General features: G+C 43.2%; 1 protein-coding gene across 4 annotated transcripts; it reads left to right on the forward strand.

Moving 5' to 3' along the window:
* Positions 1 to 4,909: 4,909 nt before the first annotated feature.
* On the forward strand, positions 4,910 to 40,664 carry LOC105012660 (teashirt homolog 1). 4 transcript variants are annotated; one of them, XM_034294905.1, is made up of 3 exons: positions 4,910 to 4,957; positions 6,681 to 7,305; positions 36,135 to 40,664. In XM_034294905.1, exons 2-3 carry the CDS (start codon positions 7,266 to 7,268, stop codon positions 39,551 to 39,553), a joined length of 3,459 nt encoding a protein of 1,152 aa, XP_034150796.1. In that variant the 5' UTR covers positions 4,910 to 4,957; positions 6,681 to 7,265; the 3' UTR covers positions 39,554 to 40,664. The 4 variants fall into 4 exon arrangements, with proteins under 4 accessions (XP_034150796.1, XP_019905568.2, XP_010871947.2 ...); XM_020050009.2 differs by lacking the exon at positions 4,910 to 4,957 and adding an exon at positions 6,255 to 6,514; XM_010873645.4 differs by lacking the exon at positions 4,910 to 4,957 and adding an exon at positions 6,255 to 6,472.
* Positions 40,665 to 72,089: the final 31,425 nt, after the last annotated feature.

A 72,089-nucleotide genomic window follows, 5' to 3' on the forward strand; every position in this document is an offset into this window, starting at 1 on the left:
GTACAATTCACAAGACTGGCCTTTCCTCGTTGCAATACTCTAACTTGCCTGTATTTGCCTGTACTATGATCTCTACGTGTTTGTGCTCATGATTCCTGTTTTACAGAAATGCCCCTTGATACAGCATATATGTCACATGTTTTATATTGTAGGCCTATACACAACTAAGTATAAATTATAGAACTTTTCTTGACATGGACACATTTTCTTATTAATAGAACCTTTTTGGGATGTTATTGATTTCCAGAGCACTTTACTGGGCTCTAAGGGACACTTAGTGTATGCATCACATTCATGAAGGGATGTAGCACAAAATTCTGGGCCCTGTACATAGGCGGTCTCTGAGGGCCCCTCCCTTCTTTATTCAAGATTCAACCATTTTCGAGGGCCCCTCTACATGTTAGGGCTCTATATTCTTAGTAACCCCCTTCCCCCCCCCGGTCTGACGCCACTCCATACATGTAAGGATGAGGTGTTTTGTCTTTGTAAACAGTAAGCTATTTTTGAATGTTTCCTACCCTTCTAGAACTGGGCCTTCAGCCAATGTAGTATGTGCTTAGAAGAAGGGATGGAATGGTAGCTCCATTCCCACTGGTATCACTGGATACCATCCAAATCATCTGCGTGGTCACCGCAGCCAATCTAAAAAATAAACAAGAACAAGACAGAATAATGCAAAAATACAGAACAAAATACCCACACGAAAATGCAGGTGTATTAAAGGATGTATTTTTCAAGAGACGACAGTGTAACAATGGAATGGCATGGAATGGAATGGCATCTTAACATACATGATTGTGTAGCTTTGAAAAATATTGCACCATAATACACTGAGTAGTGCACTTCACGATTACTGTCACTTTTGTTGAAGATGAGCAAACAAAACTATGTAAAACATTTGAGTTGTGTTCATGAGCTTGATCTTACACTCAAAATATGAGAGAAATGCAAACATTGAAAGTCAACTTATAATGAATTCATTGTTTTCTTTACATGTAACAGTTAACCCATGCATTTAGTACTTTGCACACCCTTTCCTTACTCTACTTAATGCTTGGTGTGCTGGGAGAACACATAACAAGGGATCTGAGATCTTTGCAGAATGTCCACTTAGTCCTCACTTATGTACTCTCCTTTTCAGCTCACCCCACATATTTTCCATCAGGGGACTGGGATTCAGGGGTTTAGATCAGGTGACTGGAATGTCAATTGCAAAAGCTTGATGCTATGGTTAGTGAGATATTTCTGCATAGACATGGAGGAATGCTTTGTATCATTGTCCTGCTGAAAGTTTTGCCTCCTAGCAGAAGACCGATTAGACCAAAAATGATCCAGGTACTTAAAGGAGTCCATTGTGCCATGTACTTCCTAACAATGTTCCCAGGGGCTTTGGAAGCAAAACAGCCCAACAACATCAAATATTCACCAATCAATGGGTAGATATATATTTTTTTGCATAACCATCCCTATTTTCACATCAAATCGAACTCTGGTGTTTAAGGTCTAAAGGCTCTATTCGTGTGTGACCATATCACTCAAAGTTAAAATGGTGTTTAGCAAACTCTAGATGCTTACATTTGTTTCTTTATGAGAATAGACAATTTTTTCTGGCAAGACCTCAAAAAAGGGGTCTTGGCATGGAAGTGGTATTTCCAAGACATGGTGATCCCAAGACTCAATTTACTTCCGTAACTCAAAAAGTGTTCAAGGATAAAAAAAAAACTACTATCTAACCCTCCTCCTTACTGTCCATGGAGGCATAATTCACTTCTAGGCAAGTTCAACACAGTTCCAGTTGATTTCCTAATTATTGACCTAACAGTGAAGATTGATATGTCCAGGCATTTAGCAACTGTTTTTTATAGTCGTTGTCTAATCGAAGAGGAAGATTAGGCTTTCGGCTCATTTCCTTTTATTTGTGTGTTCTCTCACCTTCCCCATGTTTATATATTACTGGGGGAGTTTGGTATGTGTGTCACATCATATTTATACCCCCAGAAAACAAGAAGTCATGGATAAGAGTTACTAATGACTCAGATGAACTTACAAAATATACAGTGGCTTCAGAAAATATTCAGCCTCCTACAGTATCTCCACATATTGTTGAGTTATAGAGTTTAAAATTTAGTAATTTATTTTAAACTCTATAACTCTATAATACCCCATAATGACAAAGTGAAAATGCAAAATGTGTACAGGTGTTTTGAAAATAAAAAAAACATACATATCTCATGTACAGAAATATTCAAACCCTTTGCCATGACACTCCAAATTGAGCTCAGAAACATCCTCTGTCCTTTGATTATCATTGAGCTATCTCTAGAACTTGATTAGAATCCACCTGTGGCTGTAAAAATTATGCCATGAAGTCCAAGGAACTCTCTATAGACCTCATAGATTTGTTTTGAGGCATACAGTGTTTGGTAACACAAAGAAAAATTAAGAAAGAAGAAGGGTTCATTTTATATGTATTGATGGTAAGATACTAAGATTTGGTTCAAGTTCATTTCTAGGGTTGTCACAAATATTGGCATATTTTGGAGAAATAAATATGTATTTCTAGTTGTTGTTTTTTTTCAACAATTTTACATTGATTAAAGGTTACATTATGCATATTGTGATAGTAAAACCAAGCTGATAAACAACAATAACATATTTTATAGCCTTTTCTGCTCAACTTTACCAAGGGTGCCAATATTTCTGGAGGGAAATTAATATATGCATACTTTTTAGGCAATCGTACCTACACCTACAAATAAAAATAAAAAATATTCCCTACGCTCTTGTCACTGGATATGCCACAGACCTATTTGTCATTAGACACCATCTTCCAGGAAACTGCAACGCAATTCCCAGAAGATTCCAGAGAATATGAAGATCAGATATGAGAAGATAGCATGCATTGTGCTGCGTGAAAGAATTATCAGTATAGCTGCATTTAAACTCTTTTAAAATATCTTAGAAAGTAATGTGTCGTACTCAACAAGAATTTCTGGTGTGCAAACATTATCACTAAATATGTGCTTTGTGTAATACATCTAATCTAAGAGTATATTGCTATGGTTTGAATGTAAATTTAAAAAACTTAAAGCCTTGAGTTTAACTCAAGCTACATGGTAAAAAAAAGTCTTAAAGACTCTTAAAACAGATGCCTTAAAAACAACATGCTGTGCAATTTGCTCAATCGTTTGAGTATGTTTCCCAAACCACATCTTCTAAAGAGGAGGAAATGCCTATAGGGATGTACTGAGAAGCCACCATCTTGTTTTCCAGTTTAACCCTACAGTAGGCCTGTGTGATAGGGCTTGCCTTCAGTTGTTAGGGACATTCAGCAACAATTATAGTTACAATGTAAGTGTATGGGCACACAACACATTGACAGCAACACATGTTTGTTTGTGTACGTATGTATGTGTGTGTGTGTGTGTGTGTGTGTGTGTGTGTGTAGCTGCAAGACTGCATGCAGTCTGACTCTGTTAAAGCACAATATGCGTGTACATGTGTACACTTCAAGTGACTGCCTTCCCTTAGGCTGACAAGAAAACAATCAGAACAATGTGACCTTTTGTGTTCAACATTTTTTAGAATATCACATAACACATGTTTCTAGATTCATTTTCCATAGGAAACAAATGTGAAGTAGATCAATTATAGGTTTACAATATCAGATTTCAGAGGTAATTTTTCATTAAGTTCTATGATCAAAGCTTAATGATCTGATCATTATCGCATAATTATACTTTTTAAAATGCCAATACTAAGCATATTAAATTGTTCATTACGCTGAAAATGCCCTTTTTACCAAACACACATGTTAAGTCATGAGGCAATGACAACATAATTCTCTGTACACACACACAAACACACACACATTTATGTATACAGTACATTTGTGTGTGCAAGTGTGTGTGTAAGGTTTAACATTCACAGCGCTAACAAAAGCACTATAAACTGAATTGAAAACCGTATTATTTAGCAGGCATAAGCTATTGTATGTATGTTCCTTATGAATGTCAATTATTTTCGAGTTAAACTGCATCGTTAGAGAAATTTTCTGAAATCCTCAGAGCATTCACAAAGGCAATAATTAAGGCTCTATACCACATTCCATCTAATATAGGTTTGATATAAATATTTCCAGTAGACTACATTCCAAATTATATCGATGTGTCTACGCCTAAATTAAACCAAACAAGCCCTGTGGAAATAAATTATCTAAATGCAGCAGGGTACGCTAAACTTCACAATGAACCAGACAGAAAAAAGTTCCACACTGGATCAAATGTAAAACATTATTACATAAGTTATCACTCTTTTGAACATTGTCCTTGCTTTAAATAGGGGATGTTTTGTTACAATTCAACGTGTTTTTCTTTCGCCTAACTATTTTTACGTAGGATATCCTGTATTAAAATCTACGTTTATAATACTACTATACACTATAATACTACTACTACTACTACTAATAATAATAATAATAATAATAATAACTAATAATAAAACTTGCAATTACAGGCCTATCTGTCTAAAATAATGTAGGCCTAGGAATATTTGATGAAATTTGTTTTCCTCGGCATCAATTCAATTACAGTTCGAGTTCGAACTAAACACATACAACTGTAAATGCATAGGCATAAGTCTTGTAATCTTTAAAAACGATATATGATAACGATATATATATATATGATATAAAAAGCTTCCAAAATCAAGCTCGAAATAGCTTTAGTGCAGTGCCAGCTCTAGTTCTCCTTACAGGATGCACTTTCTGATGGAAGATTAGTGACGTGTAGAAACATCAGTTGCGACAGACGAGGTAGATGGAGGGATGGATGGACAGATGTTGGGGCGGTACTTGGAAATACTGCCACATTATTAGCCCCCTCCGACAACCTTCTGCATAGATGATCAGTTTGATGGCATGCTGGCAATGTCTCTGGAATGTCGTGCATTGAGAGAGGTAAGGATTTATTTAAGTGGGTAAAACGATACCGATAGTATTGATGATAGCTCATCAGTTACTTTCTGACTTGAGAACAATAATATAGTATAAAAAGCGCGAGATCGAGGGGAGTGGTGCTTGAACAGATAGAGAGGCTAACATATGGTGCAAATTCTAAGAACTCACCCGGGCCATTTAGTCAAGGTTCGTCTGCGTGCTGGTCGCCTGGGAGTTGGGAAGTTAATCCGTCTCGAAAAGATGCAGCGGTGCGCCCGATAATGTGGAAGAAGTTGGTGCTTTTCAAGTAGCGGCGGCCGTGGTAGTGATGGTAGATCTCCCCTAATATCCGACGCATGGGATGGTAGGTGGAACCGTGCGTTTCTAATGCTTAGCAACATACCAAAGCTTCAGTGACACCCAAGATATGCTACTTAACGCAATCAAAAGTACCCTAACACGGTAGCCCAAATAAAAGATCATCTAATTCAAAATATAAGACACATTAAACGTCACGGTCAATTGGGGTTCTCTTGATAGGTGTGCATTACTTCAAGCAGTAACCTATCTAGTAACTTGGCTATTTCAGTTATTGTCCAAACAGACACTCTCCCTCAATGCATTTGGGCAAAATCAGTTGTATAAACATGTTAATAACATAGTAAATGTAAGCAATTGATGAATATGTAATTCGCTGGGATGGAGTGCGGTTCACTAGCCTATGTAGTCACAGTGAACTGGACTGGACTCGGCGCCCCTCCCCTTTCCGTGCGAGTTAGTCACTTCCTTGTAATAAGGTATAACGAATCAATCTGCAACTTTGAATGCCCCCTTTCTAGGAGTGGCAATAAACAGTTAAAAAAAACACCCTTCGCCTTAACCGCTGCCTGTGTATAAATATTATTTCCACAAAGCAGAAGCTTCCTGTTCTAATATACGGCCCAAGAAGTTCAAGTTCAAATAATGTGTTTGACAATAGAGTATCAGGACAGATACGACACAGAATTGCATTATTTTCTGTGTTTTTGCGATTATTAGTTGTCTCTGTATCTTGCAGTCCATGCAACGTGAATACAGTAAGACATACACTGATATAGTGTAACTGAAAACCCAGCATCATGATTCATGGACGTTTAAACCAGAGCACGGCATTGAACAGGAGCTATCTTATAATCCTTTTATGGAAAATAATCAATGGAGAGAAAAAACAGAACAATTAAACAGATTGACAGGTGGGCTCTGACTGTCAGAGTGACGCTTCCAGAGGGGTGGAGTAACGGAGAGGCAAGAAAGGCAACTCGATGTGTCTATCAGTTGAGCCTGTGTCATCAGTCGCGCATCCCCCGAATGTGCGATATGCTAAATATTTCTCACTGGTGAGACAAGACTCCGGCTTCGCTATCTGGAGTTAAAAATAAGAAATAGTCCACATTCGTATGCTTCGTAGAGTAGCTGTTGGCGTTTCGTTTGTTTATTAACAATTTTGGGGCAGTAATACATCAACTGTCCACATGAAAGCGAAAGGACATCATTTTTGTGAGTAGGCCTATCGTCGGAATTGACTGTCAGAGCCGAGCTGTGGGTGTTACCGTGTTTCGGTCGCGTGAGGAGAGACAGAAAGTAGCCTATTGGCGACATAGCTGTTTGATCTTTCTGCTTTAGCGATGTGACTGACTGACAAGGACTGATTGACATACCGGTAGCCCTCTAATGCCCATCTCTCTCTCTCTCCCATTTTGTGTAGACTTGCAGAGCTTGAACAACGGAACAGCACCTGTGCGGAAATACAGTCTGGAACGTTATCCATTGCCGTGGAACTTTGTGATACATTGAAAGGGTTCTTTGTTACTTTCTATCCGAAAATTGGTTACAAAGTGTCTTTGATCAATCCTTTTTTGATGGAAGCATCGCGGAACTGAAGAGGCTTTGGCGGCTGTCCATGATCTCCAATGCTAGACTGAAACCTAACCGGAGATCATGCTATTTTTGATCATCATGCTATGAGTGATATTTAAAAAGTCTGGTTTCTACTCTGAACATTCCATGAGAAAAATCTAGTTTGTGTTATAAATATTGCTTTATTGACATTTGACAAACAATTGCAGAAAGATGAGTTCGATTTCTCGAAAATTGCATACAGTCGCCGACGCTTAGACTTAATTTAGCCGTTTAATAACGGGAATCTAGGCTACATTTCAACTCCACACAAACCGAAGACAAGGACAAAACCACGAGAAATTTGTTTTGATTTCGTTGCATTGGTTTCCTCTTGGGTCGTCTTTTATTTTGGTCTCTGCATGAAAAGTCAAGCGGAAAGTCTAGCAGCAGCATGCCGAGGAGAAAGCAGCAAGCGCCAAGGCGGTCCGTAGGTAAGCCCAATTCGAAATCTTTTTACCCAATTCCACCCGTGAAATAATTTCTACATCATTATTTCATTTAATTTCTCATTATTTCAAAAAGTTTCATAACCGAAATATAGACAATCAATACAACAATCAAAAGGAGTTCAACTTTCTAAAATTGGCTCGAAAAAAGTATATACCTGACGTTCATCTTCCCATATATGTTGTCAAGGCCTATTTAAGTTTTACACACACACCCACACACTCACACACACTCTCACACACTCACACACACACACACACACACACACACACGTTGGTAATGGACCTAATGCAGTTGGACGTGTGCTCGCTTATTTTATCTAGTGTTTGATGTTCTATCTTTGGCCGCATATAGCCTACCAAAGAAAAATTACTCGCTGGTGCGTATTTTCAGTCTCTGTTCCACTGGGGGATTGCCATCCTTGATTTGATGCCTGATTGATCGCTTGTCATGCGACTGCCTTTGATCCATTCATCCCGGATAAGCATCAGTAAATCATTCACCATGGAAACACGCATGCGCTTGACAGCTTGAGCAACTCAAAGGACAACTTTTGAGAAGCCGGAAAAAAGACTACCTGTCGAGAAGCAGGAGAAAAGACTAATTGAAAGAAAAGTTCCCAAGCGGGGGTAAATACTTCGCGATTAATGACCATGGGGGGAGGGACAAGGGAACAAGTCTGAGGGAGGTTGCTGGGGCGTGTCGAGATCAGACAGTTAACACCCCAATACTCTTAAGATTATACTGACCCTTTCGAGAGAAACTTTTAACTTTCATGCAGACTCATTGCTCTGTATCATTCCAGGACCTGACAACATCTATTGCATGTGTTAAAAGTATAGGACATTTTAGGTTATAGTGTGCACACGTTTTCTTTTATTCTTCAATAGTGTTTTTTTGGTTTTGTTCTCTAATTCTGGAGAGTCACAAAGATTTATTTGACACATACGTATTTTTATGAAATCTCATGAAAGAAGACTAGTGCTGAGCCTGTCATTGTGGAGGTGTTTTTTTTTTCTTTTTTTTTTCTTTGTCTCTTATAACAGTTGTGACTGATTGACAGGAGTTTCAACCAGTCACCTAATGAGAATTCTGCCTTTGAAGTTTAGGCATTAATGACTGCACTGAACAAAACAGTTCTAGAATATTAAACAGACTAAGGAAATGTGAGGTTTAGCAGGTTGGGAAGGAGAGACTTTGAACTCTGTGGGGTTGTGATTTCAGCTTTGCAGCAGTGATGTAAAGGTGAAGATTTTCTGATATAAATAGCTGATATGGAGAAACAAGAGAAAAACGGTAGCCTACATGGAAAGGGTGTTACAGAAAGAGGTTCACCACTTTAACCATGTAACTATACAGTCAACTCCTAATTAATACAAAGGCTCGAGACTCTTGTCTACGCATGTGCCTAATCAGAGCACGCAGTGACAGAGAAAACATTTACAATTGATTTGGGACTGGTAAATTGCAGGACACTTAATAAACACAGCATTCACGTAGCCAGTGTGTGCACTGGCTAGGAGTGGACCACACTAAACGCTTTAGCCCAGTGTTAGCAAGCGCTGAAATTTACAGATCAAACAAGTGTAGTGGTTAGATTGCCAAAATGCTGCAGAATTATCTGAGCGAGCAGCTTGTGCACTCAGCCGTCATTGGCTCCCTACTCCACTCCCACCCAGCTCTTGGATATTGATTTAATTGTCGGTTTGGTGACAGTCACATGCATCACTGGAGGTAATGGTCAATCAAAACTTAGCAGGCGTTGTCTTTCCATTGTTTCCAGTGCAGGTCATGGAGTGGTCTCCATCAGAATACTGTGACTAACTAAATGCTCTGTCTGTGTGTGTGTGTGCCAGTGTGTGTGTGTGTGTGTGTGTGTGTGTGTGTGTGTGTGTGTGTGTGTGTGAAATAGATAGAGACCGTTCATTATTAATAGAAGCAGAGACCTAAGCACGCACAATACATATTGCAAATATTTTATATATCTACAGTAAAAGCACACTACATTCAGAAAAATGATGTTAAAACAACTAGCTTAAATTTCCTTAGAGGCTATGGGATACTTAAAAAATATAGGTTTTAGCTTTAGTAGTGATTTCTAGCCCCTCGGGTGGCTATGTTACTTTTATCTAGTTCAGACAGTAACGATACATTCAGTTTCACTCCATCTGGAACAACACGGCTGCATCTGTTAGTTTTGGCAGTTTCGTTCGATGTGGTGCAATCCGATCTGCGGCGACTTTTGCTGCAGTCATTTGTTAATACTTGATCGCTGGAGGGTGTTTCGTTCTCATTTTAGGTATGTTTAATTTTGTAAAATGCTCTTATTAGGAGTCACTTGCAAGCCCGGAGTTGCTGTATTGATCCATTTTCAAGTCAGATATAAACCTCCCACAGCGTATGTGTTGCGAGTGCTGCTTTTTAAAGAGATTACAGAGTAATCCAGTGGATCCAGAGTATCGTTCTTCTTTTCATATTGCGCTTACCGGTGAATTAACCTCTGACCATTCGCCTCTGTCGGAACATGCTGCTTAAATATTTTATTAAAATATTTGGATGTAATGAGTACCACAAGGATACAGTATGGTGTCGCTCACGTCAACACTGATGCTGATTTTAATTCCAAAGATTTTAGGAAGTGAAGGCCTTTTTGTAGTACCATTTTCCACTGATTTGTATTAGGTGTTGATAAGTATTGATTTCTAATACAGTCATTCTGTGTACCTGTGCACCACAAAATTCCCCTATGCAACCTATAAAACACACCTTCTCTGTGTAGTTGATCAATTACTTATTTTCTACCCAACCAAATGTTGCCTACTACATGAAAAGGAGTCTTTGAGTCCTGTAATGATCAAGTGAACGGGGATGGTGGAAGGAGGGAAAAATCTAGAAAGAAGTTAAGCTTATTCCCCTTATTGGAGGACAAGCAGGCGGCAGCTATAGAAGCATCGTTAGCCCGACTCCCTAATTATCTGGGATGCAGACGGATCTAGTGACAGGGCCCCGCCGATTAATGCTGACAAATTCAGCAAGGTGTCAAGTTCCACAGCTGCCTTGATGTAATCAAGTTGATATCAGCCCTGGTCCCCACACACAGTCACGCACGCACACACAGACACACAAACACACACACACACACACACCCTCCAGTTGCAGTATTAACTCAATTATATCGAAGGGGTGCAGGGCAGGGGGCTGCAGCCAGGTGACAAATGGACTACCTGGCTAATCAAGTCGAAGTCGAACAAAGGCGCCCTGACAGATAAAGCTGATCCTTAAACCTGAGCTCCGGTTTGTATAGCAGGTTACAGGATGTGTTGGTTTAGACATCCTTTCCTCGGATATGTCGCGTTGCATTTTATCCTGTATCACCTAGAAATCTATTCCGCATCTGTACATTTTGGGATAGTGGATGTTCTATTCCCAGCAGAGTTAGAGTGCTCTGTGTTTTCTTTTACTGTCTCAACGACTTGCTCTGTGTGGGTCCGTCCGTGTGTGTGTGTGTTTGTAAGTCTGTGTGAGCGTCTTCGTGTGCGTGTGTGTGAAGCGTCCCTTTCTCTTTACCCAAGCTATACTAGAGGGTATGCAAAGTGTCATTAACAGTTGACATTCACTCCTGTAGTCAATAGTCATGTTTGCCCCCAAATAGTTTCATTTGCATCTGGGGTTGCAGCCAGTAGGCCTATAGGAAATCAAAGTCTCTCTCACTCACAAATACACATACACGCACACACACACACGCACACGCACACACGCACACACACTCCCCTTTCTCATCTACATGGAGGTTAAGTTACAAATGAAGATCGATGACTGCTCCTATAGAAAAGAAAGGGTGGCGATGAAAATATGCCTGCATTTAAAGAGCGCCAAGAGGGTGACGATGCGAGGGCAGCAATGCTGAGGTAAAACTATCCCTGGGTTCAACAAGGATTTCCACACAGCCAGGCAGTTGTATTCTTTCTCTCGCGCACACGCACACACACACACACACACCGCATATACCGTAGTATCAAATATCACTGTTGACATTTCGTCTGTCCACTCATTTCTGTCGCTATGGTACGGAGAGAGAGATAGGACAACATGAATTGAAGGAAGAAAGGGCAAGTCATGACCTCGAGAGGAGGGACACTGGACAATCATAGAAACTCTACTTGCCCACATTTCAAGGTGTGCGCTGAGGCAAAACTTTTCTTTTGTGACTTAATGTGACACAACCACATAAAAAAGGAAAATCAATTGAAAATATTGATGACCAGTTCTGAACTAATGAGAAAATTGTCACCCAATTTGTCACATTTTCATTGTGGATGTAGCCTGAACTCAATATAATAAATATGTGTTAATAAATCCAAACTCAATACCCATTTTGTTTTGCGTAGATCGCAGTAGGGCAAAGCTATCAAGAATTGGCGTCTATGGTAGCTTGCATAACATTAGTTAATTATTAGTTTTGACGTTTGCCGTGTGAATATCATTTGATATCTGTTGTTGATCTCTGATGCCACTATCCTGCCTGGAAGCAGGTTCAGTGAATCAGGAAGTGTAGCCTGAGGTAAAACAGAGGCGGGAGTGAGTCTCATATCTAATACGGTGTGCGTTCTCTGCAATCTCATCCTCACAAGAACACACACAAAAAGAAACATGCTCTGAGAATGCACTCTGGGAAAGAGAGCGTGGACAACAGTAGTAGGCTTCATTTCAAATGAGGAACGCCCTCCCGAGTAGCCTGCCCTGGGGAGTCCCTGTGGGAATGGCCTCCATCTTAGCCCACACTCTGTGTGTGTATCGGAGTAAGTTTGTGCCTGTGGTTTATCATTACACAGATTTGTGTGGGTGTGTGTCATTGTTGTCCCATGTTTCCATTGACTTCAGAGGACTGGGGCAGTTATTAGGCTCTCACTCATCTCTGAGCTTACATAAAGGCTTGTGTGTGTATGTTCCTCCGGATGTTGACTGACAAGGGCAGTTTTATGAGATAAAGATTTAAATAACTTTTGGTGCAGAGCAAAGTTTTATTTTATTTTAGTGGACGCTTAAGCCAATGTTGTTCACAATATTATAATTTTTTCTTGTGAACAAATGGCATATATTTAGCATCGGTTATATTTAATCCAAATGACCAATTAATATGAAACAAATATAGCAGCTCTATGAAATGCTAATTTCCCCCTTTACATACCTGCCTAAATGCTGGCAGTTTAACCACGTCGTAAATTATATGCAGACTTTTCTTGAGGAATGAAATGTATCTGAAAGGCATGGCGGCCTACAACAAAGGCAAAACATTTGTTCCTGGCAAGGGACCCAGTTATCCCTTCTGAAATATTTTCTCTATATATGAAAACTACCCGCCTAAGCAAACCTTTGCCAAAGTCCGGCACTAAATTAACATTAAAGTTTGTGTATTTTCATACTTTGATAAATGTTCCTCATACTTGCTGGAAAACGAGTCAACACCAAACCAAACCCTGTTTAAGCAATCCCAAACTAATGTTAGCCAACACAAAGCTGTCGTCATTAGCTCAGTAATTTATACTGGCACAACACTGGTACAATAACAACGTAATATATTAATCGCAGTTGCTTTGAAAAAGCATAGTTACTACATAGGTACTTCATTCAAGCCCAGAAGTACAAGATGCATATAGTTGAGCCAACAAAATGTGTGTTTTTTTTCTAATGTTAGCACATTGCATCTGCCAACGCTACGAATGTCAACCTACATTTGTGTCATATGCACCTGCACTGACAACGTTGTATTCATTGTGCTTGCTTTTAATAAGCATATTAGACATTTTAATTTACTAAACTGCATAAATAATACATGCGTGAATCGGTATTATGACCATGCTCTGGCTTCTTAGTGTAGCTAATCTATAATGTAGCTGTCAACAAAATGGTTGGCATAATATTGTTGACCCGCTGTCGGTAAATCAGTATGTCAAACGAAATGTTTCTCTGTGATGTTGCTAACTGTGATCACCTATGCACAGCAGCAGTTGACGAAGGTGGAGTTGAGCCAGTCCAAGCACCTGGCTTTGTGAAAACTCATAACAAATGTTAGCTAGCAACTATATTATTTAACCGACTGTTTGTGATATTGTGAAACTTTGTACATTCATGACCGTTCTGAACAAGACACTGTGGCTTGATGATCTACAAACAATGTCAACATTATTTACGAATGTATTGTTTTAGGTTTTCATTATCAAGTAATTTCATCCTGTGTGAAAGACAGATCCTAAAAGTCTACCGCAATCTCTATCTAAAATGCGCATTTCACAAACATTGGTGAAAAACATTTATTGTATAAAACGTGACCATAAAAAAAACCATTCACAAATTATTTATGGAATTCTTTTCAGAATAAGAAGCACCACCATCCTGACACATCCATAAAAGCCTGGTACTTTGTGTAGCCCCTCCCCTAACTTTGCACCTTTCCTTTTCCCACTTCCATGACATGAATGCCCTCGGTAACTCAGAAAGTTAACACTTGAAAACTCAGTATAGAAAAATAATACCAGCGCCCCAATGGGGGCGTATCAAAATCAACCAGCAATTTACATTAGTCTCCCTTTACAAATCAGAAACAAAATCAACAGAAGATCTGTACTGTTACACTCTATCACAAGCTTCGAACGTTAGTAGAGTGAATTTCAAGGGGGTTGGGTGAGCCGAATAAAGTGAAACATGTAGGGAGAAAGAGGGCGGGGGGGATAGCATGGGAAAAGGTATTAAAAGTGACAGATGAACAGGAGTGGGGAGAAATTCTCCCGCAGCAGCTGTGACTGCCGTCATTACCCTGACAGTTGTCAATTAAGAATTACTGCAGAGTCCCCAGTCATTTGTCCCACCCCCACCACTCGGCCCCCGGGCCCCCGGCCCAGCTGTAAGAGAAATAACACTTTACCCTTGTCGCTGTGTTAGCGCCGTTAGCTCGTAGCCGCGACCGCATCGCCACCCCCCTCCCCCGTGTGAATCGATAACCATTGTATTAGCAATTATTTTGCCCATTGATTTACGAGGGCTAGCAACTCCCGCTGCGCTGTTATTAGCCCCTAATTAGATGTCCCATGGCTACACGTACCGACGCACACACCCACTCGCAAGCTGACGCGTGATCTTTGCTGCCCCTGTTGCCAGGTGGGTATATCAACGCGCGTACGTTGACGTGCGCACACACACACACACACACACACAGTCCTACTGCTGTTGCTTGGTGGATGTACTGTATGGTTCCTTAGAGGCAGCAGGGTGTAGATCAGGCTACCACCAGACTGGTCTCTCTTTCTTTCTCTCTCTTTCTGCATTTCACCTTAACTGTGACCTACCACCCTTTTACACAGAGGAGGCCTGACACCCTTGGGCTAAAGGATTAGAGATGGAGGGGAGGGGGGATACAGGCCCATTTCAAGTAATAAGTTCAGTCTGTGTGTGTGTGTGTGTGTGCGAGTGGAAAAGGATGTATGCTTTTGATATGAATGCTCTTATTAACGACTATTTGAGGACGACATCATCGTCACCTGTCATGAACAGCCACATGACAAGTGTCATGCCATCCGAATCAGTTTTCCTCATGTGTACATGTGGTGTGAAACATTTTAAAGGTGTTGGAGTCTAGGTGAAGCAATTTGAATCACGGCAGAATACTCTTTGGGTTCATTTGACTTCAGCGTTGATCAATTATCGCGTTCGTTATATCACTCAATCTGAAGACATTGCTGTGTCAGCAAGAGCCATTCTATTAAACCTGTTCCTCGGATAAAGATCATTCTAAGTGCCAAATCTCTATTAAACATGACTTTAGTCCAGAATATCAGTCCCAAAGCACTTTCCTCATTTTAGTTCACTAGCCCTGGTTAAAAGAGCATTTCTTTCCCTAATCTGTGTTTTCAATCGACAAGTCTTTGACTAGACCGACGCTCGTGTTACTGCGATTCTGGAAGTGTCTCGTAAGAACAGATTGGATGGAAAAGCCCTTCATGTACTGCTTTACAAGGAATTTTAGTATCGCCTCGTAAACGTTCGAACGGAACTGTGTCAACCCCTTGTGTTTCCCTGTCCCCCGCCTTATTTGTAGGGTTTGAGACATTTTCATAGCGATGCTACTCATCCCCTCGAGCCCTTCATTCGAGTCCACAACTCCTTCAGTCTCCATTCAAATGGAAATGATGATTTGAGACAAATAAAAAGTTGCGCTGTTTTTATGGTGCGGAGACGGATGAAAGCTGGCCTCGGCACATTAAGAGAGGGTGTCTGTTTTTTTAAAGAGCATGTGTACATTCATGTGTGTGCGCGTGCGTGAATGGGTGCGCGCGTGAGTGCGTGCGCGCGTGCGTGAGTGTGCAGCGAGTGGACAAGATTCGCAAGGAATTTCTATCCCCCGAGGAGTGTTTATTTAACTGATAAGGGTCTTTGAAAAGCAATGAATATCATTTTTTTTTTTTCGGACAACAGTTTACTGGGCCCTGTAGATAAGATATCTGGGAATGGATACGGCCCAGAGATGACAGTTTGTCCTTGAGACTGGACCAGACAGCGGGGCAGCACACGCTGGCTTCGCCTCTCTCTCCCCTCTCTTTCCTTTTCTCTCTCCTTTCTCAATCTCTCTCTGTCACAGTCTTTCTCTCATCTTTATAGCTCTTGCTATCCATCCCCCTATCTGTCTTGTTTCTCTACCTCCATGTCCTCTTTCATGTTCTCTCTCTCTGTCCACCTCCGCCTTAATCTGCTCTTCTCTCACTTTTTCCATCGCTCAGTCTTCATCCCCTTCTTTTCCCCTGTTATGTGTAACAGCGCAGTGCCATTGAGCTTGTTAGAAGAATATGAACTAGTGGACAACAGACGAGAGAGTAATACAGTCTTCTCTTCGGCTCACTGAGCTTGTTTCCTGTGCCATTCTCTGGTCATTCTGTGCCGTGGTGTCCTTAGTCTTGTAGCAGTGTAAACACTCTGCTCTACTGTACACACTGGAGGGAGAATCTCAATAGGTTTTTGGAGGGGAAAGAAGAAGAGCGCAATTCAGTACATAGCGTGCTTCTTCAGGTTTCTCAGACGCCACATGTGGCCACAAAATGGCTGAAAGCTTTATTTGATCCGTTGTGGACTCAGACAGTGTCAGTCACCGAGGGGCTTTAGGCTCGCCACTAAGTCGTCTGTCTTTGGGAACAGTGGGGGGCCACCCAGACCCCCTCTCTGTCTGTCTGCCAGCCTGTCTGTCTCATGTCTGTCCTGTCACTCAGTCTGTCACGTCTGTCTGTTAGACTGGATTTTCAAGCGGTGTGCCCCGTTTTGTCTTTGACTGAATTCTGTGTTGCACTGAGGCTGTCAGGGGGACACAGTGATTAGCTAAGTTGGACATTTCACTTGTACGTTTGGCTGTCGCACTGCTCCCCGTCATAGTGGTTCTATCGTACTTGACCAGAAAGGTGGTTCTATCGCACTTGACCAGAACTGTGATTATCCGGCAGAAAGAGGATTCGAAACCTCCGCTGTCTGTTCACTGACTATAATGGAAGGCCTATTAGCTGGGTGTGCATTGGGTGCTTTGCCGAGGGAGAGACTTTCTCTAGGTCTTGACAGTGAAGAAAAACGGACACAGAGAAAGAGGGAGGTGGCATGACCTGAGGGAAGATGAAGTGGTGAAGAGGAGGAGAGAGGGAGTGGTGAAGAGAGGAGGCCGCGGGGATGGAGAGGGTAAGAGAGGAGGAGCGACAAAACAGGAGGGAAGCAGGTTGGTTGGGAGGGCTGCGTAAGGAGAGAATCGGGGGGGGGGGGGAGCAAATGAGAGTGAGAGACAGGGGAGGAGTCAATGGGGAGCAGTGAGAGGGGGTAGAAAGATGGAGGAGAAACCGTGAAACGGTGAGAGAAAGACAGCGAGCTAACGACCGAGAGGGAGGAGCAAGTGAGAAAGAGAGGGAGAGAAAGACCGGCCCGGGTGAGGTCAGCGATGCCTGCTACTCATCACTCACTCCTTAATGACGATTTCTCAACCCAGCCCAGCAGCCAATCAGATGGGGCCATCCAAAGTTCACGACCCCCCAGGACGGTGATTACACCGTCTCTTCAGCACTTGTGTGTGTGTTTGTGTGTCTCTGTGTGTTTTTAAGGAAACTTTGTTTTGTTTTTAAAGAAGCATCGCCTTGACATCTGAAAACATGGCATGTGTATGCAAATAGTTCATGAGGTATTTTGGTTTTTGATTTTGATTTTATAACGCAATACCTTTTCTTCGTTGTTTACAGTTGGATACAAATTATATTTTTATCAAAATAAAGTCACAAATGTGGCACTGGGTGTATGCATCAATGTGATGCTGGCTTTGGCTTACTTTTTATTCCAGCTTCCTGCAGGGTGTGGACAGACCAGGTGTGTGTGTGTGTGTGTCTGTGTGTGGGTTTTTCGCTGAGTGTTTATGGCTTGGTTCGTCAGCTAGCTGGCTCTGGGAAATGTTAAGCATTGAAACTCAAAGTGAAGCCTTTTCACTCTCTCCGCCTCAAACCAAATTTGGGAAACAGCTGGAAAGACCATGAAGATGATTTGTCTCCCTCTGCTAGTGTATCTGGCAGCTTTTGTGGCACCACACACAGTCTCACACACAGACACACAGTCACACACACAAACACAGGTAGACACAAACCCACTAACCGTCAGTGTTAAAACGCAATGATATTTTGTGAGAAATCAGAGTCCTTGAGGAGATGTAAAATGAAAAGTCCAATTTTGGGATGTTCAGCATATCGAATGAAGTCAGTGTCTCTGGGGTGGATGAAGGGAGATTGGATTGGGTTTCACCGAACAAGTGGAACTTTTCATTATGTGAGGGCTGTACTTTTGTAGACACCCCCCCCCCCACACACACACACACACACAGACACAGAAACACAGGGCCTCGTTTAAAGGGCTGTGCTCTTCTGCTGCCAAAATTGCCATGATTTCCTTTAGCCCGACGCAGCCCGATCATACATCACTAGGGGCCTCCCAGCTCCAGTGGCAGGGGCTGACAACATGACACGTGTCATTTATCATAGAGGGGCCAGGCCTTGGGAAACCACGCCGACTGGACTGCACATGACACTGCCTGAGAGAGGCGGACACACTGAGAGACAGAGGCAAACGGCCAGAGAGAGACAGGCACATTGAGCGAGACGGGGGGAGTTATTAAGCTAGGACACACAGACACACAGACACACAGACACACTGAAATCACCACTGTCGTTTCAGTGGCCACCCAGTATTCACATCGCGGTTGGTTAGTGCTCACATTTTTTGGTCGAAACGCAGTTTGAGTAAAAACAATTATGTAGGCCTTTGCTATGTTCTCAGTACATCTGCCACCCATCCCACACTTCTCATTTTTAATTATTCAATTTTGCGGCTTCGACTGGCAGTTTCTGTCGCATCGAACACAATCACGCACGCATATAGGCCGTAGTGTATTTCCTATGTTCTTATTGCTTTTCATTTTGAAATGTGTTGCTTCATTCCAAACCTCCCTCAACAGACTGAGAACCCCCCCCCCCCAACACCACCCCCAACCATAACCCCGCCCTACACCCTCCTCTTGCTCTCCTTCTCCCCCCCCCCCCCCCAACTCCCACACAGTCACTTGATCGGCCCTCTTTTCATTTGTCTTCATAAGCCTCATTTATTTTGGCTGCCACATGCAAGCTGACAGACATCACTCACTACTGCCCCCCCTCCCTGTACAGACGCACGCGCACGTCGCCCTCCCTGGCTGTTTCGAGGTCAATCCAACAGTCACGCTGTTTTTACTCTGTCTCCCACCTCCTCCCATCACCCCATCAGCATTACTGAAGATGGATGTCTTTAAAACCCAGATTGATTGAGGAAATCAGAGTTATGGGCTGGGTTGCAAAATGCCTTCTCCCATTCTTTCAAGGGTGAACTTACAAGAACATAGCAGAGCTCTGAAATCTGTAAGACCTCTTTTTACTTATGTGAATACGAAAAACAGCATCTTTTTAACGTGTGTGTGTGTGTGTGTGTGTGTGAGAGAGAAAATCCATTTGAAACAGTTTCAGTGTATGTGGCATGGTAGGTTTGTGTGTGTGTGTGTGTGTGTGTGTGTTAGAGGGCACTCCAAGAGGCAAAAGTTGAATTGCCAGGGTGGTGTGCGTCTCTGTTTCCAGAATGTTCTAGCTCTCCATAGGCTGCACTCAGTACCATATTATGTTGTGTTGAATGATGGTTTCCGGTCTCTCTCTCTCTCTCTATCTCTCTCTCTCTCTCTCTTTCTCTCTTTCTCTCTCTCTCTCTCTCAAACACACTTTCTATTTCTCTCTATCTGTCTGCATACTGCTTCTTCTTTCTCTTTTTTCCCTCCCTCCCTCTCTTTCTTCCCTTCTAAGCTGTTACGGATGGTTTACTAAGAGTAATGTCCCTGTTTCTGTCCTATCCCGGGAAACACACACACACACACAAAACACACACATATACACACAATCAGAGATGTAAGTATTGATCCCCAGTGACGTGGCTTCTTCTGTGAGAGGTCAGTAGATGATGTAGTGTCTCCCCTCCTTCAGGGCCTCTCTCTTCTCTCCCCTTTGACTCCCTCCTTTGTCAGTTCACTGTCACGGCCATCAGGAGATGGCCTCACACCCCCCCCCCCCCACCCTTTGCATGTATATATACACACACACAGACACACACACACTCACACGCACACACAGACTCTCTTGTGTGTGTGTGAATGGTTACCCTTCTCCCCTTTCTTCACGGCAGGACTTTCCACTAAGTTAGGCTTAAATGAGCCTGTTTGAGGACATAATAGTACAGTAACACTTTGGCTGTAACCAATAAACGAGCCTGTTTGAGGACATAATAGTAGAGTAACACTTTGGCTGTAACCAATAAACGAGCCTGTTTGAGGACATAATAGTACAGTAACACTTTGGCTGTAACCAATAAACGAGCCTGTTTGAGGACATAATAGTACAGTAACACTTTGGCTGTAACCAATAAAACGAGCCTGTTTGAGGACATAATAGTACAGTAACACTTTGGCTGTAACCAATAAACAAGCCTGTTTGAGGACATAATAGTACAGTAACACTTTGGCTGTAACCAAAAAAACGAGCCTGTTTGAGGACATAATAGTACAGTAACACTTTGGCTGTAACCAATAAACGAGCCTGTTTGAGGACATAATAGTACAGTAACACTTTGGCTGTAACCAATAAACAAGCCTGTTTAAAGGACACAGTTTAGTGCAATACTGTAACAAGATCCGTTTTCTCTTGGAAGGAAGGTGATGTTTTCATGTAATCAGTGTCTTCAATCTGGCAATCGCCGTGTCTGTTCATGTGTGTGTTTGTGTATGTGTGTGTGTGGCGGGGGGGGGGGGGGGGTAGCGTTCCTTGGTTTCTAATCTGACTCATCCACAGGCTGTGTGTGTTTCTCCCTGGAGACAAGGGGTCAGTTTCGAGGAAGAGTGTGTGTGTGTGTGTGTGTGTTGTTCCTTTGGCGACATACAAAGCTTTGAGCCCATGTGAATAGAGGGGAGGGCTGAGGGTACAGGGTTAGGGTTGATTGATAGGTTATTGTGCAACCAGACCCAGCTAGACAGAACTGGTGAGGTCATGGCCTTGTCTTGGCCCCCTGCCCTCTGATTTTCTCCTTTTTCTCGTTCTACCCCTCCTCTCTCGCATTCTATCTCTTTACCTCCCTTTCTCTCTGCCTCCGTCTCTTTCTCTCTCTGTCTCTCTCCCTCCCTCTCCCACTAAATCATCATTCTCGCCACTATTCACTCCCCCACGCTGCCTTTCTCTCTTCACAGTCCACTTTGTTTTCTTATGGCCCTCCTCCAGGCAAGTTTTTTTCTTCCACGATTCATCTTATCAGGTTTCATTTTATAGCCTCCCTTCACTGAATCTAGCCATTGAAGAAGTTCTGAATCTGGAGAAACTGTCGCAGAAGATCTGTCCAAAACTCCATTTAACATTACTTTTGATTTACTGTGTTTTTTCCTACGGCCAAGACAATTGGTGAGCAACCAGGAATTATCCAATCGTGGAGCTGGTTGTTAACTTCTCTCTCACCATATATAAAGTGTGACTGATGCAACAGGGGTCATGGAGAGGTGTATCCCAGCAAGCCTTTTGTTTTCTCTCCCTCCATTTTCTCTCCTCCTGTCCTCCAGAAAGACAGTGATTTATGGTAATTATCCATCTTTGGGGTCATCCATCAACCGGTTGTTGCTAGGCAATGGGAGCAGCTGTTGTTTGGGCTGGGGAAGTTCTGCTGTCAGGGGGCAGTGCACAGGTGACTTCAGTGAGAGATTTAAAGGAACATGCCCTGTTTTTGTGTTCTTGATTTAACTCTCCTACTTGTGAATTTAAGATTGTTTTATTGTATTTTTTGGTTTGGATGGTTAGTCAGTGCCAAGAAGAGAATAGGATGGATAGAAACATAAATACTTCATTTGGTTAAGTTCCATGAATTTCCATGAAGTCAAACAATTCTTGTGGAATAAATAGTTAGATAGTGATAAAATAATGTCCCTAAACTGGACAATATGCACAAATGCTTTTTTTAAATCTGTATTTTTAACATCAATATTGTGATAAAATGCCTGAATGCGTTTTAAAACGTGTATATGCGCCATTTTTTTAAATTATCCTCTGAACTACTAAGCACTAGTTTGATGGTTGTAGCCGTCAATGTTACCGTTAACAGTAACCAACATTGGTTAACGTATTTCATTTCGATCTAGTGTAGTTTAATTTTTGTCCCCGTTTTAATGTCCCCACATGATTCCCCTGGGCCAGGGCAATGACACAGACATAATGGAAGGAGAGGAGATTGTCAATGCAGGTGGTCTGTGAGAATGCTTGTCCTACTAAAACCTTTTTGACGGAGTGCTACCAAAGCTAGCACTGCCTATGTGCTTATACTGGCACAAGAATATAAATAACACTATGACGCAGAGTCTTCACTAACATTTAATTTGTGTTAGCTAAATCTTCCTCATGATTTATTCTAAAGCTTAACCAGGTGGGAGTAAGAAGCTCCGCTAATGTTCAGCTCACATTAGCAAAATGTTACGACTTTTTGCTTGCATTAGTTCAGAGAAGCGGATATATGGGCAGCGGAGGCTTTACTAGTCCCATGTTGAGTAACATTCAGCTAACATTAGTCAAACGTCTGGACATGCATAGGTTTCAACAGAAGCAGCCAGCCAGCCAGATGGGGGTTAGCTCTGCAGTGCTTATGACATAATGGCCATTGTCTCATGTCTGAGCAGCCTGGAGTTGACAGTGGGGGGAAAAAGGTGATTTATAGACTGCACCCGTCGCTATGGCGGCTCAAAGCTGCCTCCCAGGGAACATGGACAAACAGAAAGGGAGGGGAAGAAGAGAGAGACAGTGTACTGCAATGCAGGAACAAAGCGACAGTGAGCAAATTGACTAATTATTTGTGTAATTCAAATGAAATGGTGTGCTGGTAGCTATGCGATTTTCGTTGTTGTTAATCTTTGGAAGTGCTAATCGTACAGTTGAATGTTGACTTCTGTTCATCAGGTAATATTAAGTATTTAATACAATAAGTAACATTTGATATTATTAGTTATTAGTTACCATTAATATTATACCTAACATAGTAACAATTATAGTAACAGCATAGCATTAACACAGGTAATACTATGTAACTACTTTATAACATGGTTATTAAACTGTTGAAACTTAATTGCCATAGCATATAAAATGTATACCTTTTGTTCCACCTTTTTTAACCTATATACAAATGTCTGATTAGCGATACACACATGATACAGTTAACATCTTGCAGACATGAAATTACTTATAATGTGCTCCAAAATAAGAAATACATGTTTACATGTTCTACAAACAAGTCCATGCTTTTAAATGAACACTCATGCTTCTCTTAAAACTCCATGCATTCTTATCCAACATATGACCATGTTGGTCATATAACATATACAACATATGACCGCGTTGGTTATACAACATATATAACATAAGACCGCATTGGTCATACAACATATACAACATATGACCACGTTGGTCATACAACATATACAACATATGACCGCATTGATCATACAACATATACAACATATGACCGCGTTGGTCATGCAACATACACAGCATATGACCGTGTTGAGTCAGCTTGCAGCCTTGAGCCACCCCAAGGAGTCGTTTGACTGAGATAACTTAAGGAATGCCTTGCCTGTCCTACCCTCCCTTATCTCGGACGATGGAAGGCAAGTGTACACCACACTTTGGAACTTCAGGTCAGGACCGACAATCAAGCACTCGATGCTTCCGAGAGATAATGGCAATAGAGATGTGTAGAGCACAAAAAATTACACATTCAACACGACTTTTGGAAGTTACTGCTTTCTGAGACTCTGGGATCTTCCATCGTGCCACAAAGGAGTCTTTGTCAATGGTTTAGTGGTATTGAGGTTCAGTCTAGGAGAATACAATCTCCTGCTGACAAAAGTGCTACAAAGCATTCAGAGAAATTGACCAAAACCCAACGAGGCTAAGTGTCAATTTGGCGTAAGGGAGATGCTCTCCCTTGGAGATAAGCTTTCTGGACAGGGTTTTGTGCCTGATAAAAAGCTGTTCTGACCAGCGAACAAGAAGGAAGTACAACGGGTCATGGGGATCATCCACTTCATAGGAACATTCAGTTTCCCTCTTAAAAAAAATGCATGCCTCGGGGAGTTGCTGGACCAAACAAATGGGTTTAAATGGACTGCCAAGCATGAACACAGCACATGTTCTTTGACTAACTGAAAAATCCAAATATCTGCAAATGTGTTGAACGATGGATTTGGCGCCCTGTTGCAAACTGATGATGGCGACTGGAAGCCAATACTGTAGGCATCATGTGCCATGACAGACGCTGAATTGCAGACATTCATAAATAGACAATGAATGTCTTGGCCTGTTGAATAGATGTGCCAAGTTTCGCTTCAATGGGTATGGCTTGCGTACCTCTACAGTTCACAACTTTGTTCCTGGCTGATAACTGTCATCAAGAAATTCCTGAATGAGATGTCTACGGACACCCAGCGCCTAATGATAGAACTTCGGCACACTTCCTTAGACCTAGTCTACACACCAGTCGATAGCGAAAGCAAATGCATTCTCTTGTGCAACTGCGCATGGCTCGCAAGCAACCTAAACTCAACAGAAGTTGATGTGGCCTTGCATGTACATAATCGCTGCTTGTATCAGACCACGAATCGCAGAAGATCGCTGATAAGACTGCAAAAGACGCTACTTTACAGAGATCGATAGGCACTCTTCTTCACGGCTGGCCGAGATAAGTCCATAGAAGTAGCACATCAGATACTTTTATTGTCAATGGGTTATTGCCTGGATGAAACAGAATACTCAGTCTTAAGAGGAAAGATGAGGGATGCTTCGTAATAAAAAATGCTGAAGGAAAGCCAAAAGAAGCTGTATTTTTGTTGATTATAAAGTCAGACATTGAGATAAGCTAAATAACCAATGATCATAGCTGGTGGACCTACAGAAGGCCGGAAATATGATTTCCAACATGTCAGGTCAGCATGTTACTTCTAGCCTCTTATGCAAATGACAAAGCTGAGAAAGGAGACCAGACTTTCAAGAAGGCAAATGACGTTGACTCCGATCCCTACCTGTCTCTGCTGAGCTCACGAGCTTCCCCAGTGGACTGTGGTTCATCCCCAGGTTGTGTTAATGGATCGTACGTTACGTACTGTTCAGACAACAAACAGAACGAGGGTCCGAAACTGCGCTAGCAGACAGACCACTGTGACAGAGAAACCAAATGCTTCCTTCCTCTCATCATTATGCACTGAGTTGACAATCTAAATGCATTGGGCAGGAAGGCTATGCTAATCCCCTCCAAGAACTGCCACCTTAACGTGGTGGAGGGGTTTGAGTACCCGAGTGACCCTAGGAGCTATGTTGTCTGGGGCTATATGCCCCTGGTAGGGTCTCCCAAGGCAAACAGGTCTTAGGCGACGGGTCAGACTAAGAGCGGTTCAAAACCCCTTAATGAAGAATAAAATTTTGAGTACCGTGACGTCGCCCGGTATGGCGCAGCCGGGGCCCCACCCCGGAGCCAGGCCCGGGGTTGGGGCTCGAATGCGAGCGCCTGGTGGCCGGGCCTTCCCCCATGGGGCCCGGCCGGGCTCAGCCCGAACGGGTGACGTGGGGCCGCCCTCCCGTGGGCTCACCACCCACAGGAGGGACCATAAGGGGCCGGTGCAAAGAGGATCGGGCGGCAGTCGAAGGCAGGGGCCTAGACAACCCGATCTCTGGACACGGAAACTGGCTCTAGGGACGTGGAATGTCACCTCGCTGGCGGGGAAGGAGCCTGAGTTAGTGCGTGAGGTTGAGAGGTTCCGATTAGAGGTAGTCGGGATCACCTCTACGCACGGCTTGGGCTCTGGAACCACACTCCTTGAGAGAGGATGGACTCTTCACCACTCTGGAGTTGCCCATGGTGAGAGGCGGCGGGCTGGTGTGGGTTTGCTCATAGCTCCCCAGCTCTGCCGCCATGTGTTGGAGTTTACCCCGGTGAACGAGAGGGTCGTTTCCCTGCGCCTACGGGTCGGGGATAGGTCTCTCACTGTTGTTTGTGCCTACGGGCCGAACGGCAGTGCAGAGTACCCGACCTTCTTGGAGTCTCTGGGAGGGGTGCTGGAAAGTGCTCCGACTGGGGACTCTATTGTTCTACTGGGGGACTTCAACGCCCACGTGGGCAACGACAGTGACACCTGGAGGGGCGTGATTGGGAGGAACGGCCCCCCTGATCTGAACCCGAGTGGTGTTCAGTTATTGGACTTCTGTGCTAGTCACAGTTTGTCCATAACGAACACCATGTTCAAGCATAAGGGTGTCCATCAGTGCACGTGGCACCAGGACACCCTAGGCCGCAGGTCGATGATTGACTTTGTTGTCGTCTCATCTGACCTGCGGCCGTATGTGTTGGACACTCGGGTGAAGAGAGGGGCGGAGCTGTCAACTGATCACCACCTGGTGGTGAGTTGGATCCGATGGCGGGTGAGGAAGCTGGACAGACTCGGCAGGCCCAAGCGTACTGTAAGGGTCTGCTGGGAACGTCTGGCCGAGTCTCCTGTCAGAGAGATCTTTAACTCCCACCTCCGGCAGAGCTTCGACTGGATCCCGAGGGAGGTTGGAGATATTGAGTCCGAGTGGACCATGTTCTCCACCGCCATTGTCGAAGCGGCCGCTCGGAGCTGTGGCCGTAAGGTCTCCGGTGCCTGTCGAGGCGGCAATCCCCGAACCCGGTGGTGGACACCGGAAGTAAGGGATGCCGTCAAGCTGAAGAAGGAGTCCTATCAGGCCTGGTTGGCTTGTGGGACTCCTGAGGCAGCTGACGGGTACCGACAGGCCAAGCGGGCTGCAGCCCGGGTGGTTGTGGAGGCAAAAACTCGGGCCTGGGAGGAGTTCGGTGAGGCCATGGAGAAGGACTATCGGCTGGCCTCGAAGAGATTCTGGCAAACCATCCGGCGCCTCAGGAGAGGGAAACAGTGCCCTACCAACGCTGTTTACAGTAGAGGTGGGCAGCTGTTGACCTCAACTGAGGATGTCGTTGGGCGGTGGAAGGAGTACTTCGAGGATCTCCTCAATCCCGCTGTCACTTCTTCCATTGAGGAAGCAGAGGATGAGGGCTCAGAGGTGGACTCGTCCATCACCCGGGCTGAAGTCACTGAGGTGGTCAAGAAACTCCTCGGTGGCAAGGCACCGGGGGTGGATGAGATCCGCCCTGAGTACCTCAAGTCTCTGGATGTTGTGGGGCTGTCTTGGTTGACACGCCTGTGCAACATCGCGTGGCGGTCGGGGACAGTGCCTCTGGGATGGCAGACCGGGGTGGTGGTCCCTCTTTTTAAGAAGGGGGACTGGAGGGTGTGTTCCAACTATAGGGGGATCACACTTCTCAGCCTGCCCGGGAAAGTCTATGCCAGGGTTCTGGAGAGGAGAATACGGCCGATAGTAGAACCTCAGATTCAGGAGGAACAGTGTGGTTTTCGTCCGGGCCGTGGAACACTGGACCAGCTCTATACCCTCTACGGGGTGTTGGAGGGTTCATGGGAGTTTGCCCAACCAATCCACATGTGTTTTGTGGATTTGGAGAAGGCATTCGACTGTGTACCTCGCGGCATCTTGTGGAGGGTGCTTGGGGAATATGGGGTCCTGGGTCCTTTGCTAAGGGCTGTCAGGTCCCTATACAACCGAAGCAGGAGCTTGGTCCGCATTGCCGGCAGTAAGTCAGACTTGTTCCCAGTGCATGTTGGACTCCGGCAGGGCTGCCCTTTGTCACCGGTTCTGTTTGTAATTTTTATGGACAGAATTTCTAGGCGCAGCCAGGGGCCGGAGGGTGTCAGGTTTGGGGACCACACGATTTCGTCTCTGCTCTTTGCAGATGATGTTGTCGTGTTGGCCCCTTCTAACCAGGACCTTCAGCATGCACTGGGACGGTTTGCAGCCGAGTGTGAAGCGGTGGGGATGAAAATCAGTACCTCCAAATCCGAGGCCATGGTCCTCAGTCGGAAAAGGGTGGCTTGCCCACTTCAGGTTGGTGGAGAGTGCCTGCCTCAAGTGGAGGAGTTTAAGTATCTAGGGGTCTTGTTCACGAGTGAGGGAAGGATGGAACGGGAGATTGACAGACGGATCGGTGCAGCTTCTGCAGTAATGCAGTCGATGTATCGGTCTGTCGTGGTGAAGAAAGAGCTGAGCCGCAAGGCGAAGCTCTCGATTTACCAGTCAATCTACGTTCCTACTCTCACCTATGGTCATGAGCTTTGGGTCATGACCGAAAGGACAAGATCCCGGATACAGGCGGCCGAAATGAGTTTTCTCCGCAGGGTGGCTGGGCGATCCCTTAGAGATAGGGTGAGAAGCTCGGTCACCCGGGAGGAGCTCAGAGTAGAGCCACTGCTCCTCCACATCGAGAGGGGTCAGCTGAGGTGGCTTGGGCATCTTTTTCGGATGCCTCCGGAACGCCTTCCTGGGAAGGTGTTCCGGTCCCGTCCCACCGGGAGGAGACCCCGGGGAAGACCTAGGACACGCTGGAGGGACTATGTCTCCCGGCTGGCCTGGGAACGCCTCGGTGTCCCCCCGGAAGAGCTAGAGGAAGTGTCTGGGGAGAGGGAAGTCTGGGCATCCCTGCTTAGACTGCTGCCCCCGCGACCCGGCCCCGGATAAGCGGAAGAAGATGGATGGATGGATGGATGGCTATGCTAATGAAAGAGGCCAGTCCAAGCCATCTGAAAGAAATAGGGACCCATGCTCCAAGGAACCACTGTAGTCTTCTGAAGACTCGAGAGACTCAGTGAGCAAGATGTGCACTTCCCGGGAGGTGACACTACAGTGAAGCCGATTCTGAAACTCTGCAACACAGTCTAGGCTGTGTTGAAATGCTCAGGTTGTGTTTTCAAGAAGCCTGACTGATTGAATTTGGGAATGTACGAAGAAAAAGTATGAATGTGAATGTAAATGAAATGTTGTGCATTAAGTAAACTAAAGGTTGTTGCTTGTAATCCGTGAGCAAACAAGGCAAAGTCTGCTGTTGTGCCCTTGAATAGGGCGCTTAACCCTAATGGCTGTAAGTCACTCTGGATAAATCATCTGCAATAATTAAAACGGTACAAAAAGTGAAATTCATAGGTCGCGTATTTTAGATTGTCTTTTACAAGCGAAAGTACTAAAAGTGTTATGCTTTATTTGTAATGTGGAATTAGTCTAAAGCATATCCTGAACTGCTCAATTCTCAAAATGTAAGGTTAAATAACGAAATGCAGTTAAGAGCTCTTAGAATTCTTATTACCAAGTTGTAACAATAGGTGTCAGTTATTGACCTTTGAGTTGATTGATGGCACAGTCTCACAATGGGACAAACTGTGGATGAAAACTTTGTTTGGTTACCTCGTGAAGAAAGGACTAGCACAAGCAAAGTCTTCTTGATTAAATATATGATGTTACTCTGACATTTTAGTGAGCATTTGCTGGTTTCGACTCAAACTGAAGTCTTCTGCTGCTCTATTGTTTGCTACATAGGTTTATAGCTGTGACATTTGGCCCAAACAATGCATTGGATTAGCCAACACTGTACTCCCTGCTGGGCTACTGAAACTGTATTTTTTCACTGTGCAACAACAAATCAATCAGTTTCCTTTTAACTGCGAGTATTGTCCTTAATACGCCTATCAATTATTCAACAATTACTCCATAGCTACCGTAACTTCACCGTAACCACTTCTGTGGTTTGGATATGTATTGTAAACATGTTAGTAGTTCCATCTAGGCCAGTCATTAAACTGGTGGTCAGATGTTCTGTAAAGCTACAGTTGTAGAAGATATTGTTCATAATGAAACAGCAGTGCTGGTCAGGCGTTAGCTATTCCCATGACTAAGAGCTTGTTGCAGTGAGTCATTTTGTCGTGATGTCTGCAATGAGTAATGCCATCCTGGTGGTCAGGATAAGTCATGTTTGACTGATCTCTCTTTTTCTGGAATGGATCAAGTGGAAAAAGACAACAGAAATATCCTCTTCCACTACCCAACATCTTGTTACCTCTTCACCCCCCCCACACTACCCTATGGTCCGGTTACCTTCCTGTTTTCACTCCCCTGGCTACCACCCAATATCCCATCACCCCTACTTAGCCACTCCCTCCTCCACCCCCAAGTCATGTCACTGCTCTTTAGCCACTCCCCCTCCACAACCCTAATGTCTCCAGCTTATTTAAAATGCACTGTCTATCGTATATGACCCATTTTAGCAGACCATTAGCATAATTTGGCTGATATCACAGCAGCTAAATGTACTTGAGGGGAAAGTGTGCTACATGACAAAAAAAGAACATTTATAATGAAGTAGGCCACACTTTGAACAAAGATTTACATTTGATTCATTTGAGTGTATCTCAGCAAAGACACATGTTGTATACCTTTGTTAATCTACTAAAGGTCATGTCTTAATTATTTTAATAAACCTTTGTATTTTTTATTAACATCTACAGAAATCGTCAGGAGTAGTATAGGTATACAAATTGGTCTTGCATTACCTTTTTGCGAATTTGGCAGAAAATCGATTACAAGCGGTGATTATGACTGATGAAAACTGTCTCGTCTTGTCGACACAAGACATTTGAAAAAAGTACTACCTCTAATGCGTAGCCATTCCTGTTATCTGACATTTCACGGGCACTAGGTTACGTAGCAAACATCGTTGTCGTCCACCACTGAAAGTTTTGGAAAGCCGAGGAGATGGATTTGCACGCCTCCCTGGAACAGTACACCAGCTATTGGAGACCCTGCAGGTATTGTGCCATATGGTCGATTATTCCACATGGGTGGGGGCGACGGAGCCCAGACAGGATGGGGGTGGGGGTTATAGAGCCGTTTTAGAGCGACCACTCCACAGAATCCACAGCATAACAAATCAATGTCTCTTTATGTCGGGGAGCAGTTGATAACGGCAGACCTTGGCCGTGGTTTGGGTGTCGGGAGCGCGTTAGGGTACACAGAACACCCATTTTAAGTTCACAAATGCATATGATATATGCTATTACACTTGTGAAACAGGACAAATACAAGCACCCTGTGAATTATTATCAATAATTTTATCATTATTATTATTATAATCAAAATAAGGCTCCAAAAAATTCAAAAGGTCTGTTGTTGTTAGCCTGAGAAAGTTAGGTCGGTCTGAGATTTGTTTTTAAAGCTCGGGAAATACTCCAATCTATAACGCTGAGCCGTGACTAAGGTAACTCCCTTAAGAAGATGATTACAAAGAGTGTTTTGGATCATCTTTCCTGGGAGAGTGTATGCTTCGACATTTTGAGGGGGAAAATGGTTCAAATTTTAGAACTCTGCTAGCCGAATAATGCCTTTGTTACAAGGGTATTGCTCTAACAGTGGTCACGAAATAACAGTATCCTCACTTTTACAGGAAATAAACGGACAAATAGCATGCCCAGTGGTCTCACTTTTAATTTTGTTACAAAGAGAACAACAATGAGAATCATCTGGAAATAAAACCTTTGTCGTCAACCCGTTTGCACACAGACGTTGATGAAAAGTCATGGCAGTTCTTTCCTCGGTTTGCCTCAGCGAGTAGACAGTAGGCCTTTGCTCCAGTTTGCTTTAACATAGGAACCGACAGCATCACGCCACCCAGACCTGTGCAGCCGTGGCTGTCCCACAGAATAAGAAAAATAGGGGGGATGGGTGGAAAGAGAGAGAGAGGGAGAGAGGAAGAGAGATTGCTCAGTATTCTCCCTGACATTCGTTGCATTACCATAATTGGCTTTTCTACATGATAGGACAGAGGAAATAATAATGTCATTTTATTTACAGCCAGCTCCACTGTCCTCCTCCCCTCTGCCTCACACACACGCATACACACGCGCGCGCGCACACACACACGCAGACGCACACTCACAAACACACAGTGCAGGTCAAATGACACACACTGATCAGGCCTGTCCAAAGCCATCAAAGCTGAGTGGCAGCGAGCGAAGGGGTCGGTGACAAAGCGAAACGGCGAGAGAGAAATAAGACTTGCCACGTTTCGGACCCCATTTTGAAGGGCAGCTAAACGGCCGCTGGAGAAGCCACGGCGACTCGGTTGCCCATCCGGAAGAGCCGAGAGCCCCGACACGGGCTAAATCAGCGGAGTGAGAGCAGGCGGAATTGGACATTAGCACCGTAAATGACTGCCAGGATGGGCCTTCTTTTCTGAGATGGAGTAAATAAATAAATAAGGAGAGTTGAGAGGTGTGTGTAAGAATGTGTACTTGTGTATATATGTGTGTGTGTGTGTGTGAGTAGCAATTCGGCTGTGCAGCTTCCCACTCAACTGTTCTCAGTCCCTGTCTCACGTTGTTTCCTTCCCGATAGCTTTGGTTAAGTTTGACACGAGCCAAATGGTGTAGCCTCTGACAGATAGATAGCGCTATGGGTTTAAGTGGCAGATTTGTGCAAGAGAAACGAGCAACAAGAAATAGATGTGAAGCGACTCCCCTTTTCCAGGCATTATACGAAGAAACAGCCGGCTCTCTCCGAAAGCAAAACTTCATTTCTCTCTAATTTGCTTTGAAGCAGCAGGGCCTGGCTCAGTTAATTCTCAAGTTGTTACCATGCCATTTTTGAGCATGTCAATGCAGCAGTGCACGCAGGCGAAAGCGCAGCTAGTTGAGGTTTCATTGCGCATCCTATCAGAAACGCGGTGTTGAAGACAGAATGCAGAAAACACTGCTCTAAGAGGGACACCGACATTGTCATGTTCATGTATGACAGAGGTAGACTTTTGGATTAACAGCACTGGAGCACAGATTTGAGTCTGGCCTAACGATACTGGCCTGCACGCGCGAGGACCCTGTTTTGGTCTGTGTGCCGTGTGCGAGGGGGACGGCGTGCTGGGGCTGTGTTCTCCAGCCGAGGTGTCACCTGTCCAGAGGAAGTCGGGGGCCAAAGCGACAGGCTGGTCTCTGGACGCAGATGGCCTCGCTCTCCCTCCCCTCGCCACGGTCATCACATGGCCCCTCCGTTTGACACACACATACTAACACAAACCCGTGTCATTGACACTGACCCACACACTTAGTGAGGGAAGGCGTGTTGTCAGATACTACATGAGACGCACGTGAACACACTGACGCTGGCCACATTTAGAAATGCCTGAGACAGAATATACTTTCAGCACACCAGGTGGACGGATATGCACACACACACACACACACACACAAATCCGCCTCAGGTTTCAGTACATTTCACCTACCATCCCTCTACCATTACAGACCAATCCATAGCACCAAACACTCAAAGCTCTCCCGCTCACACCTTTGGCCGCTAACACCTGAACACATCTTATTCTCATCTCCCCTTGTCCATGATACCTCAAAGTGGGCATCTTGTTCTTTCCCCCGCCCCCGCTTTTTTTCCCTTTTTTGACTGACAGTGACGACCACAACAGACACCCCCCTCCCCCCCGAATCAGCCCTGAATGCGGGCAGCCCAACGTGCCATGTCAGCACCTCCCCATCTGTGATTGCCTTATTAGCCGCCGGGTGCACTGTGAGGGAGAGAAGAAGAAGATGCAGACTTCAATGTCGTTGGGGGGGGGGGGGTAAGGCTTGTTTGTGGGTACTGACATGGATGGCTGGTGAGGTGGAGGTGACAGGGTAGGAATGTGTGTGTGTGTGTGTGTGTGTGTGGGGGGGGGGTTATGTCCGTCTGTCTGTGTTAGTGCGCGTGTGTTTGAGTGTGTACGTGCAGAAAGGTACTGCCGTTGTGTTTCCAGAAGTGTCAGGTTGTCGTGTCTGTCTCTTCTGTCAAGGCTTTCTGTCTTTACCCACTCCACTCAGTCAGAGCCAAGGGTAATTAGAGTGTCGGCACAAAAACAACCGTGCGTTGTTTAGTGTGATGAGCTATTTAGAGGAAAGGAGTGATGGGGGGCGGGGGGGGGGGGGGGGGGGTTGTCAGCGCTTTGTGGTACTCGACCAAACGCTCCAATGAAACAAAATAAGGAACACTCTCAACAATGAACATAGTGCTGATTTTAATCTTGTGCTGGATTGCCTTTGAAAAGTGGGTAACACGAGTCTCTCAATAGATTTATTCGTAGTATCGGTTAGATAGATGCCAGGTGAAATGCAAGCAAAGTTATAGTGCCTTTTTTACGTGTGCACAGACAAGGCAATTGATGTTTACACAAATGTATACAAGCAGACACGCACACACACACACACATACAGGGACAGTGCAAAGACAAACAGACACCAATGGACACAAACGGCGAAGTCACAGTTGCTTATGGCTCTCCAACTTCTCCATGGCAGGAGTAAATGGCAGCTCACAAACATCAGGTATTATGTCATCTCCGATTATGGGCCTGAGAGACGCGCGATTTTCACAAGCTGACAGCACATCTGCGTCCTTGCTGGAGACTGATGCTGGCACCTTGGACACGCGTCTTATGTGGAGGATAGAGTGAAGTGCCTACCGTTGTCTTTGTCTGGGTATCTCTTTCACCTTCTCTCTCTATCACTCTGACTCTCTTCTTTTTCCACGTCTCCCTTTCTCCTTTTCTCTCCATCTCCATCTCTCTTTCTCCCCATCCCACATTCTCTTCCCTCCTTCTTACGCTCTTCCTTTGGGTCCTTCTAACTCTGTCTCTTTTACCATTACCATTACCAGATGTTACAGCACACTCCAAAATGGGACAATTTTGATTGTTTACTCGACCGTGTCTTGGAGACAGTTGTGGTCTGATATTGTCTTGAGTCAAGAAGGCCTAGATTTCTATTTGGGAGATGGAGGACTGGTTATTCTCAAAGTAAAATGCAGTTTTTCTTAGATGGTTAAAGGGGTTGAGACCCCCACCCACCATCAATAAGGCAGTACCTTTTCAAGTGCTTAAAGTCGGGGGGGGCGGTTCAGATTCTGATCAAAACAGTGTTTTTGTATGTGGACGAATCAGATATTGTCCTGTGATTCTGTGTGGGGACAGAAAGAGACAATTGCCCAAACTCCCCCCATCCGCTATGGGTAACAGTACGTTTCCCTCCCCCTTCAAGATGGCACACTCAAGTCCATGAGAACTGGTATAACATGGATGGACAGTGACAACACGACATTCCCCACTGGCAATTTCCACACATTACGTTGTGAGGACATCCACTGCCGAGGCTAACTCAATGCCAACCCAGTAGAGGGCTTGGCACGCTCACCCGCTATCTCACGCTTGACTGGCAGGGTGTGAGTGGCACTGTGGCAGCAGACTGAAGCAAAATCACAGAGTCAGAGCCCTCCAATTAGAAGAGACCCAGCAAACAGGTGACAGACATGCAGGGGGCCATGAGACAACCTCCTGACGTTCTGTCCTGACAACTCCAATGTTTTTGCATGGAAGTCATGTTAGTACATTAACTGGGTTGAGGATGCTGAGGGCACCTTTTCCTTTGGGCAGTTTGCTATTTTGGATATTTGGAGTAGATAGGACTTGTCAACGGTGTCGTCTGCATATTTCTGGTAAAAACTATACATTCATATTTTAGTGTAGTGAGCAACAAGCAACAAACATGAGAGCTTTACCTGTATAGTGATCTAATTTCAGCAGCAGTAGACTCTGTTTTGATTAAGATGCATCTTGTGGCTTTGGGTACCTGTTTTCCATCGTGTAGAATTTTGCTTGTGTCTCAACTTTTTTTTTTGAACTCAAGGGGATATGTTCCTCTTGCTCATCTGTGCTGTTCTTTACCCTTGCTGAGCTGTAATGTTCGACACCTTCGTTAGGGCGCACAGTGAAGGGGACAATCTATCATAGTCAAGATATGGATGTTTGCCACTTTATAATTGCATAGCTGTGTCCTCCGCCAGGACTATTGACAAAAGTATGTTAAGAGTCATTACACCTACCCACTCTTACACACTCAGGGATGCGCACATGCATGCATGATAAACACATAAACATGTACGCACACACATTTTAAATACTTTTTGAATCCACTAATTTCATTTACATTCAAATAGGTTTGAAGTAGCAACAGAACACAGGGCATCGGCGCTCAAGGACATAAATACCGTCCTACCTTTCTTCTCACGGCAAGCAAATAGAGCAGTACACTGCTGGTCTCTTTGGTTTCACATTATCCGGGACTTCAGACACTTAAATATTATGGGTCACATGTATTAAAAAGATGTATACATTTTAGTTTGGATATTGGTCCCCAGTGACTGGTCTCATGTCCCCTTTTCTCTCCCCTAATGTTTTTCAGCTTACGGGGACGAGGAGGAATTCAAGGCGGATGAAAAGATCGATGAGGAGCACCTGCAGGATGACGGCCTCTCCTTAGATGGCCAGGATGGCGAGTACCTCGGCAACGAGGATGATGACGTTGGGGACCGATTCAGCTTCCAGAACTCACCGCTCAGCAATGGCACCAACCCAGACGCTGGCTACGCCTCTCCGCTCAGTGATACCAGCGACCAGCTTATCGACTTCCAGAGCCCTAACCCTAACCCTACCAAGGACACACGGGACAAAGAGGTGGAGGAAGAAATCCGAGAAGTAGAACACCTGGAGGCTCCTAACAGTTTATCTCTGCAGGACAGCCTGGCACAGATGAAAGCCGTCTATGCAAACCTGATCTCAGACGCCTCGTGGTCCAGCATTACCATGGACATGCTGAGAAGTAACGGCAGCAGTAACAAGGTCAGCACTGTGACCAGCAACAGCAATGGCAGCAGCCACAAGGGAAGCAACGGTATCCCCAACGGTCATGCTAACAGCCTTGTGAACACTAATAACCACACCAGTAGCGGCAGCAGCAGTGGCACCTCTGCCGCTACCAACACTGGCACCAACACTACCACAACAAGCATCGCTAACACTACCAACAATTGCACTGGTGGAGTGGCCTACGACTGGCACCAAGCAGCTTTGGCCAAAACCCTGCAGCATACACCATACCACCTTCTCCCAGAGCCGAGTCTCTTTAGCACTGTGCAGCTGTACCGGCAGAACAACAAGCTCTATGGCCCTGTGTTCACCGGGGCCAGCAAGTTCCGGTGTAAGGACTGCAGCGGGGCCTACGACACGCTGGTGGGACTCACAGTGCACATGAACGAGTCGGGCCACTACCGCGACGACAACAAGGACAAAGAGGAGGAGCGGGGAAAGAGGTGGGCCAAGCCCCGCAAGCGCTCTCTCATGGAGATGGAAGGCAAGGAGGACGCTCAGAAGGTGCTGAAGTGCATGTACTGTGGCCACTCCTTTGAATCCCTACAGGACCTGAGCGTCCACATGATCAAAACAAAACACTACCAGAAAGTGCCTCTCAAAGAACCTATGCCAGCCCTCACCTCGAAGCTGGTGCCCCCAACCAAAAAAAGAGCATATCAAGACTTGGTGTCCCCTTGCTCACCAGAGTCTGTTCACAACACAACTGTCAACCTGGGGGAGAACCCCAAAGACCAGAAAGTGGTTAACCCATACGTCACAGCGAATAACCGCTACGGCTACCAAAATGGCGCTAGTTACACCTGGCAGTTTGAGGCACGCAAGGCCCAGATCCTCAAATGCATGGAGTGTGGGAGTTCCCATGACACCTTGCAACAACTGACAGCCCACATGATGGTCACAGGACACTTTCTGAAAGTTACCAATTCAGCATCCAAAAAGGGCAAGCAGTTGGTGTTTGACCACGTGGTTGAGGAAAAAATACAGTCTATTCCTCTACCGCCAACATCTACCCGACTCCCTGTGCCCAATGTGAAGTCACAGCCCGATTCCCCACCCCGGCACTCCTTCCCTACTGAAGAGAAAAGGGAGGAACGTGACGAGGATAAAATGGAGACAAGTCAACCAGAGAAGAAGATCAAAGAGGAGAAAGAGGATCCAACTGAGAAAAGTGAGAAAGCTGGCAAGGCTGGACATTGCAAGTATCTCACAGAGGAAGACCTAGAAGAGACTCCCAAAGGAGGTCTGGATATCCTCAAGTCCTTAGAAAATACTGTATCAAGTGCAATCAGCAAGGCCCAGACTGGCACGCCCACCTGGGGTGGTGCTGGCTACCCCAGCATTCATGCTGCCTACCAGCTCCAGGGATCTCTGAAGCAGAGTGTCCAGGTGGTTCAACCGTTGTTCAGTACTAGCAGCTTGAAGGTGATGTCCTCGGACTCCAGCAATCTAATCCACTCTCCGAGCAGCCCTTCCCCACCCCTAAGCCACAAGAGCAATGTGATGGCCATGGAGGAGCTGGTGGAAAAGGTCACAGGGAAAGTCTCTGTGAAGAAGGAAAAGGAAGAGAAGACCTCAGAAAATAAATGCAAAGTGAGGTCTGCTAAGTCACCCTCCCCGCTGTCAAAGGAGAGGAAGGGTTCACCCAGGCCAGATAGCCTCAACAAGCCGGTGAAGAATATTGCCGTAGAGGATCAGAGCGAGTCCAGAAAACAGGGCGAGACAAAACAGAGATCGGATCCGGTAACAAAGAACAGAACAGATGTGCCAAAAACAGTCAGCAACGGCTGTAACAGCTTGGGAATTATAACTGATCACTCGCCTGAGCAGCCTTTTGTCAACCCCCTTAGTGCCCTACAGTCTATAATGAACAATCATTTGGGGAAGGCTTCAAAGACGGTCACTCCGTTTCTTGACCCCCTGGCGATGCTTTACAAGATCAGTAACAACATGATGGAAAAGCCAGTAAACAACTCCACACAGGTCAAACAGGCTGAGTCAATCAATAAATTCTATGACAATGATGACCAGCCCATGGACTTGACCAAATCCAAAACCACAAATGGACGTACTGCTAATAGCGCCCCCACTAACGGACGTGCTGTTAACAGCACGTCCACGACACAGAACAACCCTACCAACTGTAATAACAATAACAGCAACAGGCCCATTCTCTCAACTTTGTCGGAGTCTCTCTCATCTCCTTTACGGGAAAATGCTTTGATGGACATTTCCGACATGGTTAAGAACCTTACTGGCCGCTTGACCCCCAAATCCTCCACCCCTTCCTCCATCTCGGAGAAATCTGATGCAGACAACAGTGGCTTCGAGGATGGCTTAGAGGAGCTCTCTACAGTCCAGAAACAGAAAGGACGACAGTCCAACTGGAATCCCCAGCATCTTCTCATCCTCCAGGCCCAGTTTACCTCCTGTCTCCGGGAGATGTCTGATGGCAAGTTCGTCATTACTGACCTAGGCCCTCAGGAGCGGGTCCACATCTGCAAGTTCACCGGTCTATCCATGACCACCATTTCACACTGGCTGGCCAATGTCAAATATCAGCTGAGGCGGACGGGCGGGACAAAATTCCTGAAAAACATTGACTCAGGCCAACCACTGTTTTTGTGCAGTGACTGTGCCTCTCAGTTTAGGACTCCTTCTTCTTACATAACTCATTTAGAGTCCCACTTAGGCTTTAGTATGAAGGACCTCGCCAAGCTTTCCATAGATCTCCTTAGGGAGCAGCAGGCAGTTACAAGAATGATAACGGACAAGACTTTCAGTTCTCTCGGTCTTACTGAGGAAGACTCAGGCTCTGTATTTCAGTGCAAGTTATGCAATCGGACCTTTGTCAGCAAGCATGCGGTCAAGCTGCACCTTAGCAAAACGCATGGCAAGTCACCTGACGACCACCTCATCTTTGTCACTGAACTAGAAAAATTTGATAAAGCCTAAATGAAGTGGACAAAGCTGATGGCATGACTGATTACTGAATTGTTGCACTATATCTCAATACTGCACTGCATCTTAAATGAGCCTTTGGAATCAGTCTGAATCAGAACTGTTGTCATAAAACTAGTTCTGATTTGGATTTCAGTTTTCAGTTATTTTTCAAACCACATTTTCCAGATTATTTATATGATCTTTAGGATCTTTTGTCTGTGCATGTTTTTCTGAGAAATAATTAAATCAACAAAAAGAAAAATTGACCAAAAAAAAGTCAATGAAAAAAAGATTTATATGAAGGTGTTTAGTTGTTTGCGACTTATATCATATTGAAAACATACACTTTAAAAGAAGAAAAAAGAAGAAGGATTTTTGCACTTTGCATATGTGCATTTGGTTACTATGAAGAGGTGCACATTAGGTTTATTGGGATAAACTCCATGGCACAATTACATTGAAACATTTAAGTTCTCACTCCTATTGATCACCTCAACATTGCATATCGAAGAGAAAAAGGTTGATATTTAAGCATAATGGCAAACTACAGAAAGAACAGAATACTCATGAATATGTTTAGCTTGTCTCTATCAAATATTATTTAACAGTGGATATTGACATAATTGCTTTGATACCAGTTTTATTTTTATTACTGTGTGCAGCTTCAGTTTGAACTTGTAAATGAAGTTTAAAAACTGATAGATATGTGAATTATCAGTAAGTACGTGTAAATGTATGTCGTCATATCTTGCTATTTGCAGCAGCTCAACATTCTTGGTACTGTGTGCATTTTTATATTGCATTTTTATAGAAAAATATGAAAAAAATACATATACAGTGAACTATGTATAGGTATAAATATATGCAGTATATATAAAGTGTATATACTGTAGAGCCACAAAATGTCCTTTTTTCAATGAAAAGTAGGTCCTTCAGTGGGGTTAATATGATTAAATAGAATTATACGGGCATCTCTTCTGATGCATGGAACTGTATGTCAAAATAAACAAGCAATGCACAAGAAATGATACATTTCAATGTTTTATCATTAAAACTGTGTAAATTCTATCCTCTGAATCATTAAAGTATTGTTTTTTTCTGCAATTGTAAAATAAAATCTAAACCTGGATTCTGAATACAAAATATTTTATTTTCCTTTGTTATTGAACTTGGAGATGTCAAGGCTATGTACTATCATGGTGAGAAAATGCATTTTTAAAGAGTAGGCAGCCTCCTATCCATTACAGTATACATACATTTGAAATAGTAAGCACTTGAATGTCCCAATACAAAGTTACCCTTCACTTTCCTATTTCCTATTTCCTCAGGTATTACTTAAAAACATCCAATTAGCACTGCATGACAACTAGTGGTTACCAAACACATACAGTATCTAGCGAGCTTGCCAATTTACAGATTTATTAATAGAGAATTGAGCCAGTTATCTACCAATGTTAAAACATGTAGCTAGCTTGCTAAATCATATATGCATTAGTAAATTGAGAAAGACATCAACAAAAATGCATCAGATCATTGTAAAAAAAGTGATAGACTTATACATGGAATAATTTATATTTACATTTTCCTTCCAATGTTTCTGAAAATCTGTGTTGATTGTGGGTAGACTTAATGTTTAAGGAAACCCCCAATGAGTCTTTACAACGTATATACATTTAGATGTAGATAGATTCTAATCATCCACAGGCAGGAGGAACTTACACGGGACAAAGGCATACATTCAACATAACAAAAGAACAGATTGTAACTACTAGCTAACATTAGACGGCTCAAGCTGGCTAGTGTTTTTGTTTTTTCGTCATCCTAGAGCAGTGTCTCCCAACCTTTTTCAGTTACTGTACCCCCAAAATGTTATTGCACTGCTTTCAGTACCCCCGAAGTACCCCCTCATGTTAATTTCACTAGTAAGTCTATGGTGTCATGAGTGTTTTCAAGTACCCCCGGTGGAGAGGCCAAGTACCCCCAGGGGTCCTAGTACCCCTGGTTGGGAACCACTGTCCTCGAGTAGTACTTTCAGTTTTCCCAAGTACGTTGATATTGTCGGTAGTTCCAAAGTTCTAAGAAAATATGTTAAAATGATGCTTAAATCCCCAAAACATGACCTATCAATATATTACATTTTAACACCACCCACCTTTGCCCCTTGAGAGTGAAGGTTCAGCTATTAGTTTTGCAGAATCATTCAAAATCCTATAAACCATCAATCAATCTCAAAGCGGGAGAACAAAATCACAGCATTTACCAAGACACACCAGCAGATATACCACTTTCAGCAGCTGAAAAAACAAAATCTGTCTGTTAACCCTGATCTGGCTCTAAGCCTCCATCGTAGAATCCTTCCTCATATCCTCCATCACCATCCTCCATTGCTGTGACCCTCGGCAATTGACCATCTGCCCCACAGAGCGCTTTAAAACAAAAGGTGCATATACTGGAACTGAACATTTGGAAATTTATTAAACTGTAAATATATATGATATACTGTACATACTCACTTATATGAAAAGGCAACACAAATAACAACATAAATAATGCACAAATATAGATACTAATAAACACTATATATCTGCCTTCCTCTATTTGCCCTTCTGGTTAGATGCTAACTGCATTTCGTTGTACTGTACTTGATTTCTACTAGCCAGTAGATAAAATAATAACAGCTTGGCTCAGAAATGAGAGGCCTATAAAGTGTATAGAAACCCCAGGGAATAATTTGATGGATACTTGCAAAAGAAATCAGGGGTACTTTATTGCAGCTGGTCAGCATTGAAACTTAGGGAAGACCAGAGCTGACAGGGCAAGGAGAAAACTGCAGCTCGAAGGAGCATGCCAAGAGCAGATAATTCACCGGAGACCAATGATGAGGCCTGCTCAGACGAGAGATCCCCAGGAAATAGTTAAAAGAAAGTGGGAGGAATCACTGACTCTTTCTGGTGGTAGGTTGGCCAAGTGACATCGCAGAGATCAGGGCAAATAGGGTTGCTCTGCTTAATACGAATGATCTTCCGGGAGATAATGCAGACCAGTAGGTTAGTGATTAGTCAAGTGGCAACTTACATTCTTTGTAAATTACTCTAGATTGATACATCAATCTGAAAAAGACTTTCAATGAATAGGTTCCTGAAGAAGTTATACATAAAACACAAGTTGACTACGGACTACAAAAATAAAAACATAAAACTAATAAAAGACACTGCAGAAAAAATACACTCACCTAAAGGATTATTAGGAACACCATACTAATACTGTGTTTGACCCCCTTTCGCCTTCAGAACTGCCTTAATTCTACGTAGCATTGATTCAACAAGGTGCTGAAAGCATTCTTTAGAAATGTTGGCCCATATTGACAGGATAGCATCTTGCAGTTGATGGAGATTTGTGGGATGCACATCCAGGGCACGAAGCTCCCATTCCACCACATCCCAAAGATGCTCTATTGGGTTGAGATCTGGTGACTGTGGGGGCCATTTCAGTACAGTGAACTCATTGTCATGTTCAAGAAACCAATTTGAAATGATTCGAGCTTTGTGACATGGTGCATTATCCTGCTGGAAGTAGCCATCAGAGGATGGGTACATGGTGGTCATAAAGGGATGGACATGGTCAGAAAAAATGCTCAGGTAGGCCGTGGCATTTAAACAATGCCCAATTGGCACTAAGGGGCCTAAAGTGTGCCAAGAAAACATCCCCCACACCATTACACCATCACCAGCAGCCTGCACAGTGGTAACAAGGCATGATGGATCCATGTTCTCATTCTGTTTACGCCAAATTCTGACTCTACCATCTGAATGTCTCAACAGAAATCGAGACTCATCAGACCAGGCAACATTCTTCCAGTCTTCAACTGTCCAATTTTGGTGAGCTCATGCAAATTTTTTCCTATTTGTAGTGGAGATGAGTGGTACCCGGTGGGGTCTTCTGCTGTTGTAGCCCATCCGCCACAAGGTTGTGCGTGTTGTGGCTTCACAAATGCTTTGCTGCATACCTCGGTTGTAACGAGTGGTTATTTCAGTCAAAGTTGCTCTTCTATCAGCTTGTATCAGTCGGCCCATTCTCCTCTGACCTTGAGCATCAACAAGGCATTTTCGCCCACAGGACTGCCGCATACTGGATGTTTTTCCCTTTTCACACCATTCTTTGTAAAGCCTAGAAATGGTTGTGGGTGAAAATCCCAGTAACTGAGCAGATTGTGAAATACTCAGACCGGCCCGTCTGGCACCAACAACCATGCCACGCTCAAAATTGCTTAAATCACCTTTCTTTCCCATTCTGACATTCAGTTTGGAGTTCAGGAGATTGTCTTGACCAGGACCACACCCCTAAATGCATTGAAGCAACTGCCACGTGATTGGTTGATCAGATAAAAAAAAAAATTGCATTAATGAGAAATTGAACAGGTGTTCCTAATAATCCTATAGGTGAGTGTATAAACACAGTATGAAGCAATTCAAAAAATGTCACTGAGTTACGATTAAAAGAAAATGTATTAGACCCTAATCTATAGATTTCACATGACTCTGTTATTGCACAATATTTTGTTTACCTTTGTGGTGAATGCAGATGTGCTTCCCTGAGATGGTTTCTGACAGTTTGTGCATCCAACCGTGTTCAGCCTGGATCTCCAAGAAGCTGGAGGTCCAGGCTGAACACAGTTGGATGTGCTGACAATTTTCTAAAACAATTTTGTTACAATACAGAAATTTAAATTAAATTCTCTGGCAAAAGCTAGTGGAGATTCCTGCAATTAGCATGCCATCTGCACAATCACTAGAAACGTAAGAAAACTGTTGTGTGGTGTGGTTTTGTTTTGTGACAAAACTACACTTGAGTGGCACTTTAGTTCAAGGCAAATCTTTGACAGGATCATGTTGTTTAATTAGCTTCATGATATCCCACAACTGTCAGGGGGATGGATTATCCTGGCAAAGGAGAAAAGCTCATTAACAGGGATGTAAACAAATGTGTGCACAAAATTTGAGAGAAATAAGCTCAGCAGCCATTTTTTTTGGTACACCTGTTCATTAACACAAACTGCAACTCTGTGTGTAAAGCATGCAGACATGGTAAAAAAGAAGTTTCAGTCGTTTTTTGACAAAACATTGGATTGGGGAAGACATGTGACCTGAGCATCTTCTAACGTGATTTGATTGTTCGTGCTAGACATGGTGGTTCCAGTGTTTCAGAAACAGCTGACTCCCTTTGATTTTCATGAATTGCCATCTGTAAAGGTTGCAGGGAGTAGTGTGATGAAAAACATCAAGTGAGTGGCGATTTGTGGCCTAAAACACCTTGTTAATGAGAGAGCTCAGTGGAGAATTGGCAGCATTGTTCAAGTCGACAGAAAGGCCACAAATCCATGCATCCATCCAGAACATGAATGTGACTTCAGTTTACTCCACCGCAAAATCTTCAGATCGCAATCCATTAGAGCAACTTTGGGATGAGGTGGATGAGGATGAGGTTTCTTGACACCAATGAAAATGAACAGAGGCACGGTAACCAGGGAATGTCTCAGAGACCAACAAACAGCAAACTACACTTTGAAACGATTCACATAACAATGGAGTTGAGAAACTTCCAGATTTAGCTCTGAAGCGCCTGTTAAGCTTCTCAGATAGCGGTTTGCTGGTTTTGGTGACGCCCGTTCTCCTTTTGTTAAAGATCTTGGCTCGTTCCTAGAGCTTAGACTATGTAAATCACTGTAATCGCAAGTAGCGCCACAATATAGCTACCTGCGGAGCAGACGGCAACATTGAAAGATAGGCACAGTTTAAACAGATTTGCATAGCTTTGCCTCGCGCACAACACAAATGGATTCTGGGGGGATTCGTGGGTCTCCTGCTTATTTGGTAAATGCCAGTTTCCTTTTGGGAATCAACCGTTTACTCCTTTCAACTCAATTACAGGCCGATTATGTTTTATGGACACAGGGGGCCACAGAGAAAGGAAACAGTACTAGGAATGAGACAGCGCTCAATTATCTCAAACTCTGTTTTACTCGAACAGACGTTTGTCCAAAACCACATCCATCAGTCAGGCAAAAAATTTGATTAATTCCAGGTGACAGGTATCATATAGTAATAAAAAAGTGTTAAATATCTTGAATGCTACCAATCCTTGGTTAACTATATTACATTTACATCAGTCTGACTGGTAGGGAATTAAATTTGTAGTTTGGATGATTGCTATATCTAATATCCTCTGCACAAATACAGTTATGTTGTTAGAAAAAAACTGATGACATACATATTCTGTATTACAATACAAGGTCACTGAAGAACTGAAGCAATTGTCCTCCAAAAGCCCAGAGATCAGTAGTTAATTTAATCTGACTACTTGAGGAAATCACAATTCAAAGATGTGATGCCCAGGACATTCAATCCCAGAAAGAAAAGCTTCAAACCTAAGTTACCACTGCAAATGGGAATATACAGAAGACTTCTTTACATACGTGAATGCATTCTCTCCCCCAAAATAATAAGGTATGGGAGACATTGTCATTAAAATCAGGATTTGTGAGGGACTTAACAGTTTTAGGTGTAGTGTAGAATTAAGCCTCCAATTCCTCAGAGTCACCTGGGGACTCAATAAAGAGGGCACGGCGGGTTCCTGTTTAAGATGACATACAGTACTGCCACCCCACACATCTCTTTTACACTCGCCTGAGGCGCTTTGCAGTGAAAGAATAAGAAAGGGTGTATAGCTTGTGTTCAGTACCTGGAAGTCTTGAAGGGACATGCGTAATAGTTTTTTATATATAAATGAATGATACGTATGTATATATACATTGATTATTTAAGAATATAACATTCTCAATTAATTAAGTTCAACAAGGCCTTTGAGCTCATTTTCTGGTATCACATACTAAACACATGACAAAACCTCTATCTCAGAATTAAAAAGTAAACGACTCTGATGTGTAAACATGCACCAGCATTGCTTTCAATCACACAAAATATGAATAGATGTTTTCCTAGGTTTCCTTTGCTCGTCTTGTCAAAGAGCTGTCATCACACAAACATAACCCCTCAATGTGACTTTGTCAGTCAGACAATGTTTTGTTTGTTCTCTTGTGATTGTTCGTCTTTGCTTTAAAGCAAACAGGAAAACCTATTGTCTAGGTGTCATCCACATTACCCAACACCCATAGTCACAGGCAGGGGCATAAATACGATGTTAAGCACAATGGTGTTTAATGTAGAAAGCCTCATTATGAATGCAATATCTTTACGATTTATAATTTACCAAATAGAAAAACTTGAGTCTAAGAACGTTAGTGTATTTAAATACAATTTCAACCATTTTGTAATCATATTTAATTGCACTTTTTACGTCCAATTTCCATAACCTATCGTTGACCAGACAATTGGAGAAAGTGTAAATTGAGAATTGTGGCATTGTGAGAACAGTCACAATTCATTTTGTTGTTTCAAAATTAGTAGGGAGGCATTGTTCCTTTGATCCAGTCCTAATGGACCCGGTCTGGACAGAGAGTTCATTTTAATACTAGCTGACATAAATTTCGCTGCTGATATCGGCCCAGTCAGTCTAGAGCCATCTTGTCAAGTGTTGTATTCCTGTCAGAAGTAAGTCATGTTCACAGATAGAGCACAGCTACTATTCATCAGGGTGAGGCTAACGCTCCTGAAGAATGGAGATGTGACAAAAGCGTCTCTTTGGAGAATAATGACGGCTGCCAAACCTTGTTTTCAAATCTATCCGACGGCTTTCTTGATGATGCCCGTCCACTGTGAGGTCCCACAGGTGTGCAGTGATGACAGACGACACCGACTTTGCTTTGGCACCAGTCACTGTTGGAAGCAACCAAAACCGTAGCTCTTCATTATTAGCTTTTATTTTGTTTTTAACTCTGTACATTTACCTTGAGTTTACTAAATTAGCCATAAAATCGTTAAAAAATCATAGGATGCACCATTTCATGGAGTGAAAAGAACCATCTCATGAACAAATCAAAATATGTGTTTGTTACAGTAAGCCTGATTTATGTGTTTTACCCTCACTCCACATGCATTGGGGTTAGATTGCTATATATTTCTATGCATTCAAGAATGAATGATTGAATTGCACTCGGGCTGAATTATATTTCCTCGGTCTGTAATTGCACAGGGCCTCCATGGGCAACAGAAGCTACTACTGCTGCGTTGGGATTCCTCTAGAAATCGAATCTTAAATTGATAAGAGAAGAAAAAGAGTCGCCTGTGTACATTAGTAATGACATAGATAGTTCTTTCCCCATTTGTGTATAGGAAAATGTACATTTGTCCTTTAGGGCTTGAGGAAGGGAGATGGCTCATTCTTTCTGTCGACATTCCCTTGTTATGTGCTACTATTCCTGGCACAAGTTGTCAGATTTGAATGTCAATGTGTTTTCCAACCCCCTGAGGTACAAGAAAAAACGTTGTCACATGGTCCGTGAATAAGCCCTGGACATTGTGGTGGGTTCCTTAACGTCTAGAGTCTCATTCACATTCTGTCCAATACCGATTCCTGACATCATTTGCATGAGAATAAGAGCAAACTCCAAAAAGTGACACGTCCCGGACAGGCGATCACAACTTGGCTGTCATAATTATGCCTGTAAATTCAGGTGACACAGATCTTGTGTCCTCATCAAGTCTGACTTGACAGCGGTTCGTGTTCCCGTATGGTTCTTTTGGGGCGGTTGGTTTTGTTTTTAATCAGCGAGACGTCCGCTTCCTGGTTGCGGGCCCACGGAGGGCCAGTGGGCTAGCCAGTGAGGCATCATTAGCCGAAAACCTAGTCGGCGAGCTGCTGACACATGTCGAAAGAGGCTCACTCGACCCACGGACTTAGCAAGCGCATAATGCTGAGAGGTGAAGGCGTTTCTGTGCACCGCGGTGCTGTCATGTGGAATCTCGTGGCGACGGGACACCGGAGGGATGATGGGAAGAGATGGGGGATATAACTTCCCGCTTCAAAGGACGGTCATATGCTAGCCCCAGATACTGCAGGGAGTCGTGCACACTTTCCATAACCGCGGTGTCCGCACTGGGACACAACAACAGCACTGACTAATCGAATGTAGAGTCATTTCCCCTATTAAAGCAGATCAAACGTGCCGTATGTTCCCTATTAAAACAGATCAAACGGATGCCGCTTTTTGACCTGGTAACAATGTGTTGCTTCTACTACTGCAGTCCCAATCAATCTCAAGGTCATAGCATTCATCAGATTTTCCCAACGTCCCTGCAAGATTCACATGTTTGTGTACTACACTCACACACACACACAAACAAAGAAGTTAACTACGGGGCTCCCTGCCTTGCAGAAAACTGCTTTGTTCAGAAAACCCAAATAGCTATACACTTCCATTCATCCAAATTTGAGAACAATTATACACCTCCTTTGCATCGCGACCAGATGCATTCAGCGCACATACAAACAAGTGAGATTGATGCGAAATGGACTGAGGAACATAGATGTGTGTTCTTGCCACCGGTGCTGGGGACACCATTGACAGTGTCTGCAGCCATGTCACTTTGAAGGTACACTATTCCTCCTCCATCCTCATCCATCAGTCTGTCCATGAATAATATATATCTGGGGTCACACACTTGATTGGCTCCCCTGTCACAGCCCCCACCTTTGATGTAGTGATACGACTTTAGAGGGGAAAGGACTAGAGAGGTGTCATTATTACCAGACAAGGGGTAAAAAGCCATTGAGAAGCTAATGAAGGGAAGGGTGACTTCCTGGTTATTGTGTTTTTCCTTAGTGGTTTAGCTGAGTGAATTACGTCTTATTTGTAGCTGACTTACTTCTTCCAGCTGACTCACAGTGGTAGACAATTTAAAACATTACTTTAAGAGACAGGGCACAAATCATTGTGTAGAGTACACTTTTGTGTGCAAAGAAGACCATAAACACTTTGTCCGATCATGTTCTTTTTTTTAATAGTATGTGTCCCATAACTGTGATGAATGATTGCGTGCACCTACTGATATATGGGTTAGGGGATTATGGAGTAGTGGACAAGGCTGCTTTCCATGATGATGTTTAGAGTCTATTAATTTTACAGTGCTGTTTAGAATTATCCAACCCGCTTAAAGGTTAACTGCCTTCCTCCCGCTTATGAAGAGTGCATTTCCCCCCCTTGCGCCAAAAGTCCTAACATGAGCCGGTGTCATCTCCAGACAGACAATAATAAAAGTTTGCGGGTGTCACAAGGTCAGTTGAAATGGGAAGGTCGTAAATGAACATGCACATCTTGCGGAACTCGCCTGACAGTTCGACGGCGACTACCAGACATATACAGTATGTCTTTAAAATAGGTATTATAAGGGGGACAAACAATCCACTTAACGCCCAAAGTGAAGGGGAGAGATGATTTTACAAGTCCCCCAGATTAGATTCGTCCGCTTCTGTGGCACCCATGTCGGGGACAGTGATTTAACGCTGTGGCCTGCCAGTCCTTTGTCACTCGGCTAGAGTCATTGTTCTCTGTCAGCTGCCAGGAGCGAGGCTGAAGTTCAGCTTTAGCAATAACGCTAAATGCAGGCAGTGTAATGGTCCGGTAGCTCATGAATATGAATGTAAATATAAATAGAGAAGTTGAGGGCGGGACGGATGCTGGCTTGTCACTTTCATCTTACCTAACATCTCCACCGAGAGTTTCCTGTGTCCCAGATCTTGCATGGAAGCAGATCAAGCTGACTTTAAAGTTTGCAGGGGACGGAGGCCGGTCTCACACTTTTTAGAATACCTTGTCACACTTTTCATTTAAAACTAGGTGATCAGCTTTTTTTAAGCTATGATTTTTGTGAGCTACGATCAATTAACAGAATGGATTATTCGAACTCAGCAAATGCGTCTGCGAATAGCTAAGGAACATCAGCAGATTTAATGCACATTTTTTAAAGGGGCTTCATTGAATATATTAATTAAGCTGTACTGACAGTAAGGAACCAAAAAAACAAATCTTTCTGTTTTCAAAGTGGAGAGAAAATGAGAGATGAGGAGAGGCGATGGGGAGAGGCCCTTTTGTAGTGACAACCATGTCGCAATGAACACCGTGTTCAGGGGAAGCAAAGATCAGGATGTGTCCTGAGAAACAAGCTTATTACGCAGCTTGCTTAACCAGGTTGTCAGCTGAATCAACCAAAGCGTTGGAGAAAACCTGTTTGACGGTCGACCTCAGTCAGCTTGGAGATGTGGGGGGATCACTCTGCTGGTCCTCCCCTAGTCCAGACGTTCTTAGGCCGACGGCGCATCACCATGGGGACCCAGGTCATGACCCATTGTTACACACCCTGAACCAGTAGCAGTTTTTTGTGCAATCTCACCAGGGAATAAATTAACTTGAGAGATACAGTTGTTGACATCAGCGCAGCAGTTAGATTTTTGGGGCGGTGCTTTAGTAAAACATGGATCATGATTCGTTCAATTTGAAATTGGGATATCCAGCCAGTGGTGCTCATCGCCTTCAATATCAATGCCTCTTTCCGACAAGATCAACAACATTCTTTCCGGACTTCAAGTCAGCAGGACTTTGTTTCACGTGTCAGCCAGCTAAGCAAACAGGGCACCATGACATATTCAGGTGTTTCAGTTATGTCCCAAAAACGTGTTTTTGTTTGCCAGGCACTGACTGTTGTAAAGTGCAAGCACCCACCTGCAGTATATAGTGAGCGAGTGTAATAGGTCCAGGCCTTTGAGCCAAGCGTGATACTCACCAAACCAGGCTCTCCATCTCCATGCCAATGCTTTGAATCCAAAATGTCACAATCTACGGTGGCTTCCATTTCACCTAACAGTGGGATCTTTGACGTGCGACATTGCATATGACTCCCCTTGCATAACATCACACCGAGATTGAGTTTCCCCGGCGGTATGCTCACTGCCTGTGTGTCTGTTGTTGTTGTTGTTTTTTTTTTTACTTTCACTCTGAGTTAAGCCAACCCTGACTGCCAGGAAACAGAGATGTGACAAAAACAGGGGGGAAGGGGGAAAAGGTGGGGGGTGGGGGGTGGGCTGCGGGAAAATAGTAGCGCATGCCAAAGCCGACCTGCCAGTCAGTGACAGGCTTTTTTGACAATCATAGGCTGTCATCACTTCTCCGATCAGACCTGTCAGCAGTAACGCAGGGAACGAGACGGCACTGTGGTAGAAAATCCACACGTTTCACCCCCCACGCATACCCTCACACACACACGCACACACACACACATACACAAACACACACTTCGATGATAGGAGAGTTACTTCTGTTATTTATATACATACGCTACTTTTCTGAAAGCCAACAAATCAAATGTGTCACCAAGTGCCATACATACACCAATGTGAATAAGCCCAACATTCATCTAGCTTTTGAAATTTGTTCTTAGGGCATATGTATTGAAATTACTTAGAAGTGTATTTAATTAGTTGAATACAATCAAATGTGTATGATTAAAAACATTGCTAAATGTCACTTTTGTTCGCTTTCTGCAGGAAAATTTGTTGGGAATGAGGCAGAAAGTGTGCCCTGGCCTAGCAATATGTTGGTACACGAAATGCAATTGATGATGTGTCATTCCCAAATGAGACAAATATCGAACATTACAAGACTGAGCTCAGATCCAGAAAGGCTTATTTGAAGAAAAGGGTTTGAATGTGACAAGAATAATACAACACAGTCTAGTAGCAAACTAAAAACAAACAGTCCAAAATTCAAGATGGAACATTAGAGCAAAAAGAAAATGTAGTGTGGATTTTTTTTTATAGTGTGTTACAAATGACTGAGACAAAACAGAGAGGATAAGAAATCTAGTGAGAATTCACTCTTTCAAATGGCACAATACATTATATTGAGTAATTTCCTGAATGATGTCATGAAATTACTGATCCATGCTATTGCAGGTTTTCAAGCTGACGCCAGCAGAATACCCCTATCCTTTACAGGATACACAGTAAGTATTACATTTGGTCCATGCAACCCTATCAATTTCAAACGTACCGTGTTGTCTGCATTTGGAGTTGTGTTCTATCATTTTTTGTTTGTTTGTGTGAAATCTCACCACCGTTCCCATTAAAACAATAATGGCCTGAATAGTGCGATGTAGAACCACTGTACTGTGTATTGTCAAGGCTTGCTGAGTGAGTGGGGATGGCTGCCACTCCTCCTCCTTTAATTGGTCATTTCCTAGGCCCATTCCAATCTCCTGCCTGGGGCCTATTAGTTTAATAGTTTAATATCATTATTATCAGGAGCATGATAGCCTGCATGTATACCCGTCGGCAGGAGACAGAGGTGTGTGCCTTCCTGGCTTAACTATATCATGTCTGAATGACCAAAATTGCCCCAAACTGTGGTCAAATTAGTAAAAGATGGGCTTTTTTCTGCCCAATTTTAAAACATTTTGAGGTTAGGGTTTGAATAAAGGTTAGGGTAAGGCATTAGGGCTAGGTTAATTTTAGGCATCCATATTTGGATATTGAGGTTAAGGTAAGGGGAGTTCAGGATAAGGTTTAGAGTTAGTAAAAGTGTGATTTTTTTAAAGAGCAGTCAACTTTGTTGTCTCCTTTTAGATACCTAAGTAAAAGTTTAATTCAGATAGACCTGACTTTCTTTTTGGTCTGGTCCCCAGTATGGAAAATTTAATTTCCAGCTCAGGTATAGCCCAGTTAATTTTAGGGGAAAATCTTTGGATTTAATGTTAGAATTGGGGTTACCTTCAGGCTTAGGCAGTACATATTATGGTTAGGCATTTTAACTGGGATGTTTAGACATAAAATGAGTTATTTATGTTAGGTTTAGGGTAAGGGAATGGTTAAGGTTAGGGCTAGGAAATGGGGAACATGGATTCCTGGGTCAGTGTTAGGTCTCAGATCCTCGCAAAGATAGATAAGCAAATATGTGTGTGCGTGTTTGTGAGTGTGACCGTGGGCTTCAAGTGGGACAGTGATAAGAATGGACTGAACGCATTTCAGGGCCTGTTTGTTAAGTATTAATGCTTTCAGAGCGACACACACAAATACAAACGCAAATTATGTATTCTTACACACAGATATACAAGCTTATTTTCATTACAAAACATATATAGAAATGTGAATTAATAGTCAGAAATATCTATTCAGACATAATTCTAGAGATATTCATTCTTGGGTTCTCATTATAAACCATTTAAGTTATGCAAAATATGCACATTTTTTAAATGTAATGCGTGCTTTTGATGTGTTTTGGAAGATTCTTTTTATCAGCGGCTAATTAAAGGAGAGGACTGGTAGTCACAATATTATGTCAGACAATGCATGGATTAGATGATGGATTTTCAGTATGGGTCATTCTAGTATGTTTAAATTTACTGCTTACTTCATACACATTTTACTTAAGAGTGTGATGTTATTAGTATGGAAAATGCCCAATGCACAGTACAAAATATGGTATGTAAGAGGTTTACTCACACACACACACATCTTACTCTTTGATAATACATAATATATGGACACTTGAAATACTGTGTTACATTACCCAAGCGGGCCAGGAAAGGGTTAAAATGATAGCAAGCAGCGCCTGGAGGCATCAGAGAAGCTTTTTGATCAATTTGATGGAAATGTGCTCAGCGGGCAGTGTCGGGAGAGTTGCGCGGGCCAAAACCGGCTGCCATCTTGTCCGTTTTCTGATGCTTGGCTGACATCTTTTCCCGCTCAGTCTCTTCTCTTTTCTCCAGGCCTCTCTGTATTGTTCTTTCTCAGGGGAAGGCTTGAGGATGAACGCTACTGTTTCACTAAGGTCTGTGTTTTGAACCCAAGTATAAGCAGTCATCTTCATAACACAACCTTTTCCTAAACGAGCACAGAGAGGTCATTATGTCAGTGAACCATGGTCAGGGAAATGGTAAGGGGAGCCCAAATGGAGAATTAGTGAGGGGAGGACCAATTGAAAACGGGTTAGTCGACAGAGACTGAGATCAATGACCCTCATATCCTCTGATAGTAGCTCCACAGAGCGTTAACACGTTAGGCCACCAGCAGTGTGTAACGGAGGAGTTGAGAGATGCAAATCAATCTCTTCAGTGGAATCTGCGGTTCCAAGAGGATCATTCTGAAGTTAATCTACCTTGAGCTCAAGACACCCTTTAAAGCATCTGTAGGGAAAACAGTTGTGTGGATGTCGTACAGTAAGTTCAGCTAAATGCGGAAATAATGAATCTATAGAGGTTCTAGTTTTTTGACCACATTGTTGGGGCCTTACAAATTGAGTAAGTGGGTTTTCATCCGTCATTTCTCTGTGCTTTTTGAACCATTCGGACCAGTGCCTGGCCATGTATTGTCAACTTTAACTGAGCTGTGCAACTCCATTTGCTGCAACTGAATTCCAGCCTGTGTCCTCAGCCAGCCTGCTACGTGCTGTAGGTGTGTAGCAGTGCAAGCCAAGTTTGTCCCCAGAGAATGAGTCTGTAATTAACAGCCTGTCATATTATCCTCTCGTATTCAAGCCATATGCCTTTTTTGAGAACGTTGTATCAAGGACTGTCTCAACTTGCACACAATCTAAATCAAATGACAAATCCTCTTGGCTTCTTAATTATCCACTAAAGATGTGCATGTACACACAATCACAAACACATTGAAACACACATTAACACACAAAAAGCTTATACTTTTTTACCACTTTTTTAAGTACTGCCATTTCTGAACAAATCAACTCCCACTCACATATCACTCAAGCACTCATCATAAGGGTGCAAATTCATAAAGGTGTGATACTGTCTTTGAAAACAAATACCCAGAATAAGTGGAAATGTCATGCGTTAAGCATCAGTCGCATTGCTATGTTAGGTCTACTTACACTAAAACAGAATTCCCCAAAAAAATTAATATGCAAATAAACTCTCTCTGCCTCTAATTTTCAGAGGCAGTGAAAACAGAGTGGTGTTAAGCCTTTTTTCTTAACCCTGATTTCCTTTATCCACCATAACAAACAAACAGAAACTTTAATCCTATTATTTCGTTAATGGCACCATTTTGTTTTCTGAGGCGTTTCTCTGAGCCCATTTTTTAGCTTAGTGTTCTCTTTATTGGAACTAACACAACTTAAAATCAATTTTCATCCAATTTTATTCACCCTATTTGAATTTGATACATTTTCTCACCTATCTTCATGACTCCTTTCTCAGTGACTTACCTTCCTCTTTCTTTTTTTCTGTGTCATTGTGCTTAACGTCTATTGCTGGGAAGACACTGATAGCAAACACATTTTTTTGTGGAATTATTCTATTAAGTACCTTACTGTCATGTTGTCACTGATGTTTTATGGTTGTCATTCCACATTAAGGTATGGCAAATACAGTATTACTGTATGTACCAACTTGTCTTCTACAACAAGTCAAAGTGGCTCTCCTATGCATAGTAGATAATTCAAGTGTCACAAACTGACCCTAGACAATAAAACAACTGAAACCTTCAGTTGCTTTAACAAAATATTTAACTCTGTACAGTACCTTAGTGATAATGATATCACATGGGACATTTATCTAAAACGTGAGCTCCAGTCCTGAAATTGTAGGGAGCTTCATTTTTCTACGCCAGCCATCACTGTTAATCCACTTCTTTTTTAACCCCTACACATCTACTGGACATGTGAATAAGAAAAAAGGCGCCATGGTCTGGCTTCAATCCAGAAAGAAAGATGGTCGTTTTCCCAGCCAAACCCCCCGTCTCGTACAAATGGCTACTCATGTTTACATTCAATGGTAGCTCTGGTAGTCACCGCCGCAGACTTTTTGACAGCCTCAACTAGAGTTCAGCAACCTTGTCTGTGTTGACAGCTACCGCTATTAAGGGCATGGTGCTGCTATGGCGCCCTGCTGTGTTACTGACTGGGTAAAGGCACTGGGTTGTGGCTTGCATGGCGTTATTTTCCCTGCATAACACCTATCTAGTATGTCTCTGTCAGCTAGCCATGCTATACCTGTGTCTCTGTGTCGACCCAAAGACCATGGAAATGAAGGCTGGTAAGAGTGAGGCGAGGACGGCGATGGAATAAGGAATGGGTAAAAAAACAAAAGGGTGAGGGATTTGGTGTGAATTCAATTCAACCCCCCCCCCCCCCCCCCCCCCCCGATAATTGTTCAGTGTGCAACATACTGAAGATGCCTGGAGTACATTTAACTATTAAACATACACACACACATACACGCTTTCTATTGCTAACACTCTAAGGAGTTCAGTACACTCGAATTGCTTAAATTGGAGATTACTTTGGGGAGTATCAAATTACAGTCAGGGTGATGAAAAAGTGGCATGTAATACTTTACTACCAGTGTTGGATTAGAGATATTGGATGAATTTGCATTGTCTTTAGGGCCTTCATTTGCTGAAGTCAGAGGAATGCTGAAAGGAAATTAATAAAATAAAATAAATAGAGCCACCAATTGGCATTCTTTCATAAGAAAGTCTTGATTGTGACATTTCACAACTAGTTAAGGTGTTTTGTGCATCAATGATCTCACACAAGCAAACATAATTTTCTAAGCCTGCCAGCAGTAGGTAAGCTAGCAACTCAGCCACTATACTGCATTAAAAGGAAAAGTAGGGTGCTAACCAGAGCCGTACAAACAACTCAGTTTAAAAATAAATTGGGACCATGTGTAAAATGTAAAGATTAACAGAATCAGAATGCAATGATGTGCAAATCCTTTAAACCATATATTCAATATAATATAGTACAAAGATAACATATCAAATGTTGAAACTGAGAAATGTTATAGTTTCTTGAAAAATGTATGCCTACTTTGAAATTGATTCCAGCAACACGTATCCAAAAGCTGATATAGGGGCAACAAATGACTGGAAAAGTTGTGTAATGCAAAAAAAATACCTGGTGGAATATCACACAACTAATTAAGTTAATTGGCAACAGTAACATAATTGAGTATTAAAAGAGCATCCCGAGATAGGATGGGTCTTTCAGAAGTGAGGATGGGGAGGGGTTCACCACTCTGTGAAAAACTGCACAGGCAAATAGTTCAACAATTTAAGAATAACATTTCTCAAAGTAAAATTGTTAAGTGTTTGGGGATCTCAAATCAAATAACACCCTAGGCCTATTTAGTCATGTGGTCGAATTCCAAGTTTAGTCAGAATAACTACGAAAAGGTCCGGCAAAAATAATTAAGTGTATTGAACAACACCTTGGCACGCCTCACAGCTTCTGGAACACTGTCATTTGGAGTGATGAGACCAAAATAGAGCTTTATTGTCACAACCATGAGCGCTATGTTTGGAGAGGAGTCAATAAGGCCTATCATGAACAGAATACCATCCCCACTGTGAAGCGTGTTGGTGGATCACTAATGTTTTTTTTTTTATTAAAAGGCACAACAAATCTTGTGAAAATTGATGGCAAGATGAAGGCACCATGTTTTCGGCATATACTGGCAGACAATTTGTATTCTTCTGCACGAAAGTTGTGCATGGGACGCACTTGGACTTTCCAGCACGACAATGACCCTAAGCACAAGGCCAAGTGGAACCTCCAGTGGTTACAGCAGAAAAAGGTGAAGTCTCTTGACCATTCTGGGGAGATCTCAAACGTGTTGTTCATACAACACGACGAAAGACTTTGCTTCACCTGGAGGCATTTTGCCAAGACGAATGGGCAGCTATACCACCTGCAAGAGTTTGGGGCCTCATAAACAACTATTACAAAAGAATGCATGCTGTCATTGATTCTTAAGGGGGAAAGACTTTTGAACAGGGGTCAGTACATTTTTTTCTTTGTTGCCATGTTTTGTTTTATGACTGTGCCATTCTGTCATGACCTACAGTTGAATGTGAATCCCATAAGAAATAAAAGACGTGTTTTGCCTGCTCACTTAAAAATGGTACATATATTACCAATTCTCCAAGGGTAGGCAAACTTTTGAGCACAACTGTATGTCGAAAGGTTTGACTGGTACTGTAGGTCAGTACTGACTAACACAACATTCTGGGTCCAACTATCTTTTGCCCCTCAGGGCTAGTAAGCCCACCAGCCATTAGCTGCTGGGTCCAAGACAGACGCAGGGCTGGGGGTGGATTAATTTATATGCTCCTGTCTGGGCTGAACTTTGGACCCAACACTGGAGTTGGGCCGGACGCTTGGTATGCTGGCCTGGCAGATCGGAGTTGCAGTCTGCAGTCAGGTCAGTGTACTTTAGAGTGCAAGTCTGGGCGCCGCACCGGCAATTACTTGGCTGGCTTGAGGCTTGACAACTGGGGCCATTGAAGATAGGCATGGGTCAGGTGCCAGCCGTGGCATGTGAAGGAATGCCAAGCAAGATATCAAACCGGGGAGGGGGGGGGGGGGTGGGGGGGGATTTAGGTTACACATGACAAGCAAGAGCACATTGTAACTAGACTACCTCAAATCCCCAAAGCTGCTTGACGAGCCCAGAAGCCGGCACTGGCACAGGATGGAGAACTGTTGACCACTGGATATTCTGGAGTTTGGGTGATGACTGAACCGATTGGTAGGCCTAGTTGGTGGCTGTATTTAGGTTTGCTAGCCTTAACATGAGATAGGGTGCAGGTCAGGCTGCAGGCTGTTAGCCAGCCTGCTAACATAGTGGAGTGTGTCAATAGCATAGCCAGAGTAGTTAGTACAGCTTTACCTATTGCCACTGTGACTCGTTCCAGGCTGAGAAAAGTTGGACAAGGAAGTGCTAACAAAAACAACCTTATTAAGATAAAGCCTTCCTCCACCTCGGTCACAAATAAAAAATGACTGTATCACTTCGCATCTCAAAATGGGACTCCTAAATGTTAGAGCCCTTGCTCCAAAGGCAGTAGCAGTAAATTAATTAATCTCTGATCATAAACTAGATGTTATTGGTTTATGTGAAACGTGGCTAAAGCCTAATGAATTCACTGCCTTAAATGAGGCCTCTCCTCCTGGTTATACTAGTGATCATATCCCTCGTGCGTCCCGAAAAGGAGGGGGTGTTGCTAATATTTATGACAGTAAATATAAATTTACTCTCAAACATATCACTGAGTTTCATTCTTTTGAAGTTTTACTCATGAAAGTTAACCAGGCCGATAAATCGTTTTACATAGCTGCTATTTATAGGCCCCCCGGCCATACACAATGTTCCTCAATGAGTTTCCAAAATTCTTGTCTAACCTTGTAGTCATGGCAGATAGTATTAAAATTTTTGGCGATTTCAATATTCATATGGAAAAGTCCAATGATCCTCTTCAAAAAGCCTTTGAAGCCATAATTGACTCAATGGGTTTCATCCAACATGTCTCAGGTCCAACACATTGCCACAATCACACCTTAGATTTAGTCCTGTCACGAGAAATAGATATTATAGATCTAATAATTTCCTCTGTCTTATTACATTTACTGTTAAAACAAGAAATCCACTGGTCCACAAACAATGAGTTTCAAAAGCCGTACTATAAATTCTCAGACTACAAATAAATTCCTTGAAATTCTTACAAGTTTGCTCATTAAGGACAAAGTAAATAAATCTGTAAACGATCAAATCGAGGATCTAAACTCAATACTGCAAAATACATCAGACACAGTTGCACCACTAAAAACAAAAGAAATACGCAACAAGAAACTTGCTCCCTGGTACACAGACAATACTAGAGCACTTAAGCAAGCCTCCATCAAAAATGTCTCTTTGATACAGTTGCAAAGTTAACAAAAAAGCAGGCTTAGCAAGTGAAGTGGGTCTTCACTTTATTTGTAATGAATACATGAACTACTTAGATGAAAAGATCATCACCATTAGAAAACAAATAACTGACTCCTTAAATAGTTATGGTCCTCAAAATCTCAGTTGTCCTAAAAATGTCCTGAACCTCCCTGACCAGGTGTCAATGGGGACACTTGAATTTTTTTATACTGTATCACACAACACATTTACAAAATTTGTAGTGAGTTCTAAACCCACAAACTCTCAGCTAGACCCGATTCCAAAAAAATTACTTAAAGAGCTATTTCCTGTGCTAGGTCAGCCAATGCTGAACATAATAAATTGCTCCCTTTTCTTCGGATGTGTACCAAACTCACTAAAAATAGCGGACATTAAGTCCCTTCTAAAAAAATCTAAGCTGGATCCCGACATATTAAACAATTATAGGCCATTATCGAACCTCCCGTTCCTCTCAAAAATCTTAGAAAAATGTGTTTCCCAACAACTGAATGCCTTCCTAAAGACAAATAACATTTATGAAATACTCCAGTCCGGTCTCAGATCCCATCATAGTACTGAGACTGCACTTGTGAAGGTAACAAATGACCTTCTAATGGCCTCAGACAAAGGTTCCGCATCCATCCTGCTTCTTGACCTTAGTGCTGCTTTTGACATTACTGATCACTCTCTTCTCTTAGAGAGAATGGAAACCCATATTGGGCTACGTGGACATGTTCTAGCCTGGTTAAAATCGTATTTATCTGAAAGATATCAGTTTGTTAGTGTGGATGGCATATCCTCTGACAAGTCAAAGGTATGCTTTGGTGTTCCTCAAGGCTCGGTTCTGGGTCCATTATTGTTCTCACTATACTTATATGCTCCCTCTGGGCGATGTAATCCGAAATCACAACGTAAACTTTCATTGTTATGCTGATGACACACAGTTATATATTTCAATGAAGCATGGAGAAGCTCCTAAATTAGCTACTTTGGAAGCATGCGTTTCAGATATTAGGAAGTGGATGACAGAGAATTTCTTGCTCTTAAACTCAAGGAAAACAGAAATGCTCATTTTAGGACCCAAAAATCAAAGAGCATTGTTAGCAGATCTCACTGTGAACCTCGACGGCTGCATGGTCATATCCCAAAAAACTGTAAAAAACCTTGGCGTTACCCTTGACCCTGACCTCTCCTTTGAAGAACATATAAAATATGTCTCAAGAGTTGCTTATTTTCATCTTCGAAACATTGCAAAAATTTAAAACTTTCTATCAAAAACTGATGCAGAAAAATTAATCCATGCTTTTGTTACTTATAGACTAGATTACTGCAATGCTCTTCTCTCTGGTTATCCAGACAAATTAATAAATAAACATCAATTAGTGCTGCACACGGCTGCTAGAATCCTAACTAGAACAATTTTTTTTAACACATTACTCCTGTACTAGTGTCCTTACACTGGCTGCCTGTTAGGGTGAGGGCTGATTTTAAGGATATACTCTTAACCTATAAATCAATACATGGACTTGCTCCTACTTACCTTGCTGAAATGATCCAGCCATACATACCTACACGTAACCTACGATCGCAAGATGCAGGCCTTTTAATTGTACCTAGAATTTCTAAACAAACAGCTGGCGGCAGGGCCTTCTCTCATAGAGCTCCACTCCTGTGGAATGATCTGCCAGTTAAGGTTAGAAATGCAAACTCGGTGCAAAAGTTCAAGTGTCTACTAAAAACTCATCTCTACAGCATGGTCTATGATTAGGTGTAGCCTGGCCCGGGAGCGTGAACGTGACCAGAAGGCTTGATACTGTCTTGCCAGGTGGGCTCTTGTCGCCACTGGGATGCCCTCCCTCCAATGCCTTTTGGGGGAAGTGTCACTGGCTTGTTGTTGACTCTCCGTTGCGCGCTTGTTCAATTGGGCTGTACGCTGCTGGCAATACGGTTGGTGGGTGTCCCTTTGGTTGATGCCTGGCAATGTAGGTGGATTGATTTCCTGCCTGTTGGGCCCGGTCCAGGGCCCCCCACCACAGAGTCGCCGGACCCCCCCGTCTCAGTTCCAAGGTGTTTAAGGCTGGGTGTCTCTGTAAAGCACTTTGTGACAACTGCTGTTGTAAAAAGGGCTTTATAAATACATTTGATTGATTGATTGATTGATTTCCCACCATATCTGGACTATTGACTTTAATCATCCACCCTGGGGTTATGATCTGGGGTTGCTATATGGACTATGAACCACTTCCTCTAGTTCTTTCCTCTTCCTGTGTGTGTAGGTGTGCAGTACCTGTGTATTGTACTTCTGTCTCCTGTTGGTCATTGCCATCATCTTACTGAGATGCCGGGACATATTTATAAGCACCTCTACCAGAGTTTCCCACCAGTGTGTTTCACTCATTTACAATAGCAGGGTAAATATTGAAAGGATAATATTTCTGAATATATTACCCATGTCTTCTTTAATATATACAGTGGGGAGAACAAGTATTTGATACACTGCCGATTTCGCAGGTTTTCCTACTTACAAAGCATGTAGAGGTCTGTAATTTTTATCATAGGTACACTTCAAATGTGAGATCTCACTGACGTGTTCGTTTTTCATTAAGAAGCCCTCCTGTTCTCCACTCATTACCTCTATTAACTGCACCTGTTTGAACTCCTTACCTGTATAAAAGACACCTGTCCACACACTCAATCAAACAGACTCCAACCTCTCCACAATGGCCAAGGCCAGAGAGCTGTGTAAGGACATCAGGGATAGAATTGTAGAGCTGCACAAGCCTGGGTTGGGCTACAGGACAATAGGCAAGCAGCTTGGTGAGAAGGGAACAACCGTTGGCGCAATTATTAGAAAATGGAAGAAGTTCAAGATGACGGTCAATCTCCCTTGGTCTGGGGCTCCATGCAAGAGTTAACCTCGTGGGTCATCAATGATCATGACGAAGGTGAGGGATCAGCCCAGAACTACACAGCTGGACCTGGTCAATGACCTGAAAAGAGCTAGGACCACAATCTCAAAGAAAACCATTAGTAACACACTACGCCGTCATGGATTAAAATCCTGCAGCGCACGCAAGGTCCCCCTGCTCAAGCCAGCGCATGTCCAGGCCCATCTGAAGTTTGCCAATGACCATCTGGATGATCCAGAGGAGGAATGGGAGAAGGTCATGTGGTCTGATGAGACAAAAATAGAGCTTTTTGGTCTAAACTCAACTCGCCATGTTTGGAGGAAGAAGGATGAGTAACAACCCCAAGAACACCATCCCAACCGTGAAGCATGAAGGTGGAAACATCATTCTTCGGGGATGCTTTTCTGCAAAGGGGACAGGACGACAGCACCGTATTGAGGGGAGAATGGATGGGACCATGTATCGCGAGATCTTGGCCAACAACCTCCTTCCCTCAGTAAGAGCATTGAAGATGGGTCGTGGCTGGGTCTTCCAGCATGACAACGACCCAAAACACACAGCCAGGGCAACTAAGGAGTGGCTCCGCAAGAGGCCAGCCGGGAGACATAGTCCCTCCAGCGTGTTCTAGGTCTTCCCCGGGGTCTCCTCCCGGTGGGACGGGCCCGGAACACCTTCCCAGGAAGGCGTTCCGGAGGCATCCGAAACAGATGCCCAAGCCACCTCAGCTGACCCCTCTCGATGTGGTGGAGCAGCGGCTCTACTCTGAGCTCCTCCCGGGTGACCGAGCTTTTCACCCTATTTCTAAGGGATCGCTCAGCCACCCTGCGGAGAAAGCTCATTTCAGCCGCCTGTATCCGGGATCTTGTCCTTTCGGTCATGACCCAAAGCTCATGACCATAGGTGAGAGTAGGAACATAGATTGACCGGTAAATCGAAAGCTTCGCCTTGCTGCTCAGCTCTTTCTTCACCACGACAGACCGATACATCGACCGCATTACAGCAGAAGCTGCACCGATCCGTCTGTCAATCTCCCGTTCCATCCTTCCCTCACTCGTGAACAAGACCCCTAGATACTTAAACTCCTCCACTTGAGGCAGGCACTCTCCACCAACCTGAAGTGGGCAAGCCACCCTTTTCCGACTGAGGACCATGACCTCTGATTTGGAGGTACTGATTCTCATCCCCACCGCTTCACACTCGGCTGCAAACCGTCCCAGTGCATGCTGAAGGTCCTGGTTTGAAGGGGTTTTCTGTACCAAATATTAAGTTCTGCTTTTCTGATGTATCAAATACCTATGTCATGCAATAAAATGCTAATTAATTACTTAGAAATCATACAATGTGATTTTCTGGATTTTTGTTTTTGATTCTGTCACTCACCTATGATAAAAATTACAGACTTCTACATGTTTTGTAAGTGGGAAAACCTGCAAAATCGGCATGGTATCAAATATTTTTCTCCCCACTGTATATATATAATTTTTTAATAATGTAAATAGAAATGTCATTGATTTAGCTTACACTCTACCCGTTGCCATGGCATCGGCCATTAGGTTGAATTTGCATTTTCAGGACTATTTTGGGGTTTCCATTAAAACCAGGCGAGCTCAAACGAGCTCAGCTAAAATGCATAAACCTGCAGTATTTTGAACCCATGTCTGATTCATCCAGTAGACAGTTTTGGTGTACTGTCAGTCTGACTGCCTGCCTGCCTGCCTCTCCTCCTCAGTGACCTTCCACACCACCTTAGGAGAAATGTGACAAGAGCCAACATGACAGCTTTGCAGGTGTGAGAGGGAAGAGCACAAAGCTTTCAAGGACACAGGATTTGTGTATGTACCTAGAAGGGCCAACAAACGCCACTGATTGGCACAGCAAGCACTGCAAAGCTAGACTGCTGGGGAGACACAGAGAGTATTGGCACCGATGAATGTTTCCATGTCTTGGAAGAAGGATGGTACAATGGAGAAGAATGCTGATAAATAGGTTGGATCATTTCAATTCATTTATCTCAGGATGTGAACTGAAATATCAATTCGGTTCTAGTTTGGTTCAAACTGAATAGAGATGGTATAGAGTGACCACTATATTACATCATATTTACAATTATATATTTGTTTATGATTGAAATACTGTGTGTGGTATTGATATTAACCAGAACAGAGAAAAATGAAAAAGATAATTATATAGTCTGAAATGTAATACCTAATTTGCAATTATATTTTCCTGAACACTCGACTAGCAACTAATGTGGAAGGGTTTGAGTCTCAGTTTTCAACAGATTTTTATAGAGATCATGCCAGATTCATATTGTGTCCTCTGAACCCATTTCAAGATGTCCTAACTTAAAATGTATGACTTACAGTACAGGACATTCTATTGAATTTTAAAAACAGGTACAGTATATTGCCTGGTCAACCTCTAGAAAAGATTGGGCTTGAGCTCTCAATGATCACCTTTGTACCAATGAACAGAAGAACCTCTTCACTCCTTAATTCTTTATGAGTCCTTAATCTCTTTCATTAGTGGGCACTTCTTAATAGTCTGTTGCTTCTCAGACATCAGACTTTGATAAGAGGATTGTAATGGTGATGAATGTTTCGGGGGTCTGATTTCCCCAAACTCCAAACCAGACTAGACATATGTTCATTCAGCACCAAATGGGAAAGATAGGGAAAAAGATTTTCTGGGCTTTTCTGTGCTCATTTTTTGTTTCCTGTTTCAAAACGTTAGAAAAAGAAAAACCACAATGAACATGACCCACTTCTCTGATAGGGGTCCTTGGAATTTGGGAATAAGTGGTGGTGAGTTGAAATTCTTTGATATTTCCTGCTTCCCGCTGTTTTCTCTGCAGGGTCTGTCATGTGCCATATGGAGAGGGATTCAGAATGCTGCTGTCTACAAAAGAGGATGATGAGCATGATTGGGCAGTGACTTAAAATGTCTGGGGTTGGATACTGTAAAAGTTTCAGTGTGGAATTAAATGTATTCGGTTTTGTTATCATTTCCAGATTGCTGTGTAGTTCTCTTTCTTTCTTCCTATCTTGCCTGGTGGCAAAACAGTAGAAAACAAACTGCTTGTATTTGCTATGTTCTTAATATGTGGTAATCATAGAGCCAGTGCAAAAAGCATGCCCTCTCCCTGTCTTTCCTGAGAATAGATTATTTTCTATATCCTCAAGACAGAGAGACCAAATAACAGATGCACATTTTAATATATCATAGATTCTTGAAGCCCCCCTCCACACACATATACACACACACACCATCCCACCTCCTGCTCTGTTTTACTTCAAAGTCTTGGCAATTTCTGATCCACATGACATTCGCACTCCTCCAGGGTCAAACAACATCTTGCAGCCTTCATAAAATGATTAAATATTTTAAACAGCCTCCGCTCATACCTCTGTCTCCCCCCGAGACCGATGCTGTTATCGTTTTTGTCAAAGCCAGTTTCCATCTGCATTTGTCATTCCCCGCGCACATTTACCAGTTATCAATCGCTGTGTCAGAATGCAAAATAACTGATGTTCTTTGGGACGGTATTGGATGGACTATCTGAGGCTTTTAATCAATGCATATTTTCCCTCACTCTCTTTCTCTCTCTTTCACACTCTCTTCTATCCCTCCACTCACATTAATCTTTTAACAGTGTAGCTGAATGTAAGGTATTTGCACAGAGAGACAGAAAAAAGACAGAGAGAACAGTGACAGAAGCAGTAGTTATATTATCAAGCATTACACCTCGAGGCTAAAAGAGTATCAAGGGCCTTTCCGACTGGGAATGCTGGGAATTACGGCAGGGGAAGGATGATGACTGCCAAGCCTCAATGCACGCAAATACACACACGTGCTCACACACATTCACGCACATACACAAACACACAGATACTAGGAGGGATTGCTTTCTAACAAGCATGAATCAACTAGCTTTGCTAAGCTATTTTTTTTCTCACTCAGAGGTAAAGTAAACACTGAATATGGATGGATCTGACAGGTACCGCACCCCATCAGGCAAAGGCTCGTTGGGTTTAGAGTACAGTACAAGTATTAAGGTCCCCCTGGAGTCGACATGCTCATCAGTCCTGTTGTACATAGCTCTGTCTCTGTTGAACACTTCCTGTCTAAAGGGTCTGCCAGTTTTGAAGCATCCGCGCATTGCATTGAAGCAGACAATGTTTTATCAGTGAGAAGATCCGAAAGGCAATTAAAGTAAATTGTTTGCAAAACCCTGATTGTGTGAGCTTGAAACAAGTGTGACAGCATATGAAAGCAATGAGTCTAGGCTACTTGATGGCATTGTATGATTTCAGATTTCATCACTGGAATTTATTTTGTTACCAAACCGACTGTCACAACCAAACCGTGTTTGGCTATAAATAACCACCTCTGTTACACTTAATGGATTCTTAGGAACACGAAGGTGTTAAAATTTATTGATGATGCATTTATTTTTCAGTCACTCTGTACAACACTAAAGGGTTTTGTCACTCAAACACCTTAATTCACTTAAATTCACTTAAATATAGGCACGCCTTAGAAAAGGCTAAGTGAAAAAACGAGCTTCCCGTTGCCCTACACTGCAAATTTTTTTGCCAATGGAACAAGACAATTAGAAAAAAAATGTAGGAGATATTTTCTAAAAACAATTGGTATATTCTAGCTTGTTAAGAATTTTTGCCTTATTGTAAGGATGGTTTGATTTCTTTAACTGATGAGAGAGATATTTTCTGCAGTGTACCTTCCAGTTTTTATAAATTAATTTCTATGATTCTTCACACTTTTTCGAACTAAGCATGATTCACACTTCTTTCACCTACTGTAAATGGAGCTCTAAATTGGCAAATATATCTTACTGGTGAATATCCTTAATGGTGTTGTTTAATAGAGATTATTTATAAAATGTTTTCACAAAAACATTGCCAACCATCCTCTCATCTGTTCAGTGTGGCTAACTGGTGGTTAATTAGTTGGTTGGCAAACAAGCAATGCAGCAAAGACTGCTACAGAGACTGATTTGAAAAGATGATAAGGATCATCACTTAGTACAATTTCAGGCAGTTCGAATGTTATCATTGGTTTGAATGGGCGTTATCAGTGGTTATCAGCCTCATAGATATGGGTCAGAAGGGGCCTGCTAGCCTACTGGTAAATCACGGATAAATACACGAGAAGACTCCAGATCCAATCCGAGACGAATTCAGGTCGCTGCTACAGGTAAGACCATTAAAACGGGTTAGGGTAAGGGTTAGGGTAAGTCTACAGTTGATTCAGCCAGTGCACATAGACGCTGTGTGGCTCACAGATTAGTGGTACCATACAGTTACAGTGGGAAGAACAAGTAATTGATACACTGCCGATTTTGCAGGTATTCCCACTTACAAAGCATGTAGAAGTCTATAATTTTTATCATAGGTACACTTCAACTGTGAGTGACGGAATCAAAAAAAAAATAATACGAAAATCACATTGTATGATTGTTAAGTAATTAATTTGCATTTTATTACATGACATAAGTATTTGATAGATCAGAAAAGCATAACTTAAAACAGAAACTTTGTTTGCAATTACAGAGATCATACGTTTCCTGTAGTTCTTGACCAGGTTTGCATACACTGCAGCAGGGATTTTGGCCCACTCTTCCATACAGACCTTCTCCAGATCCTTCAGGTTTCGGGGCTGTTGCTGAGCGATAAAGACTTTGAGCTCCCTCCAAAGATTTTCTATTGTGTTCAGGTCTGGAGACTGGCAAGGCCACTCCAGGACCTTGAGATGCTTCTTATGGAGCCACTCCTTAGTTGCCCTGGCTGTTTGTTTTCAGGTCGTTGTCATGAGACCCAGCCACGACCCATCTTCAATGCTCTTACTGAGGGAAGGAGGTTGTTGGCCAAGATCTCGCGATGCATGGCCCCATCCATCCTCCCCTCAATACGATGCTGTCGTCCTGTCCCCTAAGCAGAAAGGCATCCCCAAAGACTGATGTTTCCACCTCCATGCTTCACGGTTGGGATGGTGTTCTTGGGGTTGTACTCATCCTTCTTCTTCCTCCAAACATGGCGAGCGGAGTTTAGACCTCATAGTTTTGTCTCATCAGACCACATGACCTTCTCCCATTCCACCTCTGGATCATCCAGATGGTCATTGACAAACTTCAGATGGGCCTGGACATGTGCTGGCTTGAGCAGGGGGACCTTGCGTGCGCTGCAGGATTTGAATCCATGATGGCGTAGTGTGTTACTAATGGTTTTCTTTGAGACTGTGGTCCCAGCTCTCTTCAGGTCATTGACCAGGTCCTGCTGTGTAGTTCTGGGCTGATCCCTCACCTTCGTCATGATCATTTATGCCCCACGAGGTGAGATCTTGCATGGATCCCCAGACCGAGGGAGATTAACCGTCATCTTGAACTTCTTCCATTTTCTAATAATTGTGCCAACAGTTGTTGCCTTCTCACCAAGCTGCTTGCCTATTGTCGCATAGCTCATCCCAGCCTTGTGCAGGTCTACAATTTTATCCCTGATGTACTTACACAGCTCTCTGGTCTTGGCCATTGTGGAGAGGTTGGAATCTGTTTGATTGAGTGTGTGGACAGGTGTCTTTTATACAAGTAAGGAGTTCAAACAGGTGCAGTTAATACAGGTAATTAGTTGTGAACAGGAGGGAGAAAAACTAATAGGCCTGTGAGAGACGGAATTCTTACTGGTTGGTAGGTGATCAAACGTCATGCAATAAAATGCAAATTAATTATTTAAAAATCACACAATGTGATTTTCTGGATTTTTGTTTTAGATTCCGTCTCTCACAGTTGAAGTGAACCTATGATAAAAACAGACCTCTACATGCTTTGTAAGTGGAAAACCTACAAAATTGGCAGTGTATCAAATACTTGTTTTCCCCACTGTATATGGTATGGGTGTTCACCCTTTCAGATGATGGGATGTGAGAAGTCAATATTGCCTTTGAGCTACCAGGGATATTTACTAGGGATAGGGGGACACCCAGCTTTGGTTGCGGTTGGTCCAACTGTGCAAAAAAAAGTGCAATTACGTTATTTCTGTTGTGGGTCAACACTTATATCATCTTACCTGTTAATTTTGCCGCTCTGTTTGCTTCAGAGAAGCTGCTCTGTGTAACATGCTTTTCATCCCATGCGGGCACTAGACACATATGTGGATAAGACCTGTGGGTTCCATTTGGGGGACCAGCCTTTTGTATGTTTAGCCGATACACCAAAGGGACAAGCACTCTATTGACTTTTTCTACCTTTTCTCACGTTGGATTGTGATGACCGTCCCCATAGCATGTAACAGCAAAGAGCGTCTTGTCAAGCAGGATCCGAGCTCACTCCACAAAAGGGGTAAGAACGTCTTGGGTATTGTGCAAAGTGTTGACAGTGGCCGATATTGTGTGTTGCATCTAGCTGGTTAAGACTCCACTGTTACATTTTATTGGCTGGATACCTTTAACTGGGAGAGGTGATGGTGTCTGAGTTGCCCAGAGGTTGCGCTTGACCAGAGAATATTTTGGGAATAGCGGTTTCCTTACCTCTCCTTGGGTCAGCTACACCAGGCCGTCTGGTCTTGTGTCCACTGGGCCAGCTTCCCGGGTGATCAGACATAACCCCGTTAGGGCTGTGCTAACTGACTGACCAAAAGGGATTTTAGTAATTTGTTCATAATGCTAATTTGTCCATTCTTTTACATCACAAGAACCTGGCATTCTAACAAGGGTGTGTAGACCTTTTATTTCCACTCTAGGCTACTGTTGATGTTGATAGGCTACTGCTGATATGGTGGCTTTTCAGCCCCACTTTCCATCCTTTCACTCAGCTCTGACTGCAGATTTGACCCCGGAGGTTGATGCGGTTCTGCCGAAGATTTCTGAAGGGAATTGCATTCACATTGTTTTGATTTAATTCGATTAATCTTTTTTATGGCGTCTATCAACGGATCCCTTACTTTCTGGAGAAAAAAAAAATTTGTTCTTTTAATATTATTATCTTATATTTCATGCAGTTTTTGCCTTCACCCAATTGCTTCATGCCCAATTAGTGATTATGGCCGTGCCTCGTCACAACAACTACCAGTGGGGCTTGGAATGCATGTGTCCTCTGGGATTCCCATGTGTCAATCCATTTTATGGCTATCAGGATATTCATTAAGCTTAATAGAACTACACAGTTATATAAGGTAGCAGGTTAGCTAGCTACGGTAGTTACTTACACTGCAAATATGTCTAATCAAGCATATTTCTCTTGTTTCCAGGTTAAAAATTTAACTGCCCTTAAAATAAGATGCATTTCCTTAACAAGCTGCATTTGTTTTAGATAATCACACTTGGTTTGAGTAAATATGCCATGAAAATCCTATTTAGCATATACACTCACCTAAAAGATTATTAGGAACACCATACTAATACTGTGTTTGACCCCCTTTTGCCTTCAGAACTGCCTTACTTCTACGTGGCATTGATTCAACAAGGTGCTGAAAGCATTCTTTAGAAATGTTGGCCCATATTGATAGGATAGCATCTTGCAGTTGATGGAGATTTGTGGGATGCACGTCCAGGGCACAAAGCTCCCGTTCCATCACATCCCAAAGATGCTCTATTGGGTTGAGATCTGGTGACTGTGGGGGCCATTTCAGTACAGTGAACTCATTGTCATGTTCAAGAAACCAATTTGAAATTATTTTAGCTTTGTGACATGGTGCATTATCCTGCTGGAAGTAGCCATCAGAGGATGGGTACATGGTGGTCATAAAGGGATGGACATGGTCAGAAACAATGCTCAGGTAGACCGTGGCATTTAAATGATGCCCAATTGGCACTAAGGGGCCTAAAGTGTGCCAAGAAAACATCCCCCACACCATTACACCACCACCACCAGCCTGCACAGTGGTAACAAGGCATGATGGATCCATGATCTCATTCTGTTTACGCCAAATTCTGACTCTACCATCTGAA

Source organism: Esox lucius, chromosome 10, assembly GCF_011004845.1.
Source record: "Esox lucius isolate fEsoLuc1 chromosome 10, fEsoLuc1.pri, whole genome shotgun sequence".
Lineage (NCBI taxonomy): Eukaryota > Metazoa > Chordata > Actinopteri > Esociformes > Esocidae > Esox > Esox lucius.

Excerpts from the sequence above, each read along its gene's own strand:
- LOC105012660 (XM_034294905.1), top strand. The coding sequence starts at position 7,266 with ATGCCGAGGAGAAAGCAGCAAGCGCCAAGGCGGTCCGTAG. Across the intron at positions 7,306-36,134 it reads AGCGCCAAGGCGGTCCGTAG|CTTACGGGGACGAGGAGGAA; the intron begins GTAAGCCCAATT and ends AATGTTTTTCAG.